Source organism: Cheilinus undulatus, linkage group 13 (assembly GCF_018320785.1).
Source record: "Cheilinus undulatus linkage group 13, ASM1832078v1, whole genome shotgun sequence".
In the NCBI taxonomy this organism is placed as follows: Eukaryota; Metazoa; Chordata; class Actinopteri; order Labriformes; family Labridae; genus Cheilinus; species Cheilinus undulatus.
This window is the reverse complement of record NC_054877.1, coordinates 49,384,723-49,456,811: the sequence shown is the minus strand read 5'-3', so window position 1 is coordinate 49,456,811 and position 72,089 is coordinate 49,384,723. Positions and strand designations below refer to the sequence as shown.

Below are 72,089 nucleotides of genomic sequence, written 5' to 3'. Positions count from 1 at the left end.
TAACTAGGACTGCACTGGTTGTAAAGATGAAGGCCGACACTTATATGATGTTTAAAATTTAGGTTTTAAAATTAAACTAGATCAAAACTGCAATTTCAGCAGAAATTGTGTGGGGATGCTGAAAGCTGAATTGTGGAAGAACTGCTGAAAATAGCCAAAAGCACAAAAATAGCTGAAAATAGCATTAAAATGGCATAAAAGCAGCTGAAAATGGCATTTATTGGTTAAAAAGGAAAAAATAGCTGAAAGTAGCCTTAAAATAGCTGCAAATAGCATGAAAATAACTTTAGCACAATGGCTGAAAAAGCATATCAATAGCTGAAAATAGCATGAAAAAAATACATTTTAAAAAATTATAAAAGAAATAAGAAAAGTCATAGCAGTCAAATGGCGACAGAACTGAATTTTTTAAAGCTTGAACGGTGTCGATACGACAAAGTATGAAGGAGGAGATAGCTGGCGCGGAAGAATAATAAACAAAATGGCTGACAAATTATCAATAGTGTGGATGCTCAGCATCCCCACTAAAAAAAAAAAAATCAAACATGGTCCGAAAAAATATCTGTATTTTCACAAGGCAAAACTCCACTGGTGTGAAAGACTGCATTGCCTCATGACATGCTCACATAAGTTATTGTCCAGATTATTGTCACGATAAAATACACTTGGTGTGCAAGGGCCTTAAGACTCATATTATGCTGACGTCTTTGTCTTGTTTGACCATGAACCAATCAAATTTGTCCACCAGGCTGCTTCTGATGCTCAGTAAAATATATGATTCAGCAGAGAGATGTCTTATTCAAGCTGACTGGACTCAGATAAACATACTGATAACAGTTCATGCCTCATTATTTACCAATGACCAGTGTTTGTCAGGGCCCATGTCTGCTGATAGCGATGTTAAAATAACGTAGAGACATACTGAACCAGATTCTTAGATTGAAAACTACTGTATGATTGTTAACAGTCTTCTCTGTTATCTAGCCTCGCTCCTCTAAGCACACATTTATAGTTCTGTGGTCACATGATCTGACCCAGTGATCATTAGAACAGATGAAAAGATGGTGTGGAGTCTGACCTTGGCGTGAGACGGAGCAGAGCTCTGAAACCCGGTTAAGACAGTGAGAGACGGCGTCTGGCAGAGCGTCTCTCCAGGGTTCAGCAGTGAAATATTTCTAAAGAAGTGCTCAGAGTGGATTTACTTCATTCATTCACAGCTCACATTCCCCTTTTTCCTCTAAAAAACAAACATGGAGGACTCTGACCCACAATTTCCACAGTCTGTATCCATTACTGACCAGCAGGGGGCTCTTATCCATGTTTCAGAAGCACAGAGCTTCCTGTTTGAGGTCTTTGCTTTTCATTTCTTCCTGTTCTGGTGTAACGTTGTAGAGCCAGCTGACTTGGTCTGAAGCCGTCACTAAAGGGACTGTAACGTTACCAACAGAGCACAAAGCTAACATCCCAATGGCGCCTCAAAATGTACCAACAGATCCCCACAGCAGAGAGGCCGCCATATTGATGCCTCCCTCTCCTCTCATACTGGCCGGTCTGTGAGCATAGATGGTGTCCATCAGGTTGAACCACTTCCAGTTGATCTTGTAGTGGTTCTCAACTGGTCAGGCACCAAGACTAACCTCTGCCCCCTTATGAGAAATCTGAAATTTTCAAAAAGTGTTCAACCAGTCTAATTTTTACGACAGATATTGCAGTTTGGGCCCAAGCGGCCAAGAACAACTTGATTGGAGAAACAGATTGGAACAAAACAAGCAAGTTTTTAAGGCACATAAATACACAAAGACATGCTTGCATACATTTAATTTTACTCTAATTTGGTCATTTCTCAAGGACTTTCCTTATTTTCTCAGCAAAATCAGAGTTAGAAGATCTATGAGTTGAAATCTTGAGAAAAAGCCAGAAATGTACCTGTCATCACAGGAAACATTAAAAACAGAATGGATGTACTGCATGTTCCCTTAGGGCTTCCATATTTTGTGGTCTTTATGCCGCATTTTCTCCTGGCACACATTGGCGACCCACCTTTGGGCCACAGCCCACCAGTTGAGAATCTCTGCTGTAGACCAGTCTGACTTTTTGCAGACCCAAAGCTTGATCCAGGGAGGAACTGGACTTGGTTTAGGTTCTTGAAGATGTTTCTCCTCCAAAGGCGTATCCGGTTCTGAACAAACTGAAGAAACTTCTTCAGAACTTCAGAAACCTTCTGGAGGAACATTCGGGAACCTTAACCAAGTCCAGTTCCCCCTTTGGATCAAGTTTTAGATGATGACCCAGAAGCAGGAGAACCTACACAGACCACTTGCTGCGGAGTTTCTTATATCTGGTCCAGCACTGCTTGGATTTCTGCCCTAACCCCTCCGTAGCCCTCCATCCCCACCTGGACCACTTCATCATTTCTGACAGCACCATCCAGGTCCCCCTGCTCCTCCTACCGCCAATGATTCCCTGGATGGTCTGGACCTCAGAGGCAGAACCAGTCCCTGACATGGTTCACAAAATGCAAAAACAGCCTTGGAGTTGCTCTCGAAATCCATGGGATATTAAAAAGTTCACGTTCCGTGTTTATTACTGCTGTTGTAAAGGACGTGACGACTCTTTTGACCAATCACTGGACTGCAGTGAGTCTAGCTCCACCCTTCAGGGTCAGACAGGTACGTTTGGTACCCTAACAGAAGGATGCCAAAAACAACAGGATACAGAGGATCGGTTATTTTAGGACTACTTCCAATTTTTTTACAATGAAAACACAAATACATGGATACCGGACCGTTGTAGGCTGAAGCAGACTGCCTGCAGCGTCACTGGCAGTCACTGTGTTTTATTTTGAAATGTTCTGGTTACTCTATGCATCGTGTGGGACTTCCTGTGTGGTTCTGATGGAAACGTCCTGGCACTGTTCTAAAGTAGTGGAGTGGCTCTCCTGGGCAGAGATCACTGTGGAAACCCAAAGACTGTTCAAAAAGGCGGCCATATGTTCGGGGGCGGACGCCTGAACAGAATATTTTACAGACGGATCATGTGGAAATTGTGGGTGTGGATATTTTTGACTGATCAAAATGAAAAACTGATTTATAAATTTGATTTTAATCTTTGTATTCCAGCTGTGTCTTTTCAAAGTCTCTGAGCTGAACTGACCTTTAATGACCTTGTACAGATTTGTTCTAGTGATGCTGTTGTCCTCATCTGTGAATGTGTGTCCATCTACCTGTAAGGTGTGCTCAAAGCTACAGCAAGCCCTTTAGCATTTAACGGCAGCAGTCAGAGCGGTCCGCATCGAAGCGTAACCACGATCAGAGTAAGGTTCAATACTAAATACATTTGTCCAGCCATGTTTATTAACTCTGACCCTCCCTGAATATTCCAGTTCATCCTTTACTCTGGAGGAATGTTTCAGCAATGTTTGATTAAATAATGTACCTCCAACATCAGCAGTCACCGGCACGGCGGAGGCATAAAACCTGAGAGCTCAGTGGACGAGTCTTTACCTCGTGATATCAAACATTTACCTTTTTACTTCTCTTTTTAACTGTTAGAAGTCCTTTTCCACGGTTGTGTTTCTGCCGTAACTTCTGAACTTTCAGGAGGTCCTTATTTTCTTTCAAAGTAAAAGCAGGTTTTCATCCTAACAGGAAGTACCCTTAGTTTGGGCCATTCGATTTTCAAAGTAGAAGCACAGTGAAGAACGGTTAGTTCAGTTGATCTCTCATTTAATAGTCATACACAGAGAAAGCAGCTAAAAGCTGTCATATATACCAGGGATCATCATCAGTCATTTTGTACATGCACTCCTGCTGCCCCGGTATCTCATCATTCTGTAGAAAACTCTAACTACTTAAAGTTTTAAGTAAATAGATTTTAAAAAATGATTTTCATAAGTCATAGTTAGATTTCAGAGATAAAGAACTGAACGGATTTCTGTGCCAGGAGATTGATTGTGAATTTCTACGATAATCAGTAGAACTAATCAACATTGGCATTAAACGTCCGTTTTTAGGTCATAGAAATCACAAATAAAACTCATGTCTGCATAAATGTTATCGACTGTTTAAATGTTAAAGGGCTTGCCTGTTGTAGCTCCGCCTTCACCACACACTGTCCAATCACATTCCAAGATGAAAGCATGTCACTTTGAGTTCTGTATCGACCCAAACACAAACGTTTTAACAGATTTAACAGCTATCCCTTACGATTCTTTTGTCTTTGAAATTTTTAAGACTTTTTAAAATGTTCTCAAACCTGCGTCTCTGCTCGCTGTCAGCTGTGAAATAAGAAAACAGCTCTGTCAAACTTCATAAAACAATCTTCTGGAGGATCACCAGCTCCACCGTTTATCCAAAAATTGCCAACAATGACAGTCGGCATGAGGAGATGCTGGTGTACCTGTGTTCTAATAATGAGGGAGAGATGAGGTATTGGACTCCACAGAGAAGAAACAACCACTCAGGTCAACATTATGTACTGCTCCATGTGGACAGTAGAGACCATCCTGCTACCGTGGAGGTTCTTAGTACTATTGAGATGCCAAAAACAACCTTCATGTAGCTCAGAGGATGACATGGACCCGGTCTTTTAGAGAGACAGGAAACGTTTAGAGTTGACCTTACAGGGGACCCCATACACAGTTACGTCTCTCCACTTGTTTAAACCTAGTTTAAGCCTGAGACCACTTCTTTAAGTGGACTTGAGGCATGATGCTGAAGTACGGGGTGCTTGCGTTCACACTGACCAAACGGAACCAGGCTTTAGGGTCAGATGTTCTCGGATCCAGGCCTAGGTCTCTGACGTTAAACCATAAAGACCAAATTTAATGGTTTAACAGTACGGTTACTTTAATTATTCTGTCTGTTGGTGGGCTGGCGAGCTCTGCTACAGCTGCATTTTAGCGTCTAAGGCCCAGTTTCCTCTGGTTCTGTACTTCTATACATCTTCTATACATCTTCATTCTGGTTTACACAACATTACACAGGATGAATTCAGGTTGTACTAAATCCTCAGTGTGGCGTCTCATTTAGCGTGAGTGTTTCCTGTGTTTGGGTCGGTACAGTCCTGGTGTTTCCGATCATTTAGAGCTCTTACATTCTGAAGGTCGTCAGATTGGATCAACTCCCACCTGCATGGACTGATCTCAGGATTTATTTTACACCTGAATAAGGCTTTTCTTTTAGTTAATGTGATTTCTATTGAAATCTTGATTTTCCCCTAAAACCTGCCAACAAGAGTGTTCGTCTCCATCATCGTGTGCTGCTGTACCAACAGTCTGTTGTGTAATGATGATTCCTGAAGTTTGTTCAGAAAATAAAAACCATGTCATGCAGGTTAAAGTGTCAGAGTTCACTGATTTAGAGCCAGTCGGCTCCACTAACATGCATTTATAGGTTCGCTGCAGTCACGTGATTCTGATGGTGCATGAATGTCCGTTCAGGAACAGGAAGTGTGGACTGGACTGAACCAAACCGGACCACTTTGTGGATTGGATCATAGAAGAGCGGCTCATCCAGGCTTTAAAATGATTCCTGCATGCTGATGTTTCTCATTGTGTTTTTAACCTTTTTATTCCTTTCATTACTTTCAGGACACAAAGTTTGCCTTTCACCTCAGCTCTGTCTTCACCTGAGACCCGAGATACATGAATCCTCTTTCAACAGAGACTCCCAGAGAGAGCGAACCACCATGACCCACCAGAGAACCACCACCCAGAACAGCAGAGATGGGAAACCCTCCTCCCCGGCTGCTCCCTCTCTGAAGCCGTCAGAATCCTCCTGTTTGTGCTGGAAGTTTCTGAGGATGTTAAAGAGTCAAAAGGAAAGTGAAGGGATGTTGTCAGCTCTTTGAAGCTTTAATCTGCAGAATAAAGAGGAAGTGGCTGTGAGCGGTGAATCAGTCGACAATGCTGAGCTGAGATCTGACTGCTCTCTGTCCAGACTGAAAGAAACTCTTTAAGGAACGCCACGACAGCAGAGCGCCACGCCAGCTGAAAGCAGCGTTTTGTCTGAGTGTGAAAGGAGAGCAAAACATTTCATTCAGATGGACGGAGAGAGTCGAGCTGAGGAGAGAAAAGCTGGAGCTGTTGATGCCTGAAAGCAGCAGCCAGAGGTTACTACAGGTCATCCTCAGGAAGCTGAAAACAACAAGGAGCCTGTGAACGCAGCAGTGGACAAAGGATGTTAGGAAATAATTACAAAGACATCTGCTGTAAACCGGTTAGGATCCGAACGCCATCAAACTGTCAGACATAGACAATCTGGTCAAGACCGTTTTCTGTGTCAACCGCGTGCAGGTCGTCAGAGTCCCGGAGTTGTAAAGGGTCGTCTCAGAGTCATGGAGGCGTACAGGTCGTCTCAGAGTCCTGGAGGCCCACAGGTCGTCTCAGAGTCATGGAGGCCCACAGGTTGTCTCAGAGTCCTGGAGGCCCACAGGTCGTCTCAGAGTCATGGAGGCGTACAGGTCGTCTCAGAGTCCTGGAGGCCCACAGGTCATCTCAGAGTCATGGAGGCGTACAGGTCGTCTCAGAGTCCTGGAGGCCCACAGGTCGTCTCAGAGTCCTGGAGGCCCACAGGTCGTCCCAGAGTCATGGAGGCGTACAGGTCGTCTCAGAGTCATGGAGGCGTACAGGTCATCTCAGAGTCCTGGAGGCCCACAGGTCGTCTCAGAGTCATGGAGGCGTACAGGTCGTCTCAGAGTCCTGGAGGCCCACAGGTCGTCTCAGAGTCATGGAGGCCCACAGGTTGTCTCAGAGTCCTGGAGGCCCACAGGTCGTCCCAGAGTCATGGAGGCGTTCAGGTCGTCTCAGAGTCCTGGAGGCCCACAGGTCGTCCCAGAGTCATGGAGGCGTTCAGGTCATCTCAGAGTCCTGGAGGCCCACAGGTCGTCTCAGAGTCATGGAGGCCCACAGGTCGTCTCAGAGTCATGGAGGCGTACAGGTCGTCTCAGAGTCATGGAGGCGTTCAGGTCGTCTCAGAGTCCTGGAGGCCCACAGGTCGTCCCAGAGTCATGGAGGCGTTCAGGTCGTCTCAGAGTCCTGGAGGCCCACAGGTCGTCTCAGAGTCATGGAGGCCCACAGGTTGTCTCAGAGTCCTGGAGGCCCACAGGTCGTCCCAGAGTCATGGAGGCGTTCAGGTCGTCTCAGAGTCCTGGAGGCCCACAGGTCGTCCCAGAGTCATGGAGGCGTTCAGGTCATCTCAGAGTCCTGGAGGCCCACAGGTCGTCTCAGAGTCATGGAGGCCCACAGGTCGTCTCAGAGTCATGGAGGCGTACAGGTCGTCTCAGAGTCATGGAGGCGTTCAGGTCGTCTCAGAGTCCTGGAGGCCCACAGGTCGTCCCAGAGTCATGGAGGCGTTCAGGTCGTCTCAGAGTCCTGGAGGCCCACAGGTCGTCCCAGAGTCATGGAGGCGTTCAGGTCATCTCAGAGTCCTGGAGGCCCACAGGTCGTCTCAGAGTCATGGAGGCCCACAGGTCGTCTCAGAGTCATGGAGGCCCACAGGTCATCTCAGAGTCCTGGAGGCCCACAGGTCGTCTCAGAGTCATGGAGGCCCACAGGTCGTCTCAGAGTCATGGAGGCCCACAGGTCGTCTCAGAGTCATGGAGGCGTACAGGTCGTCTCAGAGTCCTGGAGGCCCACAGGTCGTCTCAGAGTCCTGGAGGCCTACAGGTCGTCTCAGAGTCCTGGAGGCCTACAGGTCGTCTCAGAGTCCTGGAGGCCTACAGGTCGTCTCAGAGTCCTGTCCCTTACGTGGTCCTTCTCCTCATCCTGGCTGCAGCGTACCAGATTGTGATGATGAAGTGAAGATAGTCTTGATGATGGCGGTGTAGAAGATTCCCATCATCATCCTTAGCTGGTTGAATTTCTCCACCAGCAGGAAGTACATCCTCTTAGGTTTTTTTAATGACGGCACTGATGTTGATCTCCCATTGAGGTCTTGAGGTCCTCCTAGAGGGGGTCCCCTGGAGGTGGGAAATGTCCACAGTGGAAACTGGGGAGTCACAGAGGGTTATGGGGGCGGGGCGTGGGCGGTAGCATCCTTCCTAAAGTCTGCAACCATCTCCATTGTCTTTAGAGCGCTGAGCTCCAGGTTGATTTGACCACACCAGGTCACTAGATGGTCCACCCCCCACCTGGAGTCAGACTCATCCCCCCTAGGCGTGAGTCTGACGAGGGTTCTGCTGTCAGAGACGTGGACTCTTGCACATCTGGAGGATTCATCTCAGCTGAGTCATGACTCCTGAAGGAAACCAGCCATGACTCATCACTGACACTTCAGCTGACCCAGGGCTGCAGCTTCCTGCTGTGATGTCACAGTGATGTCACAGTGATGTCACAGAGATATCATGTGGACTTTTAATTCGACCATATACATCAAACTTTTCAGAAAAAAAGCATGTTTCTCTCCAAGGGGAAAATGTTACTGGAATAGTCATATAGTAGAAATTGACTGGAAAAAAACATGGCTTAACCTCAGAAATACTGTATTTCCAACAAAGTCAAATAAACCCATTCAAAAGTCTTCATAAAATATACCCTGTCAATTCATGAATCTGTACATACCTGGATGTGGACAATAAATGTGCATTTTGTGGACAAGCTGATGAAACACTTAACCAGTGTAATGTAACTTTGGTTGGACATGAGTTCTCAGTTTTCTACTTGTGCTAATATTTCTCATGGCTTTTCCCTGAAAGATATAATATGTTATTATGAACAAGAGCAACACATGCCTCTGGTACATTATTAACTACTTTGTGTTGTTGGGAAAAATTTTATTCACAAGCAAAGTTTTTAGGTTTTAAACCTCTTCTTCCTCACTTTCTTGCTGAATTTAAGTCCCTCTACAACTCACTGTCACTAATAGAAAATAGAAAAAGCAAAACTTTGTTAGAAAACTACATGAATATCTTTGGCAAAAACCCTGAAATGTAATGAAATCTGACAATTGAACTATATCCCTTGACATGTCATGTATTGATGAATAATATAGAACTGGATAAATTGACAACTATATTATATGTTTATTTATTCTCATTATTTACTCTGTAATTGTATCATAGCTCTCAGTGAATGTTCTTTTTGTTATTTGTTATTGTTTGACAATGATTGTATAAATAAAGCATTAAAAAAAAAAAAAAAGTTGGACCAGCTCCTCGCCCAGGTGTCAGTCTCTACCTGTAGACCAGCTAGTTTTGGACTTCAGTTTTATGTTCAGGCCTCATTCACCAACATTTTCTCCAGATTGTCATGTTTGTTCTGGAAGGTTCTCAGAGAACCCTCCGTCTGATTCATGGCCCGTTCTTAAAGTGCTGAAGACCACGTCCTCTTAATCTGGAAACTCGTGCCTGTTTTTCCTAAGAAGCAGTCTGATCAAATTTCATGTCATGTTAAAGGAAAACAGGTTTACTTTGATTTTTTATTTTACAAAGACTTTAAAATAAACTATAATAACAGAAATCTAATCTTCAGAATCTGAGATGGAATAAATTTAGAACATACGATAGTCTTATTCTGACCCTTGTGCCCTCAAACTTACCACCCTCTTTACACCTTCAAGGCAAAAATGTACACGTACAGGAAAACTGCCATTAAATCAGCATACATTAATATTTTTCTACTTTTTTTTCATAAATCTCTTTAACAACATCAGACCTGCTCAAAACTACCAAACATTCAATTATTTTCAATATTTTAACCCTTTGAATTCCAGTTTGATTATTTGAAATATTTCATTTTTTACTAAAAAACAGAAAAAGTGAATTATTTTTCATATAATAGTAGAAAGATGGGGCTTTTGTGCTGATGAGAGTCTTGGATGGGTCAAAGATTAGCAACAAAACTGATCTGATTGCATTAATATTTTTTACGTAATGTCAGAAATACCCTCCTGACATCTTGGAGGCTAAAATGCCTCCATTGACTTCCATTAAAACCAGGTTTTTTAATCTCACTGTCACTGCAGTATAAAATCATGCATTCTCTAATGTCAGCATTTCAATGTGAAGGAGTCTAGTGAAATTTGACATTTTTATTGTATTCCACCAGATTCAACCATTTACTCATTGTAGGACCATGCACCAAATTCTTGTATTTTTGCCCGTTATATTATGAAATATTATAAAAAATACAAGCACAATGAAATCAATTTTGTTACTAATCTTTGACCAATCCAAGACTCTCTTCAGCACCAAAGCCCCTTCTTTCCACTATTAATATTATGGAAAATAATTCACTTTTTGTGTTTTTTTCTAGTAAAAAATGAAATATTTCAAATAATCAAACTGGCATTTAAAAGGTTAACGTCTTGAAAAATATTGAATGTTTGGTAGTTTTGAGCAGGTCTGAAGTTGTTAAAGAGCTTTATGAAAAAAAAAATATTGATGTATGCTGATTTTTGTACGTGTACATTTTTGGCCGTGAAGGTGTAAAGAGGGTACAAAAATCACTGAGAGAGTGTGAATGACATTTAAGAGTAAAACATGCTGAATTTCAAAAATTTAACTAGAAAGAAAAGTTTCTGTAAAAATTCGTGCCACAAGCTGTAAAACTGACAAAATGATCACAAATTTAAAAAAAAAACTTGAGAAAAATGGCCAAAAAAGCCAGAGGAGGCACAAGGGTTAATCTAGTGTAGTAACATTAATGAGTCTGCCTCAGGTCTTCATGTTGAACCCTTCCTGCTCAGCGACCAAAACCAGGATGTTCCTGTTTCTCTGAGACAGTTCACTCTAAAGCCTGCTGCTGGTTTTAGACCACCTGAACTCAGAGATCCTCGTCCCTGATGTCAGACGGTGTTTACTCAACACCGCGGTGAATAAGGAGGGAGCGGTTTTAGAAAGGCCGCACAAGTCCAGACAGGAAGGCCCTAGTGAAGACTCTTTCCTGTTGCATCATGGGATGTTTCATGTCCAGGCCTGACGGTCTCCCTCAGACTGTCAGAAGATTTAAACGCCACTTTACTTTGCAGACAGAGAGCCTGTGGAGATCAGACGATAAAATAATTCATTTTAATCTGCAGTTTCGGAAACAACATCAGACAAATGGAGCATGGCCACTAGAGGGCGCTCTCCTCATCCACAGACTCAGTGTGAGTGGGGTACTTGTTATCCCTGTAACGTTAGGGTTCATGTGACACCTGTAAACCCAGAGAATGGACCCTAATAAACCAGAGAATGGACCCTAATAAACCAGAGAATGGACCCTGATAAACCAGAGAATGGCCCCTGATAAACCAGAGAATGGCCCCTGATAAACCCAGAGAATGGACCCTTATAAACCCAGAGAATGGACCCTGATAAACCCAGAGAATGGACCCTGATAAACCCAGAGAATGGACCCTTATAAACCCAGAGAATGGACCCTGATAAACCCAGAGAATGGACCCTTATAAACCCAGAGAATGGACCCTTATAAACCCAGAGAATGGACCCTTATAAACCCAGAGAATGGACCCTGATAAACCCAGAGAATGGACCCTGATAAACCCAGAGAATGGACCCTTATAAACCCAGAGAATGGACCCTGATAAACCCAGAGAATGGACCCTTATAAACCCAGAGAATGGACCCTGATAAACCCAGAGAATGGACCCTTATAAACCCAGAGAATGGACCCTGATAAACCCAGAGAATGGACCCTGATAAACCCAGAGAATAGACCCTTATAAACCCAGAGAATGGACCCTAATAAACCAGAGAATGGACCCTGATAAACCCAGAGAATGGACCCTTATAAACCCAGAGAATGGACCCTGATAAACCCGGAGAATGGACCCTGATAAACCCAGAGAATGGACCCTTATAAACCCAGAGAATGGACCCTTATAAACCCAGAGAATGGACCCTAATAAACCAGAGAATGGACCCTTATAAACCCAGAGAATGGACCCTGATAAACCCAGAGAATGGACCCTGATAAACCCAGAGAATGGACCCTGATAAACCCAGAGAATGGACCCTGATAAACCCAGAGAATGGACCCTAATAAACCCAGAGAATGGACCCTTATAAACCCAGAGAATGGACCCTGATAAACCCAGAGAATGGACCCTGATAAACCCAGAGAATGGACCCTGATAAACCCAGAGAATGGACCCTGATAAACCCAGAGAATGGACCCTGATAAACCAGAGAATGGCCCCTAATAAACCAGAGAATGGACCCTGATAAACCCAGAGAATGGACCCTGATAAACCCAGAGAATGGACCCTTATAAACCCAGAGAATGGACCCTGATAAACCCAGAGAATGGACCCTGATAAACCCAGAGAATGGACCCTGATAAACCCAGAGAATGGACCCTGATAAACCCAGAGAATGGACCCTGATAAACCAGAGAATGGACCCTGATAAACCCAGAGAATGGACCCTTATAAACCCAGAGAATGGACCCTAATAAACCAGAGAATGGACCTTGATAAACCCAGAGAATGGACCCTGATAAACCCAGAGAATGGACCCTTATAAACCCAGAGAATGGACCCTGATAAACCAGAGAATGGACCCTGATAAACCAGAGAATGGACCCTGATAAACCCAGAGAATGGACCCTAATAAACCAGAGAATGGACCCTGATAAACCCAGAGAATGGACCCTGATAAACCCAGAGAATGGCCCCTGATAAACCCAGAGAATGGACCCTAATAAACCAGAGAATGGACCCTGATAAACCCAGAAAATGGACCCTGATAAACCCAGAGAATGGACCCTGATAAACCAGAGAATGGACCCTGATAAACCCAGAGAATAGACCCTGATAAACCAGAGAATGGACCCTGATAAACCAGAGAATGGACCCTGATAAACCCAGAGAATGGACCCTGATAAACCAGAGAATGGACCCTGATAAACCCAGAGAATGGCCCCTGATAAACCCAGAGAATGGCCCCTGATAAACCAGAGAATGGCCCCTGATAAACCCAGAGAATGGCCCCTGATAAACCCAGAGAATGGCCCCTGATAAACCAGAGAATGGACCCTAATAAACCAGAGAATGGACCCTGATAAACCAGAGAATGGACCCTGATAAACCCAGAGAATGGACCCTGATAAACCAGAGAATGGACCCTGATAAACCCAGAGAATGGACCCTGATAAACCCAGAGAATGGACCCTGATAAACCAGAGAATGGACCCTGATAAACCCAGAGAATGGCCCCTGATAAACCCAGAGAATGGCCCCTGATAAACCAGAGAATGGACCCTAATAAACCAGAGAATGGACCCTGATAAACCAGAGAATGGACCCTAATAAACCAGAGAATGGACCCTGATAAACCAGAGAATGGACCCTAATAAACCAGAGAATGGACCCTGATAAACCAGAGAATGGACCCTGATAAACCCAGAGAATGGACCCTGATAAACCCAGAGAATGGACCCTAATAAACCAGAGAATGGACCCTGATAAACCCAGAAAATGGACCCTGATAAACCCAGAGAATGGACCCTGATAAACCAGAGAATGGACCCTGATAAACCCAGAGAATGGACCCTTATAAACCCAGAGAATGGACCCTGATAAACCCGGAGAATGGACCCTGATTAACCCAGAGAATGGACCCTGATAAACCCAGAGAATGGACCCTGATAAACCCAGAGAATAGACCCTGATAAACCAGAGAATGGCCCCTGATAAACCAGAGAATGGACCCTAATAAACCAGAGAATGGACCCTGATAAACCCAGAAAATGGACCCTGATAAACCCAGAGAATGGCCCCTGATAAACCCAGAGAATGGACCCTGATAAACCAGAGAATGGCCCCTGATAAACCAGAGAATGGACCCTAATAAACCAGAGAATGGACCCTGATAAACCCAGAAAATGGACCCTGATAAACCCAGAGAATGGACCCTGATAAACCAGAGAATGGACCCTGATAAACCCAGAGAATGGACCCTGATAAACCCAGAGAATGGACCCTGATAAACCCAGAGAATGGACCCTTATAAACCCAGAGAATGGACCCTAATAAACCAGAGAATGGACCCTGATAAACCCAGAGAATGGACCCTTATAAACCCAGAGAATGGACCCTGATAAACCCGGAGAATGGACCCTGATAAACCCAGAGAATGGACCCTTATAAACCCAGAGAATGGACCCTTATAAACCCAGAGAATGGACCCTAATAAACCAGAGAATGGACCCTGATAAACCCAGAGAATGGACCCTGATAAACCCAGAGAATGGACCCTAATAAACCAGAGAATGGACCCTGATAAACCCAGAGAATGGACCCTGATAAACCAGAGAATGGACCCTAATAAACCAGAGAATGGACCCTGATAAACCCAGAGAATGGACCCTGATAAACCCAGAGAATGGACCCTGATAAACCCAGAGAATGGACCCTGATAAACCAGAGAATGGACCCTGATAAACCAGAGAATGGACCCTGATAAACCCAGAGAATGGACCCTGATAAACCCAGAGAATGGACCCTGATAAACCAGAGAATGGACCCTGATAAACCCAGAGAATGGACCCTGATAAACCCAGAGAATGGACCCTTATAAACCCAGAGAATGGACCCTGATAAACCAGAGAATGGACCCTGATAAACCAGAGAATGGACCCTGATAAACCCAGAGAATGGACCCTAATAAACCAGAGAATGGACCCTGATAAACCCAGAGAATAGACCCTGATAAACCCAGAGAATGGACCCTAATAAACCAGAGAATGGACCCTGATAAACCCAGAGAATGGACCCTGATAAACCCAGAGAATGGCCCCTGATAAACCCAGAGAATGGACCCTAATAAACCAGAGAATGGACCCTGATAAACCCAGAAAATGGACCCTGATAAACCCAGAGAATGGACCCTGATAAACCAGAGAATGGACCCTGATAAACCAGAGAATGGACCCTGATAAACCAGAGAATGGACCCTGATAAACCCAGAGAATGGACCCTGATAAACCCAGAAAATGGACCCTGATAAACCCAGAGAATGGACCCTGATAAACCAGAGAATGGACCCTGATAAACCCAGAGAATGGCCCCTGATAAACCCAGAGAATGGCCCCTGATAAACCAGAGAATGGCCCCTGATAAACCCAGAGAATGGCCCCTGATAAACCAGAGAATGGACCCTAATAAACCCAGAGAATGGACCCTGATAAACCCAGAGAATGGACCCTAATAAACCAGAGAATGGACCCTGATAAACCAGAGAATGGACCCTGATAAACCCAGAGAATAGACCCTGATAAACCAGAGAATGGCCCCTGATAAACCAGAGAATGGACCCTAATAAACCAGAGAATGGACCCTGATAAACCCAGAAAATGGACCCTGATAAACCCAGAAAATGGACCCTGATAAACCAGAGAATGGACCCTGATAAACCCAGAGAATGGACCCTGATAAACCCAGAGAATGGACCCTGATAGACCCAGAGAATGGACCCTAATAAACCAGAGAATGGACCCTGATAAACCCAGAAAATGGACCCTGATAAACCCAGAGAATGGACCCTGATAAACCAGAGAATGGACCCTGATAAACCCAGAGAATGGACCCTGATAAACCCAGAGAATGGACCCTGATAGACCCAGAGAATGGACCCTAATAAACCAGAGAATGGACCCTGATAAACCCAGAGAATGGCCCCTGATAAACCCAGAGAATGGACCCTAATAAACCAGAGAATGGCCCCTGATAAACCCAGAAAATGGACCCTGATAAACCAGAGAATGGCCCCTGATAAACCCAGAGAATGGCCCCTGATAAACCCAGAGAATGGCCCCTGATAAACCAGAGAATGGACCCTGATAAACCCAGAGAATGGCCCCTGATAAACCCAGAGAATGGCCCCTGATAAACCCAGAGAATGGCCCCTGATAAACCCAGAGAATGGCCCCTGATAAACCAAAGAATGGCCCCTTATAAACCCAGAGAATGGCCCCTGATAAACCCAGAGAATGGACCCTGATAAACCAGAGAATGGACCCTGATAAACCCAGAAAATGGACCCTGATAAACCAGAGAATGGCCCCTGATAAACCCAGAGAATGGCCCCTGATAAACCCAGAGAATGGCCCCTGATAAACCAAAGAATGGCCCCTTATAAACCCAGAGAATGGCCCCTGATAAACCCAGAGAATGGACCCTAATAAACCAGAGAATGGCCCCTGATAAACCCAGAAAATGGACCCTGATAAACCAGAGAATGGCCCCTGATAAACCCAGAGAATGGCCCCTGATAAACCCAGAGAATGGCCCCTGATAAACCAGAGAATGGACCCTGATAAACCCAGAGAATGGCCCCTGATAAACCCAGAGAATGGCCCCTGATAAACCAGAGAGTGGCCCCTTATAAACTGTAGCGTTGGTGCTAGCGTCCTGGCTAAAGTTCCCTCATCTCAGAGCTGGTAAGTGTTGAGTGTTAAGTTTTTATATTTGGTTCTATTAAACAAGTTTCTCCACATTCTCTTTCCAGTTTTGCCACATCTGAACCAATTTTTGTCACATTTTAACCATTTTTGCTTTTATTTTTTTATTTTTTCTGTGCATTTTTTTCGCAATGTTTGTTTCAGCAGGATCTTTTTTTTGCCACTTCTTCGTCATCTTTACCACTTTTTGCTGATTTTGCCTATTTTTGCTACTTTGCACCCATTTCTTTGGCTTTTTTTTTTTTTTTTTTTTGCTGTTTTTGCCACTTTTATCCTGTTTCTGCCCTTCTTATTTGACCCTTTTCTGTCATGTTTTTCGAAAACTTTTTGCCCATTTCTGTAATTTGTTACCACTTTTTGCTCATAATTCCAGTCATTGCTGCATTTAACCTTTTTCTGCTGCTTTTTGCCAATTTCTTCCCACTTTTTATTTCTTTTGTTGCCACTTTTCACCTACTTTTGTCTTTTTTTCCCAATTATTCAATTATTCCCTTTATTTCCAAAGTCATCTCCGTTTTTTCTATTTTATTTTCTGCCTTCCTGATGTGTGTGAACATCATGGCCTAGCTATTAAGTCTGACATTACTTTAATAATAATTCAGATTTAATAAAAGAGGTTTACATTTTGAAAACTGCTATATTGAACAGCATAAATAAATAAATTCATGTTTTGTTGCTTTGATGAGTGGTTCTTATTCAGGTTAAAAATGAAACATGCTCCTCACAGATTAACACACACACCCCCCCCCCCCCGCCAAAGGCGGCCATGGAAATGTCTGTCGTTGTTATTCATTTAAGGTATGCATGTTTTGTAAAAGAACTGTTAATTTTGTACAAGATTTCAGTTTATTTTTATTTGTCAGAGATCGATCCAGAGATTAGTGTCATATTTATTTTGAGGTTTTATTTTTTTTAAGAAATTAGCAAAAATATATATTCTTGTATTTTAGGATGTTCTCCTCCCAAACTCTTGATATCCAACATTTATAGTTATCTAAACCAGGTTATCTCAACCTTTTCAGCCCGCGGCCCCAGAAATAAGGGTGTCAGAGACTGGGGACCCCCACTGGACCTGAAGGTGGTTGAACACAGCCATGGACATTCAGGAAGAGTCATGTGGAGACAAGGCCGTACTTCAGGGGGGGAAATGGCCCAGCCAAACAGGGGGCCGGCAAAATCCTGGTCCATTGTAAAGTTAAGCTGTGGTATTTTATACTTAACCAGAACCAGAACCACTCTTATCAAAGAAACAAATATCTTTCAAATTCATTTGTGCAGTAAGCAGCCCTCTTAAAAATGTCAATCCTTTTGTTTAAAACAGAATCAAAATACTTTAAAAATAGCTAAAATGGGTTAATAATGGCAAACAGTGCTGGGAAAGGTGGTGAAATTGGAGTTCAAAAGTAGCAGAAATGGGTTTTAAGTGCCAAAAATTGGATAAAATTGGCAAAAAATAACCAAAAAATGCCAGAAATTGGTTAAAGTGGTAAAAACTGGGATATTAAGTGGTAAAAGGGATTTAGAAAGTGGCTGAAATGGCATTTAAGTAGCAAATTTAGGTGGAAATTTGTTGAAATGGGATGGAAAATTGCTACATACTGGCAAAAAGGGTTAGCTGAGGCAGAAATAGGTGGAAATTGGTTAAACTGGCCGAAAAGGGCATATTAAATTGTGAAATGTGGCGTAATACGTGGTAAAGGGGGTCAATAATGGCAATAATGTGTCAACAGAGCCAACAACAGGCAGACAGTGTCATGATTTGGTTTAGAAGTGGCAAAAACAGGCAGAAAAAAAGTGGTGGAAAGGGTTTAAAAATGACAAAAAGGGGTTTTAAGTGGCAAAAATGTGTTAAAGTTGGAGGAATTGGTGGGAAAAAAGTGACAACAACGGGTCGAAATCTGGCAAAATCTGGATCCTAAAGTTTTCAGGAGTGACTAACAGTGAACACTCTCAAGGGGCCATGGCTCCACTCACCTCACTGCCTACAAGAAGATCTGCGAATTGGAGCAAAGAATCTCCACTCTCTACAAAATCCAGGACGCCGAGAAGCACTTGGATACAGTCATTTTCGGCGCGGCTCCAGCTTCCTCAAGCGCCGAGTTGGAGGACACAGCCCCTGTTGCGTCTTCCTCTGCGGACATAGCTCACACATTTCCCGGCGCCACTGCTGCTTCCACCGCGGCTACAGATCCTGCTTCACGGCCGATGACTGAATCAACACACCGCGAACATCCGTGGGTCCTTATGGGAGCAAAACCCAAAGCATCAGCCTGCTCCTCACTTTTCCATCTTTCCGCGGAGACGCGGCCAGCTGTCGACCGGCATGGAGTGAACTCCCCGCTAAACTCCACACCACGTCAACCGGGGCCCTGGACTGCTGCACGGAGGGATAGGCACCACGCAGCGCACCCGTCTCTTCCTCCTTCTCCTTCATCCCGGGATGTCCCACTGGCCAACAGGTTCGAGATCCTAGACATGCAGGATTTTCCTCCGCTGGGGGAACAACCAAGAAATCGGGTCCCACCATCCTCGTCATCCTCTCGACGCAGGCTGTTGAGAGAAGCAGTGTCCAGAAGAGGCTCTGCTGGACTCGTTTCCCTTGCTAAGGCTGGAGGCTCTCCTGCAAAGTCCGCCTTGGGACCCTTGCTGCAGCACCCAGTGGCTGCAGCAGCACATCCACCGTCGGTGTCCAGGGAGCCGGTGACACCGCCTCCGTCCACAGTTATAATTGGAGCTTCCATTATAAGGAATATAAAGTCAAAGCTGGCTGTAACTTTCTGTTTTCCTGGAGCTACTGTCTCTGACATAGTTCGTGTCATCCCTGGCCTGCTTGCAGACCACCCCTCTGTGAAGAAGGTCGTTGTTCACGTCGGCACGAATGACACCAGTCGGCAAAAATCCGAACTCACAAAAAGGGATTTTTCTGAACTCTTCGAACTGCTGTAGGCCAGTGAGCGGATCATTTTCATTTCTGGCCCAATTCCTACGCTGGGTCGGGGAGTGGGGCGCTTTAGCAGGCTCCTGAGTCTGCACGAGTGGCTTCACTCTCAATGTAGAGCGCTAAACTTCACATTTATTGCGAACTTTGATTTATTTTGGCTGCGCTCTGCTTTCTTCAGAGGAGATGGGTTGCACCCAAACAACCTCGGTTCTCGAATGTTATCATCAGACATATTCTACCATACTCTGTCCACACAAGCATGACTTTTGACAGCTCCTGCCCCCTCTATGAATACCCACTCCTCATTGGCCAATAGTCTTTCCCTTACCCTGTCACCTACAAATATATTTAGCCACGCCCCCCTCTGCTGGTTACACAAGCCATTACTTCCTCCAAAAACTGACCCTCCCAAATGTGGTCCTTGTGTTGTCACACCCAAACAACTCTCTCATACTTCCCAATCTGCTTCTAATATAAGCCCAGTGTCATCTACTCTCACCCCTCTGTCCATTCCTGTGATAATTACTGAAAGACCTGATGAACCATATTATACACCAACTGTTTTGCCTCATAGTAGTAACAGGAACAACTTAATTCCTATAAACCCTGCCCCCCTTTCTGTGCCCTATGCCTCAGCTCCTCTCAGGGTTGCACTGGTGAATGCTCGCTCTATATCTAATAAATCATTTCTGCTCAATGACATAATCCAATCCAAAAATCTAGACTTCATGTTTATAACTGAAACCTGGCAAAGGACCAATGAAGATGCCCCCTAATTGAGTCATGCCCTCATGATTTCTCCTTCATAAGCTTGCCCAGAACTTCTGGCCGTGGTGGAGGACTTGCTGCTGTGTTTAAAAATCATTTTTCTTGCTGTTTGGTGAACACTGGGTCATTTTCTTCTTTTGAACTTCAAATGATCAAAATTGGCCATTCTAACCCCTTTTATGCCATTTTAGTCTAGCGCCCACCCGGCCCAAATAGTTGTTTTTTAACTGATTTCAGTGATTTTTTGTCCTCCATCTTAAAACTCCCCAGATTTTTACTTCTTGGTGATTTTAACATTCACATTGATGAGGTCTCCGATAAGTTTGCTTCTGACTTTCTAAGCATTACTGAGTCATTTACTCTGACCCAGCATGTAACAGGCCCTACTCATGTCAGAGGTCATACACTAGACCTTGTCTTTACTTTTGGTGTAAAAGTTGACTCTGTTGTTTCTGAGGGATTTTTTATCTCCGATCATTATGGTATCTTATTTGATCTGTCCTTCAACCTAGATACTCTGCCCTGCCGTCGAAAAATCAAATCTCGCATCCTTAATCATCTCACTGCAGAAAAGTTTTCTGCGTCCTTTCATTCCTGCCATTTGACATTACTGGGTGATACTGACACACAAGTACAGTCTTTTAATGAGCACTGTCTTTCTGTTTTGGATGAAATTGCTCCCTTAAAATCCAGACTGGCCCCTTCGAAAAAGCCGCCCCCCTTTAAGCGAACATGCCGTAAAGTAGAACGGTTGTGGAAATCCACCCGTCTTTATGTCCGCCATCAGCATCTAAAAGAGCTTTTAACTGAATTTAATAGTATGGTTAAGGATGCCAGAGATAAGTATTTTGCAAATCTTGTAGCACAGAACAGACATAATCCTAGAGTCCTGTTTGAAACTATTAATAATGTTGTCTCTTCTCCATCACCCACCCCCCCAATTTCCTCTGATGATGAGTGTGAAAGATTTCTTTCCTTTTTTGTTAGCAAGATCAACGACATCCAAGCACAAATCACTCCATCTTTTTCCTGTTCCCTGCCCACCTCACCAAACAATCCTGGACAAGTTCTCTCCGGTCTCCCTACAAGATCTAAAGAATCTGGTGAGAACTATGAAAATTTCCTCTAGTCCCTTTGACATACTGCCCACCCAGCTACTAAAATCTGCAATAGATTCCATTGGCCCATACATTCTTTCAATTATCAATAAATCATTAGAATCTGGTTCCTTCATATTTTAAACATGCTGCCATTCAACCACTTCTCAAAAAAACAAACCTGGACCCCTCTCTGCCCCAAAACTATAGGCCATTTCAAAACTACCCTTTATTTCTAAAATTCTAGAAAAAGTGGTCGCCAAACAACTAACAGCTGCCTTGGACACTCATAACATCCTGGATAAGTTTCAGTCTGGTTTTCGTCAGTCCCATTCAAACGAATCAGCCCTTCTTAGAGTCTTTAATGACCTCCTGATCAGCAGTGATGAAGGTAAATGTTCAGTGTTGGTTTTATTGGATCTCAGTGCAGCCTTTGACCCTGTGGATCATGATATTTTAGTTGATAGGCTGAAGCAGTGGGTGGGCATTTCTGGCTCAGCCATTGATTGGTTTTCCTCTTACCTGTCAGAGAGAACATTCTCAGTCACTGTTAACAACCACAGCTCTTCAAATCCCCCCTGGTCTGTGGAGTTCCCCAAGGTTCGGTCCTTGGCCCAACATTATTTTCCTTGTACCTGCTCCCACTCAGCCACTTAATCAACAGTTTAAAGACATATCCTATCATTGTTATGCAGATGACATCCAGCTTCATATATCTTTTACACCTCAAAATTACACTACAGTGTCGGTTTTACTCAGTTGTTTGAGTGCCATTAAAGACTGGATGTCAGACAATTATCTACAGCTAAATGCTGACAAAACAGAGGTCCTTGTCTCGGCCCCAGATGGTTTAGTGCCAGGGATTTTGGAGGAACTTGGTACCCTGTCTACTTATGTAAAACCTGTTCTTCGTAATCTTGGTGTTTCATTTAGCCACTCTCTATCTCTAGATCAACATGTCAATAATCTGGTCCGTTCTTGTTTTTTCCAACTAAGAAATATTGCACAACTCAGACACATTGTTTCTACAGCTCAGATGGAGATGGTTATTCACACTTTCATTTCCTCCCGTTTAGACTACTGCAACTCACTTTTCACCTGTCTTAGTAAAACATCTATAAATCGTCTACAATTAGTACAAAACGCTGCAGCCAGTCTACTCACCAAGTCTTCAGAGAGGTCACACATCACACCAATTCTGTATTCTCTCCACTGGCTTCCCATACACTTCAGAATACATTTTAAGATCCTTGTGTTTACTTTTAAAGCCCTGCATGGTCAGGCACCAGCCTATATTATGGAGCTCCTAAAACCTTACAACCCCAGCAGGACTCTTCGGTCCTCTGATCAGGGTCTGCTGGTTGTTCCACACTCCAGACTAAAAACTAAAGGTGACTGTCATTCAAGGTCATTGCTCCAACTCTTTGGAACTCACTTCCATTGAATTTAAGATCAGCAGAAACAGTTGATCTTTTAAAAAGCAACTTAAGACCTACTTGTTTGGTCTGGCCTTTACTTAATCTGTTTTGTGTACTGTGTATTCTCTTATTGTACCTTATTGTAATAAATAAAAGGGAAACAGAGTAAATCAAAGAACATGCCTAGTTTCTTTAAGGCATCCGGAGACCCCCTTTCAGTGTCTCGCGACCCCCAATGGGGACCCGACCCCAAGGTTGAGAACCACTGATCTAAACTATTTATGGTATTCAGTATTGAAGTGTCTGTGACGGACTCTCCCTGAAGGTGGCGCTCGTCTGCTTCAGAGAAACAGACTCAATTACATTTGAATCAACAGTTAAACATTTATAGTCAACTCTGTTCAGAAAGAACAGAAGGAATCAAAAAGAAGAATCGATAAGAGCATTGATATCAATGAAATCTTATCAGGTCCCATCCCCTAACCTGAGTTAAATATCTAACCCGGTTTACAGCACCGTTACCTCAAATAACCCTACCGGAAGCGCTTTTATTTTGAAGGTCTCCTCCGGATACAGAAATGTGAGTGTCGTGGTCTTCATCAGGAGTCTGTGGGGCTGTGAAGAGTTGTGTTCATGTTTTATTCTCCGCTCCATCTCCCCGGGCGCCCTCACCGACATGTCCCCGCTGCTGCTGCTCCTGCTCGGCCTCCTCGCGCTGCTGCTCGGCCTGCTCCGCCGGAGGAAGAGGTCAGTTTTCCCCCTACATTTACTCCGAAGTCCCGGTGAAAGTCTGGGATAGTACCGGGCAGTTTCAGGGTCAGACAACGGTTCTGTTATGTGGTTAAATGTCAGAGGAAGAACGATGTTTACTCAACTTGATGGAGGCTAGATATCTCAGTCAAAGTAGTTCAGGTCGTTAGAGTGTTTTAGATATCATGTTTTTAAATATCACGAGAAAAGACAGCTGTGAAAATATTACATTAAAAGTTCTAAATGTGTTCAAAGTTTAACGGTACAGCCGTGATCTCCATAGTAGATATTTCAGAAAAACTGGAAACAGACTAAAGTTTTCTGTTCAGGTTTCCCTAAAGACCTCAAAACAAAAATAGTAAACTTTTAATTTTTGGGGTGTATTTGCTCCTGCTAAGCGAAAACAAACCTTTTATTTTATTGCTTAAATTTGTAGATTTAAAACTGAAAAAATTGTTCTGACATATGAATGACTCAGAAATGAGTCAAAGGGGTTTCGCAATCTGATCAACAGGATATCAGCTTTGGAAGATATGATGACAATGATAAATTAAATTCATATCAGCTGTTAATATAATTCTCTATCGGCTGTAAATATCAGTCTATATCAGCTGTAAATATCAGTCTATATCAGCTGTAAATATCAGTCTATATCAGCTGTAAATATCAGTCTATATCAGCTGTAAATATCAGTCTATATCAGCTGTAAATATCAGTCTATATCAGCTGTAAATATCAGTCTATATCAGCTGTAAATATCAGTCTATATCAGCTGTAAATATCAGTCTATATCAGCTGTTAATATCAGTCTATATCAGCTGTAAATATCAGTCTATATCAGCTGTAAATATCAGTCTATATCAGCTGTAAATATCAGTCTATATCAGCTGTAAATATCAGTCTATATCAGCTGTAAATATCAGTCTATATCAGCTGTTAATATCAGTCTATATCAGCTGTAAATATCAGTCTATATCGGCTGTAAATCAGTCTATATCAGCTGTAAATATCAGTCTATATCAGCTGTAAATATCAGTCTATATCAGCTGTAAATATCAGTCTATATCAGCTGTAAATATCAGTCTATATCATCTGTAAATATCAGTCTATATCAGCTGTTAATATCAGTCTATATCAGCTGTTAATATCAGTCTATATCACCTGTAAATATCAGTCTATATCAGCTGTTAATATCAGTCTATATCAGCTGTTAATATCAGTCTATATCACCTGTAAATATCAGTCTATATCAGCTGTTAATATCAGTCTATATCAGCTGTAAATATCAGTCTATATCAGCTGTTAATATCAGTCTATATCAGCTGTAAATATCAGTCTATATCAGCTGTAAATATCAGTCTATATCAGCTGTAAATATCAGTCTATATCAGCTGTAAATATCAGTCTATATCAGCTGTAAATATCAGTCTATATCAGCTGTAAATATCAGTCTATATCAGCTGTAAATATCAGTCTATATCAGCTGTTAATATCAGTCTATATCACCTGTAAATATCAGTCTATATCATCTGTAAATATCAGTCTATATCAGCTGTTAATATCAGTCTATATCAGCTGTAAATATCAGTCTATATCATCTGTAAATATCAGTCTATATCAGCTGTTAATATCAGTCTATATCAGCTGTAAATATAGGTCTTTATCAGCTGTAAATATCAGTCTATATCAGCTGTAAATATCAGTCTATATCAGCTGTTAATATCAGTCTATATCAGCTGTAAATATCAGTCTATATCAGCTGTTAATATCAGTCTATATCAGCTGTTAATCAGTGTATATCAGCTGTAAATATCAGTCTATATCAGCTGTAAATATCAGTCTATATCAGCTGTAAATTTCAGTCTATATCAGCTGTAAATATCAGTCTATATCAGCTGTAAATTTCAGTCTATATCAGCTGTAAATATCAGTCTATATCAGCTTTAAATTTCAGTCTATATCAGATATAAATATCAGTCTATATCAGCTGTAAATATCAGTCTATATCAGCTGTAAATATCAGTCTATATCAGCCTATATCAGAAGTGAAACCCCTGCTTCTATACATAACTCGTCTCTTCTCTACAACAAATCAGATGAGTTATTAAAAACATTTCACCAACTTCATCCCACTATCAGGGCCGGTTCTAAGCATACATGAGGGGGCAGGCAGAAATGTGAAGGGGGAAGCATGTTTACACATCATGCTCCAGCATATTTTCTGTTGTTGTTGTCTGTGAGGTGCCAGCAGCATCACTGCTACTGGTTCAGGCAGGAGCAGCACTACCTTTTTTATAAGCTCTGAAAAATGGATGCATCATGCAGAACTAATAAATTTGTCGATATACAGTGCTTAACAAATTTATTAGACCACACCCAAAGTAAGGTTTATGCCACAGCTGCCCTAAATTAACAGCATTGGTAATTACAAACATCATTTTTGATGTTTCTGCAATGGTTAATACACCAATATGTAATATGTATTTGTATTTTCTTTCAAAATGCAGGACATTTTTAGGAATTAGCAGTGAGATCTATCACTATTATCTAGGTATAATGCAGCAGGCCACAAGGAGCCTGACAACAGAACGGGCCCCTGAAAATCCATGAGAATGGGCCCTCTACAGCTGTGATTTACTACTAGTATGAACTCATTTCTGACACTTTTAACCCCTATGTGCCTCTTTAACAAATTTTCTTGCATGTTTTATACCCTTTGTGCCAATTTTATCAATTTTTGACACTTTGAGCCCCCTTTTGGTTACATTTTTTTCCAACTATTTTTGCAACTTTAAAACCAATTTCTGCAAGCCACTGCTTGCCTCTATAACACATTTTTTTGCCATTCTTTAATCCATTTAAACCACTTTTCCTGCATGTTTTATCCCAATTTTCCTACTTTTCTTCTATTTTTTGCCACTTTTAAACTCTTTTCATTACTTTTTTGCACTATTTTTGTCATTTGCAACCAATTTTTGATACTCTTTGCCCCTTTTTTCTCTTTTAACACATTTTGCCACATTTTAACCTCTTTTCACCACTTTTTTTCAATCAATTTTTGTCCCTTTTTGCCCATTTCACCACTTTTCACCTATTTTGCTACTCTCTAACCCCCTTTCACCATTTTATCTGGTCATTTTTGCAACACATCTGCCAACAGATCAAATGTTGAGTCATTCTAAATTTATTTCAGTATTGTTTGTGGGATTTATTTAACAGCTGCAGAAATTAAAAGCCAAGGGATACTCTTAAAACCACAACATCTTCTTTTCCTCCTTTTCTGAATTTAATGATCTTCTAGGGGCTGGACAGGAAGCTTTGGGGGGCCTGATATGGCCCCCGGGCCGCCTGTTGATGGTCAGTGCTATATGTTCCATTATGATTGCCAAAGAAAGCCTCTGTGGTCATTACATTGTTTGAACTGGATCAGAGGACAGTATTGCTTGTTTAACATCAGTGTGTATATGGTACAAGGATAATCCTGTCCTGGGTGGGAACTGTGGGCTGCTCTTGACTTCTCACTCATCACTTTTCTCATCCTCTTCCTGTCCCGTTTTTTTCCCAAAGGGGAGCAATGTTTGGGTAAATTGCTTCATCTCTGTAAACATAATAATCACCCGACGACGCGGTCAGTGCGGAGTAACATAAACACTGTCCACAGCTGTATTATACCGACAACGGTAGCATTCATTTCATTCAAGTGAGACCAACATCAGTTACTTGACGTCAATATAATTTAACGTTAACGTTACGTTGACAGCACATTTTGGTCGGATCAGATGACGTTTGTCTGGGGTGGGAATAACGTTAAATGTAAAGTGAACTTCTACTGTGTTACCTTGGCTGGACTCTGTTGTAGCCGTCTGTACTTTAGAAATCAGTACAAATCTGGCGGATTTTTGAGGCAGCCCACCCACAAACCACTGTGATGGCCAAAGATCGGATAGTAATAAGAGGATGATCTACCGCACGGTGATGTAGAGGCGCAAGTGATGTCCGACACAAAGTATATTTGCAGTCAGTGATATCACCTTTTTTTTCACTTGAAAAAAATACAGACATAGCTCGGTGTCCTCAGTGTTAGTTATGGCCATGAGTAGATCCCATACAGCCGCCCGGAGCGGAGGGGAGAGAGGGATGAGGAAGCTTGTGCCCTTTTCGACGGATTTGATTTGAGGGGGCAAGGCATTTGTTTGAGGGGGCGTTGCCCCCTCTTGCCCCTGCGTATAGCCGGCCCCGACCACTATCATTATTAGAGCACATATACACCAACAATCTTTCCCTTCAGTTGACTCTCCATCACTTACAACATTTTGAACTAGCCCTGCTCTTCTGCACTTAAATCCACAGTTCCAAAGGTTGCCATTTACAGCCTACTACTTGGCAGACATGTAAGGGAAAGACCCCAACATCTCTAGCCTCACCAACAATCCATCCTCTGCTTGTAAAACATTCCATTCTTGCCTTTCTGGCTTGGTTCATCAAAGCAATCTTATCAAACATTTCATTCTGGCCTTGGGAGATAATTTCATCAAAGCTTATTAAACATTCCAGTCTTGCCTTTGAAGATGATTGCATCAAAGTTTATTAAACATTCCATTCTTGCCTTTGAAGATGATTGCATCTAAGCTTATTAAACATTCCATTCTTCCTTTCTAGATAATTCCATTAAAGCCTATCAAACATTCCATTCTTCCTTTGAAGGTGATTGCATCAAAGCTTATCAAACATTCCATTCTTGCCTTTGAAGATAATTTCATCTAAGCTCATCAAACATTCCATTCTTCCTTTGAATATAATTTAATCAAAGCTTATCAAACATTCCATTCTTGCCTGTGAAGATGATTCATCAGAGCTTATCAAACATTCATTCTTACTTTGAATATAATTTAATCAAAGCTTATCAATCATTCCATTCTACCCTTTGAAGACAATTGCATCAAAGTTTATCAAACATTCCCATTCTTGCCTTTGAAGATGATTGCATCAAAGCTTATCAAACATTCCATTCTTGCCTTTGAAGATGATTCCATCAAAGCTTATCAAACATTCCATTCTTGCCTTTGAAGATAATTTCATCAAAGCTTATCAAAAATTCCATTCTTACTTTGAAGATGACTCGTCAAAGCTTATCAAACATTCCATTCTTCCTTTGAATATAATTTCATCAACGCTGTTCAAACATTCCATTCTTGCCTTTGAAGTTGATTTTATCAAAGTTTATCTAACATTTCCATTCTCGCCTTTTAAGATGATGTCATCAAAGCTCATCAAACATTCCATTCTTGCCTTTGAAGATGATTCATCAAAGCTTATCAAACATTCCATTCTTGCCTTTGAAGATAATTTCATCAAAGCTCATCAAACATTCCATTCTTCCTTTGAATATATTTAAACAAAGCTTATCAAACATTTCATTCTTGCCTTTGAAGATGATGTCATCAAAGCTTATCAGACATTCCATTCTTCCTTTGAAGATGATTCATCAAAGCTTATCAACATTCCATTCTTGCCTTTGAAGATGATGTCATCAAAGCTTATCAGACATTCCATTCTTCCTTTGAAGATGATTCATCAAAGCTTATCAACATTCCATTCTTGCCTTTGAAGATGATTCATCAAAGCTTATCAACATTCCATTCTTGACTTTGAAGTTGATTGCATCAAAGCTTATCAAACATTCCATTCTTGCCTGTGAAGATGATTCATCAGAGCTTATCAAACATTCCATTCGTTCCTTTGAGAACTAATTCACCAAAGCTCATAAACATTCTATTCCTGTATTTAAATATTATTATAACAAGGCATACCAAACATTCTATCCTCTACCTTTGAAGTTGATGTCATCAAAACTTATAAAACATTCCATTCTTGCCTTGGGATATAATTTCATCAGAGTTTATCAAACATTCCATTCTTGCCTTTGAAGATGATTCATCAAAGCTTATCAACATTCCATTCTTGACTTTGAAGTTGATTGCATCAAAGCTTATCAAACATTCCATTCTTGCCTGTGAAGATGATTCATCAGAGCTTATCAAAAGACTAATGTGCTGGGGACTAGCGTGCTGGGGGACTAATGTGCTGGGAGACTAATGTGCTGGGGGACTAGCGTGCTGGGGGACTAATGTGCTGGGGGACTAGCGTGCTGGGGGACGGATGTGCTGGGGACTAATGTGCTGGGGACTAGTGTGCTGGGGACTGATGTGCTGGGGACTAATGTGCTGGGGACTAATGTGCTGGGGACTAGTGTGCTGGGGGACTAATGTGCTGGGGACTAGCGTGCTGGGGACTATTGTGCTGGGGGACTAGTGTGCTGGGGGACTAATGTGCTGGGGGACTAGTGTGCTGGGGGACTAATGTGCTGGGGGACTAGCGTGCTGGGGACTAATGTGCTGGGGACTAGCGTGCTGGGGGACTGATGTGCTGGGGACTAGTGTGCTGGGGGACGGATGTGCTGGGGACTAGTGTGCTGGGGACTAGTGTGCTGGGGACATGTGCTGGGGACTAGTGTGCTGGGGACTAGTGTGCTGGGGACTAGTGTGCTGGGGACTAGTGTGCTGACTACTAGTGTGCTGGGGACTACTAATGTGCTGGGGGACTAGGGTGCTGGGGGACTACTGTGCTGGGGGACTAGTGTGCTGGGGGACTGAGGTGCTGGGGGACTAGCGTGCTGGGAGACTAATGTGCTGGGGGACTAGCGTGCTGGGGGACTAATGTGCTGGGGGACTAGCGTGCTGGGGGACTAATGTGCTGGGGGACTAGTGTGCTGGGGACTAATGTGCTGGGGACTAGCGTGCTGGGGGACTGATGTGCTGGGGACTAGTGTGCTGGGGACTAATGTGCTGGGGACTAGTGCTGGGGACTAATGTGTGCTGGGGGACTAGTGTGCTGGGGGACTGATGTGCTGGGGGACTAGCGTGCTGGGGGACTAATGTGCTGGGGGACTAGCGTGCTGGGGGACTGATGTGCTGGGGGACTAGTGTGCTGGGGGACTAGTGTGCTGGGGGACGTATGTGCTGGGGGACTAGTGTGCTGGGGGACTCATGTGCTGGGGGCCTAGCGTGCTGGGGGACTAGCGTGCTGGGGGACGGATGTGCTGGGGGACTAGTGTGCTGGGGGACTAATGTGCTGGGGGACGAACGTGCTGGGGGACTAGCGTGCTGGGGGACTAGCGTGCTGGGGGACTAGTGTGCTGAGGGGACTGATGTGCTGGGGGACTAGCGTGCTGGGGGACGAACGTGCTGGTGACAGATCATTGGTACTGAAGCAGAGCAGCAGGGCAGTAATATTTCCTTATTTAAGAACTCTGTTCTTCTTCATTAGAGACTAAAATGTGTAAACAGCAGAGACATTCCAAGAAAAGAGTTTGTGTTCTTCTAAACACTTTCATTTTCATCTTTGGTGACCCTTGGAGAGTCCTGACCCTGGTGTTAGGACCCTGGGAAACATGCTGGATGTCTGGTTTAGTTCCAGTGAAGTTTGGGGGAGTTTCCTGACTTCAGAGCTAAACTCCTTCCACTCCTGCTGGGATTTTTGTTCTTAATTTGGACCAGCTGTTTCTGACTTCTCTGCTATTCTCGCTCTCTTCCTCTTCTGTTCACGAGTGTTGGAATATTTACAGCAGGCAGTAAAACCCAGCTGGTTTATATTCAGTATAACAGGAGAAAAGAGTGCATTTATAATCCATAGCAGCAGTGACGATGTTTGTGCTGAGTCTGCAGCTTTGAACGGAGGCTCTGTTTGTTATCTGCTTCGCTCTCATGGTGTCTGTTTCAGAGAACAGGCTGTAAGAAGTCGCTGTAACCTGCCTGCTGGAACCAAAAAACACATACACAAAGAGATGAGCCGACGCCAGGGGCCACGTAGAAACCAGAGACACCAACAAGTCCCTGGAGGGGTGTCAGAGTCCAGGAGACGGTGTAATGCCAACATTCATCAAGTGGACATAAACACGACTCTGCATAGGATGTTTTCATGTTGTTAGTAACTTTTGTCTCTGATCAAACATCGGTAGAAAAACAAAAACCCCTGAATTTATCAAAGTAAATCAACAGAGGACAAGAGACTGATTGATTTAGAGGACAGAAAAAGGTCTCTAGAGGAAACCTTTAACAGAGTACACAGATTTACACTAAAAGTACCAGGTACCAGGTTTTTATTTGTATTTTCAATCTTATTCTGATTATTCTTACCTTGTGGGTGTGTTTTCCTCTGAAGTGTAAAATCCTCTCAGCCCAGCAGTCAGAAATTACTGAGGGATAAAATAACTGAGCAGAGAGACGGACAGGGAAAGGAAATCCAGTTAGATGCTGTAAATTTAAGAATTATAGAAAATATAAAATTACAGCTATTTGCTGTAAATAGAATGAAGAGTATTAGAGATGACAGAAATGTCTGACAGCTTCCAGAGTTTGAAGGTTCAGGCTCTCAGACCAACATGAGGAAAGTCTGCTGGTACCTGCAGGTTATGGAGTAACAGATGCTGATGCCCTGACTAACAGTTTAATGTTTTTCTGAACTAATCCAGATAACAAACGGCTGTCTAAGTGATGGGTTAATGTTTATGGGTTTCTAACATTATGTTCTGGTGTCTGGAACAGAAGCCCTGAGGTCTCAGTGAGCTGTAGGCCATGTGGATAAATGTTTATACAGTGAGGAGGAAGGGGGCAGCCTGCTGCTGGTGCCTTCCTCTCTTTGTGTTGAGTCAGACTGCAGACCATCAGCTCGGTTCAGACCGAGAAATCTACAGACTCGGGTTCCACATGTTGGATCTTGTTCTCTGAAGGAGAACGTTCCCTGCTCCTCTGATGCAACATCTCAGCTCCTAAATCAGTTTAATATCAACAAAGCAAACGCTGAGGTTTACTCACATTTAGAGGAGGAGTGTTGAAAACACTCCCACACACACTGCAGCAGCATTTAGGTCTCTGTAAACACTCCTGTGCCTAAACTCCCTTCAGGGTGAGGAGTTTTTACAGGGTTTAGCTGAGGAAAACAGTGTGGGGGGCATTTTTGAAGTCACACTGTGCACCACTTCCTCTGTGTGATGTCTCTGGTGTGTAACAGTATCACTGCAGTTTTCAAAGAAACCGGAGCAGGGCTGAGGAAAGACTTGGATACTGTTGGAAAAAAAAAATCCACAGGGAAAAAGGTTAAATGGTGATTGGTTGTTTTGGTTATTTCAGCTGAACAAAGCCAGGACGATCTACCTTCTATGGTTACAACAGCATGGCTTCACAGGAAAGAGGGCAGGACTAGACTGCCCTGATTGCAAAAGGCAAGGATGGAATGTTTTATAAGTTAAGGAAGATGACACAACCTTCAAAGGCAAGGATGGAATGTTTTATAAGTTAAGGAAGATGACACAACCTTCAAAGGCAAGGATGGAATGTTTTACAAGTTAAAGAAGATGACATCATCTTCAAAGGCAAGGATTGAATGTTTTATGTGTTTCAGAAGATGACATCATCTTCAAAGGCAAGGATGGAATGTTTTATAAGTTTCAGAAGATGACATCATCTTCAAAGGCAAGGATGGAATGTTTTATAAGTTAAAGAAGATGACATCGTCTTCAAAGGCAGGGATGGAATGTTTTATAAGTTTCAGAAGATGACATCATCTTCAAAGGCAAGGATGGAATGTTTTATAAGTTAAAGAAGATAACATCGTCTTCAACGGCAGGGATGGAATGTTTATGAAGATGACATCATCTTCAAAGGCAGGAATGGAATGTTTTATAAGCTGTAAAGAAAAACATTTTTCAAAGGAAAGAATAAATGTGTTACAAACTTCAAAAAATTATGTCTTTTAAACGCAGGATTGGAATGTTTTGTATGTTTTAAAGGATGAAATCCCCCTCAAAGGCAAGGATAGAATGTATAATAGGCTTTAAAGAACGGCATCATCTTTGAAAAGCAGGGATGGAACGTTTTTAGCATTAAAGGAAGACATTATCTTCAAGGGACAAACAACAAGGGACAGAATGTTGGTGAAGCTGGGGATGTTGGGGGCTTTTTCCTCCATTTTGCCCAGACAGTCGGCCATTGTTGGAGGGTTCCTGTTGCTCTCGCCACTTCCATCCACTTTTCCAAACATTGCTAACCCAGAACAGTCAACCTGAGGAAGAGATCGTTTGTGTTTCTGTGCTGTCATAATGTTAGAAACATCTAGTTTGCTGAAGTTTATCATTCTGGTTTGAAGAAGAATACCTCTGAGCTCTGAACCACACCTGGATGTTTTTTTCTGGATTAAACACACCAGATTATACATTCATCTTTATGTGGCTTTATGGCAGAGCTGTGTTTACAGAGAGCAAAGTCTGTAATTAATTGACTGTTTATTAGTGCACTGATTGGCTAATAATTGATCAGATCACTTAAGGGAATCATGTCTTCAGAGTCAGACTCACTGATTGGCTGAGGGTGTGTAAGTAGGGCGTCAGTGATAACCCGTTAATACTGATGATACTGAACACATAACTTTTGTATCTATATTACATGTGTATTATCTGTATATTTCTGTTACATGTCTATTGTTTGTATAGTGGTGTTACGTGTCTACTTTTTGTATATCCTCATGTTTGGCCCGCAGATCATGACATTCCTGCAGCGCTGTGTAAAGTCTGATATATTTCTAGGCCTGTTTTTAACAAAGGAAGTTTTTATCAGCCGTGTCCCCTAACGGTAACACTTTATAACGCTTTAGCATACACAGATAAGAGGAGTATCAGCTCTACTACCTGCTCCAAAGTCCACCATGAGTCAGCAGAGAACCACTGACACACTGAGCGCTGGCGGGAAACAGGGTTTATCAGCCATTTGGGGGGGGGGGGGGCTGGGGCTGGGGCTGGGGCCATGCTGCCCCAGGAAAAGAATGAGGAGTTTTAAAGCTAAATGCACCAGGACAGCAAAATGAAGAGGCTACAGCTACAGTCTGCTTATCTACAGAAGGTAGATAAGTTTTTACTTATGGATATTTTATAATACGTACTGATTAGCCTCATCAATCCTCATTCATAACACACAGATCCTTTCCTATTGTTGTTTATGAATGTTCTGTCATCAGATTACGCAGGTCAGGTTTTTAATGTCTAACTTCTAGTTTCCTAACCCTTACCTTAACCCTAAACTGAATTTAATCCACTTGATTTCTAAAGTTTTAGCTTGTAATTGTGAGATATTCAGATGAGTGTGGTCTGTGGTGGTCTGCAGCCAGACTTTAACAAAAGGGACTGAAGTATGGAGCCACTGGTCTCTGGCCTGTTTTCAGCACTGTGTAACTGTGGCAGTGAGCTGTGGCTCTAATGAGTACGGCCTCATGGCACCAGCTCACTCACCAGCCTTCAGCTAAAAGATCTAGATGATGATAATGTTAGCTCCGCCCCCTGATCAGACTGTCACATATTTACATTACTGGCTCATTTTCAGGAGTTTTAATAAGAGTGAACACGGCCCTCAAATGTCTTTTTCATTCATTTGCAGGAGAAAAGGCGAGCCCCCGCTGATTAACGGCTGGATTCCTTACATCGGAAAAGCTCTGGAGTTTGGACGAGATGCCAACAGATTTCTGGAGGAGAATCAGAGAAAGTACGGAGATGTTTTTACAGTGCAGATGGCAGGTTTGTATTAACTCCAGCTAGGCTACTCAGCTAGCCTATTCATTCAGTAGGGGAATCAAACACCATCACCTATTAGGTGTTATGTTAACGTTCAGGACTTCATGCTCTTCTGTTAGTAGCCCAGTAAAGAAGGTGAATGAGACTGAAAGGAGCCGTGTCGTCCTTATTTTACATCACTGTGAAAGCAGAGAGATGCTACAGTGAGTATACAGTTGCTGCTCTACAACACTGCTTGATAAATAAAACCTGCTTTTATTTTGAAAGAAAATAATGAAGATCTGGTAGATCAACCATAGATAAATTAAATGTCTACTTCACTGGTTCCCAACCTGGGGTCCAGGCACCCTGAGCGGTAGGGGGCGCCAAAGATCTCGGGGGGCCGGGACCCTGTCGGCTTTGAGGTTGTCAAAATTAGATGTACATTTATTTTTTTTTATTAAACCATGATCAGCAACAAAACATATTAAGGCCAACCTTAAAGATTTTTTTAAAAATGAAGAGAATCTGTTCATTCTGCAGTAAAAAAGTTATGATTTTTAGGGTGAAAATGAGATTATAAAGTCGTTTATTTGCAAGAAAAAGACCTCAAATTTCAGAGTTTAAAACGTAGGATATTTACAAGAAAAACTTGCAATTTCAGAGTTTACAAAGTCTTAAATTTTGAAAATAGAAACTCAAAAATTTCAAATTTTAAAAATCCTACTTTTACAATAGTGGTAAGCCAAAAAAAAAAAGAAACCAAACTGAAAATAGTGGTTGGATTTTTGACTTTATAATCTAAAAAACACTGAGTTTTGGTTCACTTACATTTATAGCTTTTAAAAAATAAAATAAAGTAAAAAATATCTACTTTTTTCTTGGTAATTACCAAATTGCAAAATAGATCTACAACAGTTTTACATGGCAGAGAAGGCTCTGCTCAAAAGAGGCTACCTGGGTGGGTCAAGCAGCTGCTTTGACTTTGCAGGGAGCACATAGCTAGAAACCTCCATATAGATGCGCAGTTATGACAATGTGTATTAAAAACAATGAAATTATTCAGAGGCAGTTAATCCACAGTAGTATGAATCTGAATATGAGGGTGCAACAAGTGTTATGCTATGAAGGAGGAGGCTAGGGTGGAGGAGGTGAAGCTTCATCAATTTTAGATAAAATGAACTAATTATGGTCCGTTTCCACAAAGTGGTCTGGCTTCGTTCAGTCCAGTTCTGTCCTGGTTCAGCTCATAAACTCTGATCTTACCAGTGTTTCCTCAGCTGATGTCTGTCCAGTCTCTCTCGTTGTGAGATCCAGATCACGTGCCTCGGCTCAGTAGAGCTGGTTCTCTATCTGGTCCCAGTTTGTCTTTTTAAATGTGGATTAAATAAGGACAGAGGATGGAGGAAAGGAAACTGGCACTCAAACAGGAGCTCGCTACAGTGGCTCATGTTAAAGAGTCGTTTAGTAGAACAGGATTGTTCATCATTCCTCGCTCTCTCAGTACATCAGCGTTTACATTAAAGCAGGGTTGAGACTAAAGGAGGATTTTTAGATGTTAAAGCCTCTTAGCTCAGGACTAGACTCTTCTAGACTCAGGTAGACCTTTATCAGGATAGACCACACTAGGAGTTCAGCAGGACTGAGTATTAGTGATCTGGATCCCCTCCTCTCCAGGTAAATCAGTGAACCTGTGGTAAAAATCTCTGTTTGGTGACGTGTAGGGATGGTACTCTAGTACGTAGGAATGTTCTGATAACTGCAGCGTTCAGGTCCATTTAGAGCTCTAAAGTACTAACTTTGTTCCCATTCATTCCTAATGGCTGTCCCCCTTCCTGACCCTGGACCTGAATGAGTCCACATGACTACTAACGGTCTGAGGGTTAACATTACTGTGATCATGAAGGAGACCCGCCCTTACCAGGTGTTTCCTCCCTGCAGGTAAATACATGACCTTCGTCATGGACCCGCTTCTCTTTCCAAACATCATCAAACATGGCCGCCAGCTCGACTTCCACGAGTTCTCCAACAAGGTGGCGCCGATGACCTTCGGCTACCCGCCCACAAACAACGTGAAGTTCCCCCACCTACAGGAGCAGATCGGCCGCTCCTTCCAGCTCCTCCAGGGGGACAACCTCACCCTCCTGACAGAAAGCATGATGGGTAATCTCATGCTCATTTTTCGTCAGGATCACCTGGGTGAGGGGGCGGGACAGGTGGGAGGTTGGAAGATCGCCAACATGTACGAGTTCTGCATCTCAGTCATGTTTGAGGCCACCTTTCTCACCATGTACGGCCGACCAAAGACGGCGAGGAGGCACAGCGGGACAAGCGTCCTGCGTGACAACTTTGTGCAGTTCGACTCCATGTTTCCTCTGCTCATGGCTCAGATCCCCATCGGACTGCTCCGACGCACCAAGGCCATCCGCCAGAAGCTCATCAACTACTTCCTGCCCAACAGGATGTCGTGCTGGTCTCATGCCTCACAGTTCATCCAGAGACGGTCAGAGGTGTTTGAACAGTACGACACGCTGAGGGACGTCGACAAAGCAGGTATGGAATCCATGTTCAGCCTTACCTGAGCGGGTCATGTGACCGCCAATCACCAGCTGCTACTCTTACCTCTACCTGTGTTTAATAGAAACCATTCTATGATTTTTATTTAAATCTTTTACTTAGTCATAAAACCAGTCAGGATTCATCATCCACCAACTCAGTTCATCAATAAACCCATCATTCATTCATTGATCCATCCACATCCACCAATCATCAATCAGTCCACCCACTGATCCGTCATCTAGCAATTCATTTAACAGTAATTATTCATCCACCTAGTGCTAATTCATCCATGTTTGCATCCATCCATCTTAAACCCATACATCCATCCATCCTAAATCCATCCAACCAACCTACCATCCATTTGTCCATCCATGCATCTAACCATCTGTCTGTCCATCCAACCATCAATCGATCCATCCATCCAACCAACCATGCATCCATCCAACCATCCATCCATCCATCCATCCATCCAACATCCATCCATCCATCCATCTATCCATCCATCCATCCATCCATCCATCCAACCATCCATCCATCCATCCATCCATCCATCCAACATCCATCCATCCATCCATCTATCCATCCATCCATCCATCCATCCATCCATCCAACATCCATCCATCCATCCATCCATCCAACATCCATCCATCCATCCATCCATCCAACATCCATCCATCCATCCATCCATCCATCCATCCAACCATCAATCCATCCCTCCATCAATCAATCAATCAATCAATCAATCAATCAATCCAACCATCCATCCATCCAACATCCATCCATCCATCCATCTATCCATCCATCCATCCATCCATCCATCCATCCAACATCCATCCATCCATCCATCTATCCATCCATCCATCCATCCATCCATCCAACATCCATCCATCCATCCATCCATCCATCCAACATCCATCCATCCATCCATCCAACATCCATCCATCCATCCATCCATCCATCCAACATCCATCCATCCATCCATCCATCCATCCATCCAACCATCCATCCATCCATCCATCCATCCATCCAACATCCATCCATCCATCCATCCATCCATCCATCCATCCATCCATCCATCCATCCAACATCCATCCATCCATCCATCCATCCATCCATCCAACATCCATCCATCCATCCATCCATCCATCCATCCATCCATCCAACATCCATCCATCCATCTATCCATCCATTCATCCATCCATCCATCAATCCATCAGTCCATCAATCTATCCATCCATCCATCCATCAATCCAGCCATCCAACCATCCATCCATCCACATTATATCATAGATCTTTTAAAGATGACGTGTCACTCTGTTAAATTTTTCAATCTATCTAAAAAAAAAACCTCTTATATCAGATACAGAATGAACCATCTTCCCCATACTAACTATCTTTGAGTAGCAGTCCAGTTTAGCCTCCAGTGACATCAAACCAGTGGTTCTCAAGCTGTGGGGCATGACCCCCAGTCAGGCTGGGCAGGGTTGTGGTCTTGTCCTAATAGATGGCCACCATGAGGGTCATTTGTACCCTCCTTACTGTCTTTAGTACAGCTGTGGTTTTGACTCATTTTTATGATGAATGTAGAGACTGAAGGTAGCTATGATTCCTGTTATACTGCTCAGAGCTGTCACAGTAACAGACAATCTAGATGGTACCTCAGTGAAAATAAACCAGCCCTTTAGTTGAGATTTGTCAGAGAGGGGAAGTTTTCCTCTCTATGGGGACAGGAAAGACCTGAGAACCACTGCATGTGACAAACAGCAGCTCAGTTTTATTTTGGTGGGGTGAAGAATAAACAACTCCCAATCAGAAGATAAAACAGAAAGTTTGGTAAAGAAAAGACAAGTGGTGGTTCTGATTGTTAAGATCAGACTGATTTATTTATGAATGTTTCGGTGGTCTCCATCATATCCTCCCTCTCTGTCCTGACTGATCAGATTTATTTATGAAAGTTTCGGTGGTCTCCATCGTCTCCTTCCTCTCTGTCCTGACTGATCAGATTTATTTATGAAAGTTTCGGTGGTCTCCATCGTCTCCTCCTCTCTGTCTTGACTGATCAGATTTATTTATGAAAGTTTCGGTGGTCTCCATCGTCTGCTCCCTCTCTGTCCTGAATGACCTCGTCTTCCTCAGAAACAGAGCAGTTGTTTGTGAAGATGTGTTGTGTAACTCCAGTAAGGACGGGGGCAGAACGCCTCCAGGACAATAATCCTTCAATGATTCACTGTTTGTTTCTGATTCAGAGATTAATGAGAACCAGAGTCAGACTCTTCTGAGGAGGTCTACGATCCCTCTGAGGTCTCTGTTTATAACTCTTGTTCTAGTTCCATGTTCTCTCTCTGTGTTTAGAGGAAACTTGCTGCTTCCTTCACTCTTTATATTTGATATTTCTGCCTTTGGCTGTTTCACAGACACTTCAAAGTAAACACCCGCACACTGTCCAACTTGCAAAAAAAGGATGTATTTATTTGCAACATTTCGGTACTAGACCTTCATCAGGCAAACAACGTCCAGTACCAAAATGTTGCAAATAAATACATCCTTTTTTTTCCAAGTTGGACAGTGCGGGTGTTTACTTTGAACTGTTTGCTGGATACCTTCCCCTCCGACGCACCTGTCCTGAGAAATAGATGTGTGAAGTAACCTTTCCATTGTGTTTCACAGACACCGACGTTTGAAATACTCTCTGACATCATGGGGGGTCAGGGTTTTGGTTGATGTAAAGTCTCTAAATTCATCACTAGATCCATAAACACACGGATCACTTTGTGTCTTTGCTCCCTCTCCTTTAGCTCATCACTTTGCGATCCTGTGGGCGTCGGTGGGGAACACGGTCCCCGCCTGCTTCTGGTCCATGTACTACCTGGTGAGCCACCCTGAGGCTCTGGAGGCTGTCCGGGAAGAGATCCACACCGTCCTGCGGCTCGGCGGTGTGGAGTTCAGCAGCGACAGAGACGTGACGCTGAGCCGAGAGCAGCTGGACCAGCTCCTGTACCTGGGTAAGACCGATCCGTTCAGGTTGGCGTGTCTTAGAAAGTCGACCATGATGACTGACGCTGGCCTTCTTCCACAGAGAGCACCATCAACGAGAGCCTCCGCCTGTCCTCGGCCTCCATGAACATCCGAGTGGTTCAGGAGGACTTCAGCCTGCGTCTGGACGCCGAGCGCTCGGTGGCCGTCAGGAAAGGGGACATCATCTCGCTCTACCCTCAGAGCATGCACATGGACCCCGAGATCTACGACGAGCCAGAGGTAGGCCGCTGATCTCGTCGTCTCCTCTCACCCAAATCTCTATCGTCTATTTTAATTGATGGAAAATTGTTGTCTCCGAACTGTCAGACGTTCCGGTTCGACCGCTACACCGAGGACGGCAAAGAGAAGACGGATTTCTACAAAAACGGACAGAAGCTGAAGTACTTCTTGATGCCTTTCGGCTCCGGCTCCACCATGTGTCCCGGACGATACTTCGCCATCAACGAGATTAAGCAGTTCCTGTGTCTGCTGCTGCTCTACTTTGACATGCGGCTGGAGGCGGGGCAGAGCCGGGCCACGCTGGACACCAGCAGAGCCGGGATGGGCATCCTGCTGCCCGCCCAGGACATCCTCTTCAGCTACAGACTGAGAGAGGTCTGAGCGGGACGGGGGGATATGTGAGCCTTTAAAGAGCTGTGATATTTTTAATTATGGTGTACAAAAGAACCGAGTGAAGACATCTCAGCCTGACTCGACCCATGACTCGCCTGGATGTGGTTCAGCCAGACTAGACCTGAAAGAAATTAACTGATTTAATCCAACAGGACTGGCTAGAGCTGGTTTGACTAGACCTTACTGGAATAATCCTAATGATTGTAGACTGGCTTTCTGACGCGACACCACTGATGACTCAACCAAAGGCGATCTGCAGGACGTGACTTGAAGCCACCTGAAACATTCTGACTCGACTGAACATGACTCAACTTGACCGGATTTCTTCTGCTTTTCATTCCTCAATGCAATTATCAGCATTAAAACACTAATCATGGTAGCAGCTGCAGTTGTACACACGTTTGGATCAGGCCGACATGGTGGCAGAATTTTACACACTAATGCAACAGCAATAAAAAACCAAACAATATCAACTGGATAATTCAAAAACAAATAGAAGTCTAAGACATCAGATCTTGATCTAATCTGGAGAGTCAGTCATTGCTTTGGTGTAATTTTGAGTGAGTTCACGTTAGCTAAGGTTGTTTAAGACAGGGGATTTCAAAGTGTGGAAGAGTGAGCCTCCCCTAAGAAGAAATTATTCATTCGGTGGACCCCCACACACACAAAGGATTCAAACTAAAAAAAAAAATTAAACAACATTTCAAACATTTATGTCTAATCTTAAAACATTTTTTACATTAATATATTTTGGATATTTTGGTTTTCAAATGTCCTTAAACATCTGCCTTTCCCTCTATAATGCCATTAAATACCCTTTTTCATGTGTTTTTGGCCATTTTACAACTTCTTTTTCCCCATTTTTTCCACCTTTATCCCAATTTTGCCCTTTTTCACCTTTTTGCCCATTTAAGCTACCTTTCATCATTAGATATTCCTTTTTTTCTTTTTTTTTGCTCATTTTTGCTGTCTTTTTGCCACTTTTTCCCAATTTTTGCCACTATTATCCCATTTTTTGCCACTTTTTGTCCATTTAAGCTACCCGCTGCCATTAAATACCAATTGTTCCCCTTTTTTTCCCCAATTTTTGCCTCTTCTCTTTGCCATTTTTGCCCATTTTTGCCCTTTTTCACATTTTTTCCACTTTTTGCCCATTTAAACTACCGTTTACCATTACACACCACTTGTTTCCTCTTTTATTGCCCATTTTTGCCACTCTTGACTGCTTTTTGCCCATTTCGGTCACTTTCCACTCCTTTTTTTTTGTCACTTCTCACCCATTTCTGCTACTTTCTGACCATTTTTCAGTTTTTTCTCCCCATTTTTGCCCCTTTCCACCCATTTTTTGCTGCTTTTTGACCATTTTGCCACCTTTAACGTATTTTTATTGCTACTTCAAGCTGCTTTTACCAATTTTCACCTCTTAGATTGTGGCTCTTGCAAAGGTATTTTTCAACAATTTGGCTCTTTGGTTGAGTAACACTGCTGTATAGCATGGTTCCTATAGTAACGATGTCTTTCCATTTTGCTCCATGCGCAGCAGAGGTTCGCAAAGCAAATCAGCTTTTTTCTGGTTTATGGTTCTGCGCCTTGTCTGAAGCTCTGTGGCGGCCCGCCCCACTTCACACTTTGAAAACCACTGGTTTAAAACCATACCTGAGCAAGATCTCCTCCTCCCCCGCTCAAGCACCTAACTAAGGTTTGATCATCAACAGCTGAGGCTGGAATGTTTGTGATGCTGGGGATGTTGGGTCTTTTTCCCTCCATTTTTTAAATGGTGGACCATAGTTTGCATCTTTTGGAGGACTTGGCAGAACTGGTGAGCTGATTTTAACCCTCTAATCCTCTGAAGGAACACACACCTATCCTGGTTTTTCTTCATAGACTTTATAACTGGACTGTAACTCTACAAGCTGCCATTCTTTTTCAACTTTCTTCTGACTGCTGACCTCAGATATCCAGATCCAGATCCATCTTCCTCTCGTCCAACACTTCAAGCTGATTGGCTTGTTCCTGGTCAGAGAATGGCCGGACCAATCGGCATCATTAGAGGAGAAAGAGGCGGAACTACAGGTGTGGTTTGGTTGACCCTACTGCTGAAGGTTGGTGATGTTTACCTGTCTGATCAGTCTCATTGGTGTTCTAAGGAGGCAGCCCAGGAATCGTAAATATCAAACGTCTGATATTTATGAGTCCAGATCGGGGGGGTGGATTAGAGGATTATTTAGACAAAGATCAGCTGTGACAGGCCTCCACAATCCTTCCTGGGAGTCCTAAAATCCGGTCTAACATTAGCCAGCCAGCTCTCACCACGTCATATGGCTGAACGACTCCACATTTACTGAACTATGCACCTTATTTACTACCAGCTGTTTTATTTTAGTATGTGAAGGTATTCAAACTGTGTTCATTCTTTAACACTGTAAAAATCTGCCTTTTTATCACAGTAGTATCAGACTGAAGAGAAGCAGAGCTGAATGAGCCAATGATACTCTACTGCTGACCTTTTCTAGTAAAGACTGAGTGATATTTAAACGTCTTGGCATCAAAACTGGGAAGTTTTATATTCTTAATAAAAACCAGAGCTATGATGTGGTGTTTAAAGTCCTCTGAGAATGTGGACAGTGAGAGTGCAGCAGAGTTAGTTACTACTATAAATCAACTATAACTGAATACTAATATACATTTACTGGGTAATTAGGGCCCACTAAAGTGCTGCCAACATTTTAAACACTAAATGTAGAGTTTAAATAGTTTAAATGTCCTGGTTTAGATGCTGACCAAGAGGACTAATGAATCCTTAAAAACTAGTCTGGGGGTTTAGTCCCTATTTAGAGGTTTCACTCAGACTCTTACTCTGACTTTTAGCTACAGCTGATGTCAGAATATTAAAGAACAAAAGTACGAATGTAGAAGATGCTATGATGAGCTAAAGTTAGCCATAACATTAGAGGCTGTATGTACCTGGGCTCAGCAGCTAATGTTGCTAACACCATTTCTGTGAGCTTAAGAGAACAGGATAAATTCCTCTTCATCCCGAGCCTCTCTGTACCTCCAATCAGAGTTGACCATCATTTTACCATTATAAATAGAATAAAACAGGAAAATCAGCATTTCTGAAGCTTCTCTGGAGAGCTGCAAGAATTGTGATTGGCTCATAGCATTGGAGGGCGGGGCTTAGTGGTAGGTGAATTGTGTAACATTTGAGGAAAGTGTGTATTCTATATATTGTTCACGAGAATGTCCTGTACGAACGGACAGACTGCTAAAGTCACAACCAGCACACTCTGAAAAACTGGCGTAATCTAGACCACGGGTTCTCAACCTTTTCATTCCCAAAAACTGGGGGCCATTAAGGTCAGTAAAATCACGGTCTATTGCAAAGTCAAGCTGTGATATCCATATTTTATATTCAGCCAGAAAAAATAACCACTCTTATCAAAGAAACAAGTCTCCATTTTTAAATGTTTATGTAGTATATAGCCTTCTTATAAATAAACTTCTTTAAAGTAGCAGAAATGGGTTAGTATAAGAATGGCATAAAATAACCCAAAAAAAGGCAAAAATGGGCATAAATAGTGGTAAGAGGGAATTAGAAAGTGGCTGAAAAGGCTTTAAATTGGCAAAAATAGGTGGAAATCTGGTGAAATGGGAAGAAAAATTTACAAAAACTGTCAAAATAGTGCTAACTGAGAAAAAAAAATAGGCAGAAATTGGTCAAACTGGCAAAAATGGGCATATCAGATAATGAAATGTGGTTAAAATGGGAAAAAATGGCATAAAAAGTGGAAAAAATTGGGTTAAGAGTGGCAATATTAGACTTATGTGGCAAGAATTGGTTTAGAAGTGACAAAAAAGTGGTAGAAAGGATTTAAAATGGCAACAATAAGTGTTAAAATCTGTGGGAGAAAAATAATGAAAACTGGTTAAAATTTGGCAAAATTGGTGTGAAGAGGCAACAAAATATTCTTAGTTTTTTTAGGGAATCTGGAAACTCCCTCTTAGTGTCTCGCAACCCCCAAGAGGGTCCTGACCCTAAGGTTGAGAACCACAGATCTAGATGGTCTGTCAGTGATCTGTACACTCTTTAACTTTTCTGCTCTTTAGGATAAAAATGTGTTTTTTCTAAAGCTTCTGAATGTTTTTATTCTTTTATCATTTAAATGATTGTTGCATCATTTTAGAACTACAATTTAAAAATTGTGACCATTTTATTTTGTAACACGGTAATTAAATGCTTGAATGCTGAAATTGTACTTCTTGATTTTTTTTAATATTTTTTTTGAATGGTGTTGCACTACTACTGTTGTTAAAGGAACAGTTCAGCATTTTATTAACCCCTCATCTTCAGATGTAAGATTCAGGACGTTTAGCCTAGCTTAGCATAAAGACTGGAAGCAGATAGAAACTGCTAGCATTGTCCATTAAAAGGGAAACGTCTAGAAGAACTCCAAAGAACTTTTCAGCGATTTAACACATGCTAACCAACCAAAACACTGACACAGCTTTAACACCGACTACATGAAGCCAAACGTTGAACTCTGATAAACAGTGGGACACTAAACTCTTCCTGAATCCTCAGAGATATTTGGGGTTTCCTGAACGGACTAACTGTCAGTTCCGGTCTTTCTATCAGCGAGCTGATGAGGGTTTCCTAAAGCGTTGAACTGTTCCAGAATTTAAACATCACTGCCGTGAGAAATGTGATAAAAATGAAACTGTTTAAATGTGGAGTGAATCAAAAGGCAGCTGTAAAAAGCGATAATACATAATATATGGATGGTTTTTAAATGTTTTTAACAGTTTTCTTGTTTTTTTTACACCATGGCACTGATCTGTAATGATCTGTAATGTCTGCCTCCTGCATCGTGAATAATAAATGATTTTGTACTCTGATGGTCGGACCGTCCTCGCCTGAAATGTGGAGTTAGTCTTTGAACTGAAACTGTTTTAATTTGATGAACACGGAGCTCTTCCTGTGTCAATAGTTGGTGATTTGTTGGTGAAACCTGGACTTAGTGATTTGGAGATTTGCCACAATCAAGAAAAAGTTCAGTCCTGGCTGTTAAACATTTCAGAGTGATATGGTCTTTACTGTTGGAGGTTTTTGGCTTGCAGGTGGCGCTGTAATGCTTGGGTGGAGGAGGTGAAGCTTTAGGCTATAAAGGAGGAGGCTGGGGTGGAGGAGGTGAAGCTTTAGGCTATAAAGGAGGAGGCTGGGGTGGAGGAGGTGAAGCTTTAGTCTATAAAGGAGGAGGCTGGGGTGGAGGAGGTGAAGCTTTAGGCTATAAAGGAGGAGGCTGGGGTGGAGGAGGTGAAGCCTGAGGCTATAAAGGAGGAGGCTGGGGTGGAGGAGGTGAAGCTTTAGGCTATAAAGGAGGAGGCTGGGGTGGAGGAGGTGAAGCCTGAGGCTATAAAGGAGGAGGCTGGGGTGGAGGAGGTGAAGCTTTAGTCTATAAAGGAGGAGGCTGGGGTGGAGGAGGTGAAGCTTTAGTCTATAAAGGAGGAGGCTGGGGTGGAGGAGGTGAAGCTTTAGGCTATAAAGGAGGAGGCTGGGGTGGAGGAGGTGAAGCCTGAGGCTATAAAGGAGGAGGCTGGGGTGGAGGAGGTGAAGCTTTAGGCTATAAAGGAGGAGGCTGGGGTGGAGGAGGTGAAGCCTGAGGCTATAAAGGAGGAGGCTGGGGTGGAGGAGGTGAAGCTTTAGTCTATAAAGGAGGAGGCTGGGGTGGAGGAGGTGAAGCTTTAGTCTATAAAGGAGGAGGCTGGGGTGGAGGAGGTGAAGCTTTAGGCTATAAAGGAGGAGGCTGGGGTGGAGGAGGTGAAGCCTGAGGCTATAAAGGAGGAGGCTGGGGTGGAGGAGGTGAAGCTTTAGGCTATAAAGGAGGAGGCTGGGGTGGAGGAGGTGAAGCTTTAGTCTATAAAGGAGGAGGCTGGGGTGGAGGAGGTGAAGCTTTAGGCTATAAAGGAGGAGGCTGGGGTGGAGGAGGTGAAGCTTTAGCTACAAAGGAGGAGGCTGGGGTGGAGGAGGTGAAGCTTTAGTCTATAAAGGAGGAGGCTGGGGTGGAGGAGGTGAAGCTTTAGCTACAAAGGAGGAGGCTGGGGTGGAGGAGGTGAAGCTTTAGTCTATAAAGGAGGAGGCTGGGGTGGAGGAGGTGAAGCTTTAGTCTATAAAGGAGGAGGCTGGGGTGGAGGAGGTGAAGCTTTAGTCTATAAAGAAGGAGGCTGGGGTGGAGGAGGTGAAGCTTTAGTCTATAAAGGAGGAGGCTGGGGTGGAGGAGGTGAAGCTTTAGGCTATAAAGGAGGAGGCTGGGGTGGAGGAGGTGAAGCCTGAGGCTATAAAGGAGGAGGCTGGGGTGGAGGAGGTGAAGCTTTAGGCTATAAAGGAGGAGGCTGGGGTGGAGGAGGTGAAGCTTTAGTCTATAAAGGAGGAGGCTGGAGTGGAGGAGGTGAAGCTTTAGGCTATAAAGGAGGAGGCTGGGGTGGAGGAGGTGAAGCTTTAGGCTATAAAGGAGGAGGCTGGGTGGAGGAGGTGAAGTTTTAGTCTATAAAGGAGGAGGCTGGGGTGGAGGAGGTGAAGCTTTACTCTATAAAGGAGGAGGCTGGGGTGGAGGAGGTGAAGCTTTAGTCTATAAAGGAGGAGGCTGGGGTGGAGGAGGTGAAGCTTTAGGCTATAAAGGAGGAGGCTGGGTGGAGGAGTTGAAGTTTTAGTCTATAAAGGAGGAGGCTGGGGTGGAGGAGGTGAAGCTTTAGGCTATAAAGGAGGAGGCTGGGGTGGAGGAGGTGAAGCCTGAGGCTATAAAGGAGGAGGCTGGGGTGGAGGAGGTGAAGCTTTAGGCTATAAAGGAGGAGGCTGGGGTGGAGGAGGTGAAGCTTTAGGCTATAAAGGAGGAGGCTGGGGTGGAGGAGGTGAAGTTTTAGTCTATAAAGGAGGAGGCTGGGGTGGAGGAGGTGAAGCTTTAGGCTATAAAGGAGGAGGCTGGGGTGGAGGAGGTGAAGCCTGAGGCTATAAAGGAGGAGGCTGGGGTGGAGGAGGTGAAGCTTTAGGCTATAAAGGAGGAGGCTGGGTGGAGGAGTTGAAGTTTTAGTCTATAAAGGAGGAGGCTGGGGTGGAGGAGGTGAAGCTTTAGGCTATAAAGGAGGAGGCTGGGGTGGAGGAGGTGAAGCCTGAGGCTATAAAGGAGGAGGCTGGGGTGGAGGAGGTGAAGCTTTAGGCTATAAAGGAGGAGGCTGGGGTGGAGGAGGTGAAGCCTGAGGCTATAAAGGAGGAGGCTGGGGTGGAGGAGGTGAAGCTTTAGTCTATAAAGGAGGAGGCTGGGGTGGAGGAGGTGAAGCTTTAGTCTATAAAGGAGGAGGCTGGGGTGGAGGAGGTGAAGCTTTAGTCTATAAAGGAGGAGGCTGGGGTGGAGGAGGTGAAGCTTTAGTCTATAAAGGAGGAGGCTGGAGTGGAGGAGGTGAAGTTTTAGTCTATAAAGGAGGAGGCTGGGGTGGAGGAGGTGTAGCTTTAGTCTATCAAGGACGAGGAGGTGTAATTATTAAGTTTGGTTCTTTCTGATTCTGTCGATCATTAGAATAACAGACTGTGTTTTTCTGAACACATGGCATCTAAAACATAAAAATACTGAAGGGTTGGCAGCCTTAGGATGATAGGAATAACACCCTAGAACTGTCTCTGAACAGGAAATAGTTTCACCAAAAATGCACATAGACCGATCTTACTGCACAACAGAAATTGTTTATGTTAAGTAAAATTATTAAATTGTTTCTTTTATTTCACTAAGATTTACAAGAAACTGCAAACTATTTTTGTGAAAATACTCAAACATCTTTGTAATAAATCCTGTGTGGAAAAAAACCCTTAAACATCTTAAGCATCCTCGAGTGTTTTAGTGAAACTTCCTAAAAAAGCCTAAATCCGACCATCACATCCAGCACCTGTGGCAGAAACTCTTGTTCACGCCTTCATACTAGATCCTGGCAGCGCATCACTCTGACCCTTATCCACCTCCACTGGCTCACTATCAGGTCCCACATCAGCTACAAGATCCTCCTCCTCACAGACAAACCTCTCCATGCCCTGGCTCCTCAGTACCTCTCTGAGTTCCTCCATCCATACACACCATCCTGCAACCTTCAGTCTTCAGACACTGGCCTGCTTTTCTTTCCCAAAACCAAAACCTGAACCTTCAGTGCTGCAGCCCCAAACCTCTGTAACATTCTGCCTGCAGACATCAGCAGCACTCCATCGCTGGACATTTTCAAGCACCACCTGTTCATCACCTGGTCATCACCAGTTCATCACCTGTTCATCACCTGTTCATCACCTGGTCATCACCAGTTCATCACCTGTTCATCACCTGGTCATCACCTGTTCATCACCTGTTCATCACCTGGTCATCACCTGGTCATCACCAGTTCATCACCTGTTCATCACCAGTTCATCACCAGTTCATCACCTGGTCATCACCTGTTCATCACCTGGTCATCACCTGGTCATCACCTGGTCATCACCAGTTCATCACCTGGTCATCACCAGTTCATCACCTGGTCTTCACCTGTTCATCACCTGGTCATCACCTGGTCATCACCTGGTCATCACCAGTTCATCACCTGTTCATCACCTGGTCATCACCAGTTCATCACCTGTTCATCACCTGGTCATCACCTGTTCATCACCTGGTCATCACCTGGTCATCACCAGTTCATCACCTGGTCATCACCAGTTCATCACCTGGTCTTCACCTGTTCATCACCAGTTCATCACCAGTTCATCACCTGGTCATCACCTGGTCATCACCAGTTCATCACCTGTTCATCACCTGGTCATCACCTGGTCATCACCAGTTCATCACCTGGTCTTCACCTGTTCATCACCAGTTCATCACCAGTTCATCACCTGGTCATCACCTGGTCATCACCAGTTCATCACCTGTTCATCACCTGGTCATCACCTGGTCATCACCTGGTCATCACCAGTTCATCACCAGTTCATCACCTGGTCATCACCTGGTCATCACCTGGTCATCACCAGTTCATCACCAGTTCATCACCTGGTCATCACCAGTTCATCACCTGGTCATCACCTGGTCATCACCAGTTCATCACCAGTTCATCACCTGGTCATCACCAGTTCATCACCTGGTCATCACCAGTTCATCACCTGGTCATCACCTGGTCATCACCTGGTCATCACCAGTTCATCACCAGTTCATCACCTGTTCATCACCAGTTTATCACCAGTTCATCACCTGGTCATCACCTGTCTCCCACAGCCTCCAGTCTTCACTCAACTCCCCTCACACTCATCCTATCCTCACAGAGTCTGTCCCTCTCTGATGTGTTCTTCTAAAGCATCCTTGGGTTTCTTGAAAGGTGCTATATAAATTCAAGATATTATTATTATTATTATTATTATTATTATTATTAAATATTTCAAAAAGAATTTTGAGAAGTTTATGATCAAATTATCAAGAAACTAAAAAATAAATATAAATAATCCTTCAAAAAAAATCCATGGAAAATTATAAAAACTTTCCAAATGAATCCACCCAAACTTCAGGAAAAAATCCCCAAAATTCCATGAAAATTCAGGAAGAATTTGGAATAATAATGATTGAAAAAAAAAAAAAAAAAATCCCTTATGAGTACCTAAGAATTTCAGCCCCACCCCCACCCCCCGCCCCCGACTGCAAATCAAACACCCCACATTAGACACATATCCACCAAAATGTCATGAAAATTCCTGAACAAATTCCCCCAAAATTCCAAGCAAATGACTAAGTTTTCTACTGAAATTCCAGACAACTATCTAAAAACTGAGATGAACAGGATTTATGGGGAAGCCTAAATGTGAACACACAGTCTCAGCAGGATAAACCTGAGCATTACAGGGACAACAGTGACACCTGCTGGACAACCTGCAGAACTACAACAACATAAACATTTGTAGACATGGCTCTGCTTCTTCATTGATGTAGAACCTGGAATGGAGACAAACATGAAACTACAGTTATTATCAGTGAGATGGAGCTCCATAAAAACCTGATACCATTAAAACAACAGCAGAAGCAGAAATCCCTCATTAACTGTCAGAGTATACACTTTTTATTTTATTTTTCAGGATCCTGCAGACCTGAACTGATGGAGAGATGGGACCATGTGATGAAATGAACATTCTGGACCGGACTTAAACCAGTGACCCTGCAGCTCTCTCTCTGATTACTGTTAGAGTGGCGCCATCTGCTGGATGATCTTAAGAACTACAGCTGAACTATGAGGCAGTGTAAAAGGTACTGCTAAAATAAAACAAAGTTATTTTTAACACACACGCATATAGAAAAGCCACAACAAGGACTACATAACAAGTAAAAGTGACTTACTAGATAATAATAAGATGACTTAGGTGTTATTCAACCAAAGACCCAAACTGTTGAAAAGTGTCTTTGCAAGAGCCACAATCTAAGAGAAAAGAACGCAAAAATAAGTAGAAGTTGCAAAAATGGGTGAAAAGGGGCAACGTAGGCATAAAGTGGAAAAAAGGGCAGAAAGTGTCAGAAATGGGTGAGTAGTGACAAAAAATCAGTTTAAAGTGGCAAAAATCATCAAAAAGTGGCAAAAACGTGGCAAAAATTAGTAAAAAAAAAGACTAAAACAGGCAAAAAGCAGCAAAGAGTGGCAAAATGAGGGGGGGAATTCAGGGCAAAAGGCAGCTTAAATGGGCAAAAGTGGCAAAAAAAAGAAATCCAACAAAGGGGAAAAAAATTGCAAAAAGCTGGATAAAAGAGGCAAAAACTAGTGAAAAGTGGCAAAACAGGATAAAAGTGGCAAAAAGAAGTGGCCAAAGTGGACTTAAAGTAGTAAAAATGGACTAACAGTGGCAAAAAAAAAAACTAAAAACAAACAAAACAAAAAAAGGGCAAAAATTTCAAATAAGGGCAATGGAAACATACAGACAAAAATGATTGGTTGACAACTAAAGCTGACTGTATAAGTGTGGGAAACAAACTGATTAATGTGAGTTGCAATGGAAAATTTCTGAATTAAAGTTTCCCTTTTTAGGGTTTTCTGGGTGAATTTCAAAGTAAGACGTACAAGAGCAACAAATCATCCTAAAAGAGCCACAGGTTGAGTATCACTGACCTAGGCATGCGGTGATATGGACTGTAACAAGCCCTCTGATTGGCTGAGGATAAAGGCAGTAAGGCCCAATGAATCAGCGACGTTAGGTGAGTATAGTTAGGATTTCCCAGGTTGGCCACAGAATGACTGAGCTAATTACGCTAAGACGCTAACGGTATATAATATAAGCATCATCATGTACCTTCATAAGCACTGATGGTACACAATGTTGTGACTAAAACAGTCAAATGATCAGTTTAAAGGCTAAAATCTGAGATTAAGAGTCAAAATTATGTTTTTAAAAGGCAAATATATGAGAAAATAAAAAATAGGTCTAAATATGAAATCTTAAAGGTAAAAATAGGAGATAAAATGTTAAATTATGATTCTAAAAGTTCAAAATAAAGGATTAAAAGTCAAGGTTAGGAGTTTAAAATGTCAAAATATACCGTGTATCCTGAAAGTAGTAGAAAGGTTTTAATTTGTTACAAAAAGCAAAATTGTGAATTTAAAGGACAAAATATGAGATATTTTTCAGTTATAAGTGTAAAAAAAAAAATGGATTTAAAGTCAACGGTTGGAGTTCAAAGGTCAAAATATAAATACAAATTTTTAAAAATGGTAATTTCAAAGGTCAAAATATGAAAAAGTCAAAATCATACATTTAAAATGTTAAATTATTAAATACTGAGTTTTAAAGGTCAAAATGTGAGATCAAATTCAAAGTCATGAATTAAGATGTTGAAATATGTGATCAAATTTTAAATTATGAGTTAAAAGGTCAAAATTTGTGATAAAAGACAAATATGAGATATTTGATTTTAAAGGTCAAAATATGGGATAAAATCATGAGTTTAAAGGTAAAAATATGAGATAAAATGTTAAATTATGATTCTAAAAATTCAAAATAAGGTATTAAAAGTCAAGGTTAGGAGTTTAAAATATCAAAATATAAATTTATATTTAAAATTTTGTCTTTGGAAGGTCAAAACATAAAATAGAATTTGAAATCATGAGTTAGAAATGTTTAAATTTGTTACAAAAAGCAAAATTGTGAATTTAAAATATGAGAGACATTTTTCAATTATGAATGTAAAAATTTTAAAAGATAAAGGATAAAAAATCAAAGGTTGCAGTTCAAGCATCAAAATATAAATTAAAATTTAAAAATTATAATTTGAAAGGTCAAAATATGAAATAAAAAGTCAAAATCATACATTTAAAATGTAAAATTATTAAATACTGAGTGTTACAGGTCAAAATGTGAGATCAAATTCAAAGTCATGAATTAAGATGTCGAAATAGGTGATCAAATTTTAAATTATGATTCTAAAATCTCAAAATTTGTGATAAAAGTCAAAATAATGAGTTTTAAAGGTCAAAATATGAAATATTTCATTTCAAAGTTTAAAATATGGGAAAAAATTCATGACTAAAAATGAGATAAAATTTGAAATTGTGAGTTTTAGAGTTCAAATTATTAACTAATATTTAAAACTATGAATCCAAAAGGTCAAAATATGAAATAAAAAGTCAAAATTAAGAGTTTTAGTTGTAATCGAGAGATGTAAAATTGAATTTATGAAATAAAAACACGAATTAATTTCTTTCCCACATTGCTGACTAATATCTAAATATTTTTACCTTTTATGTTTTCTGATTTTTCTGATTTAAGGATATTTTCAACTACCAAGGATACGTTTTCATTTTTATACTGGAGGATCTGCAGACCTCATACTGGTGAGCCAGTTGTAATAAAAGTATGATATGACCTCGAGGGCCGGATTTGGCCCCCGGGCCTTGACCCCGCTGTGTTCGAGGATCTTATGGGGTTAAAACGATGAGACGTGTTTGTGTTCTCTGACGTCTCAGGAAGAATCCAGGCCGTGTTTCTCTGAGTTTGGAGCGTGCTGCGGGCCGTCAGGGTAACGAGCTGTCAGCAGGGCTGCTCCAGCCTCATTATGCTGTCGACACACCTCGTACCGTAACTCAGCCTGTGTGTGTGTTCATGGCGAGGAGCCAGGCGGACGGCGCCACTTTATGAGCCCGATGATCTCACCTCGACCCTCCTGCACACTGAGAGCATTCAGCAGCGCCGCGGTGTTTGTACTTGTTAAGAAAGAGCAGAGTCAAACAGCTGGAGGCTTTTTACTGCAGCCACCAATCAGACGATAGAGATTTCAGTGATCAGTAAAGTCAGAGTCTCAGACGTGTTACGGCGCTCTTTAATGACTGTAGACTACCTCTGAGCGTCCTAGACTGTTGGTGTGTCTGGATCCGTCTGAGCCTTCGACCTTTGCTGCTCTCTGACTCTTCAGTCGTCTAATATCACAACAATAAATGGATCTCTGCCCGCGGCTGCAAGCTAGCTAGCTCTGTCAGCTCAGCTGGCTGTCCTGAAGAAAAGAGCTCCAGGAGAGGTGCAGCCTCCTCTGACAAGTACCAGCCGATAAATATGCAGCATTTTTCACTCTGCTGGTGTCCTTTTTCATCAGTCTGTAGAGGAAACGCCAACAAACACAGCTGCCTTAAAACAGATGCCCTGCAGCGCCCCCTACATGTTTGTGAGATTTAGTCTTAAAAACATTATAAAACAGCTAATACCTGGCACCTCTTGTTCTGGCAGCCTCAGACAAAACCTGAGATCTTTGGCGCTGGGTCGGGACCTGAAAGTGGGTCACGGAGCAGTTTTCAGTGGGTCGTGACCAGGTGTCTACAAAAAAATGGTGGCAAAAGTCCTGAAGTCCTTATTGGACATGTATGGATACCGTTTAACTGTGAAAATGGGTAAATTCAAATGTTTGATCGAGATTTCAACTAATTTATCTCCTCTTCTTGCAATAAACGTCTACTCTTCCCATGATAATGAAGTAATTTCACATGTTCTCCAGAAAATTGGCTAAAATTAACACATAATGATGGGAAAGGGTGTAAAATTAGTCCCTTTTGTCCCTTTTCTTTTTATATCAGGCGTTTTTGTCCCATCATGCTCCAAGCTGCTACATATTCGGTTAACTAAGCATGCGTTGTTGAAAATTGTTTGGAAACTTGGGTCACGATCTGTAGTAAGACTGGTGGGTCCTGAGCCAGACCAGTTAAGAACCACTGCCCCAGGGGGTCCAAGACCCTGGGTCGGGATCCATGCTCTAGTCCAACAGGTCCCAAATGGTGGCTGCGGGCCAACGCAGCCCTCTGTCCATTTTTATTTTTCCTTTAGTAAATTCTCAAAATCAAAGAAATACGACGTACATTATAGATGAACGCTTGTCCTGGACTTTGATGCACTCCTTTGTTTTGACTCTAGGTGGTGGTGCTGCTTTCTTACTCTGTAAACAAACATTTTGACAGGAAGAACTCACTGCACGTAGATAAATGTTTAAACAGGTACAGACTCAGTGACGGGATGGGATGCCATCAACAAAGATGATCGCTGAAGAGGAAAGGCTGTGCACCCGCTGCAGCCAAGAGGAGGTGGTAAGTATATTTCGATTTCATTGCAGAAATTAAATATTTTTTTAACCATAATTTTAAATTTAAACCCAAAAGTTTGATACATATACCAAATACACTTTTCATTCCATTATTATAGATTTATACACTGCTAGGGCAACACAAACGGATGTTTTCTATTCCAGCTTGTTGAATTAAATTTAACAGATGGATGGATGGATGGATGGATGCATTGTTGGAAGGATGGGTGAATGGATGGATGTATCTATAAAAAAAACAGATAGTAAGCATATTTTATTTAATATTATTCACAACTTGTCATGTCTCCCACAGAATAAATATCAGAATAAAGAAGAAAAGATTAAAATAGTCATGTTTATGCACAGACGTAATAAAAACAGTGATGAGCATGTTTATTATTATATTAACACAGCAGTTTTGGCTTTTACTATTTTGGCCCTTGATGGCACCTGTAGACAAGTTTAACATACATGAACCTCTGCTCCTTTAATGTCCACTAGATGGTGCTCAGGGACCAAAAACAGTTTAGAAATGTAAAAAAAAAAAGTCAGTTTCATTTTCTTCACTGGTTTGCTGTTTATACTGAAATGGCGTACTGCGATAGTTGTTCTGTTTCCTTAATCCTTTAGAAAACGCTCAGAAATATGGACAAACCATGGCAGAGAAGGGAAAGAAGGCTGAGTCTGCAGATGAACAGAAACTTGTCATCTTAAATAAAGTCAGTGAGAGACAACGCTTCCACACACGCTCAGTTTGATCTCCACTCCACAGAAATATTTCCTTGCTTCATCTCTCCTTTGTTTAGTTTCCTTACTTCTCGAGATTTATCTAAAGTGGAACACCTAAAGACGATGGATTCACGTCTGTCATCAGGAGGATCCTTCTGTCAGTGACCGGACCAATCAGCATCATCGTAGGGGGAAGAGGAGGAGCTACAGGTGTGGTTTAGGTAATCCTTTCAGAACCTCACTGAAAGCTCCTCTTGGTGTTTCTGCTCGTCTCCTGATGGTTTCAGATACTGAACGATCCTGACCGACATGACAACAGCTGATGGAGTTTACCCGCTCTGATTGGCCCGTATGAATGTGACAGGCAGAATGTTTATCCAATCACCCTTTGAGTTTTATTTTGAAAGGTCCTGTCCTTGCCAAACACCATCTACAGACTGTTGGCCACATGGATGTGAAATACATCCCATGATGCCACAGAGATGTGGACCAGTCGTCCAATTAGGGAGGAGAGGTGCACGTGTGGGATGCAACTTAGGAGACACGGGATGTCTGCACATGCTCAGTCCCTTGTCTGCACATGCTTAGTCTGACATCGGTCCTTGCTGTGTTTTTGTTTAGACCCCAAGGAGGATCCCAGAGAACAGAGAGTCCTGCAGCACGCTGACCACTGAGCCGGTACCGTTATCCACAAACACTGACACGTACTCTCCAACCTGAGCACAAAGAGATGAAAACATCATCTGCCAACATCAGAGTGTACAGCTTTATCCTGTCTTATTGATAGGATGAAGTTGACGATCAGCTCATTCTAATGCAGCACATGCTCTACAGGTGTGTCATACCTGCAGGTACAGAGTTCCTGTCACTAGGATGCTGAAGGTTCCTCCAGCAGCCGCCACGCCCATCACTGACTCGATAGAACTGTAACCACACAGAGAATACGAAAATATGACATCATCCTCTAAAGCTTACAAAAATTCCATCTGCCTTTGAAGATATGACATCATCCTCTAAAGCTTACAAAAATTCCATCTGCCTTTGAAGATATGACATCATCCTCTAAAGCTTACAAACATTCCATCTCTGCCTTTGAAAATATGACATCATCCTCTAAAGCTTACAAACATTCCATTGCTGCCTTTGAAAATATGACATCATCTTCTAAAGCTTACAAACATTCCATCTCTGCCTTTGAAGATATGACACCATCCTCTTAAGCTTTCAAACATTCCATCGCTGCCTTTGAAAATATGACATCATCCTCTTAAGCTTACAAACATTCCATCGTTGATTTAAAAATATGACATCATCCTCTTAAGCTTACAAACATTCCATTGTTGATTTAAAAATATGACATCATCCTCTAAAGCTTACAAACATTCCATTGTTGATTTAAAAATATGACATCATCCTCTAAAGCTTACAAACATTCCATCGTTGATTTAAAAATATGACATCATCCTCTAAAGCTTACAAACATTCCATCGTTGATTTAAAAATATGACATCATCCTCTAAAGCTTACAAACATTCCATCGTTGATTTAAAAATATGACATCAGCCTTTAAAGTCAACAAATATTTATCCTGGTCTCTGAAAGTTGACGCCATCCTTTAAACCATATCAAGCATATCTTTGTTTTTGAAAGATGAAATGTGTTGAAGCCCATAAACATTCCCTCCTTACCTTTGATAAAATGAACTCATCCTTTTAAACTTTAAAAACATTCCGTCCTTGCCTATGAAATCTGATACAATCCTTTGAAGCCCATAAACATTCCATCCTTGCAGATAAAGATGATGTCATCCTTTAAAGCCCATAAACATTCCCTCCTTACCTTTGATAAAATGAACTCATCCTTTTAAACTATAAAAACATTCCGTCCTTGCCTATGAAATCTGATACAATCCTTTGAAGCCCATAAACATTCCGTCCTTGCAGATAAAGATGATGTCATCCTTTAAAGCCCATAAACATTCCGTCCTTGCAGATAAATATGACATCATCCTTTAAAGCCCATAAATATTCCGTCCTTGCAGATAAATATGACATCATCCTTTAAAGCCCATAAACATTCCGTCCATGCAGATAAAGATGATGTCATCATTGTGAAGCAATTCTGTTGTAACTCATGCAGAAGTTGTCTTGGCATTTTCTCATTGAAACAAGCAAAACAAGTCACTGTGGAATATTCTAAGTGTTTTAAACATTTTCTTACTCCTGTCCCACCTTTTTTGGAACGTTTTGCAGGCATTATATGTATGTTGTATGTTGCAGTAATACCTGCTGAGTTGGGTGTGGTCAAAGACAGACAGGTGTGTTACTCACAGGTTACTCTGACAGAGCGACTCGATGCAGATGGCCGCTCTCACGCTGTCTCTGAGCCGGACCTGGACTCTGTCTCCGGACTCTGGCACACGGACATGGACAAGATTAGTCTGAGCTAAGCTGGGTCTATGAGTCTGTGAGTCTACGAGTCTCTGAATCTGTGAGTCTCTGACTCTGTGAGTCTCTGGATCTGTGAGTCTCTGAATCTGTGAGTCTCTGGATCTGTGAGTCTCTGAATCTGTGAGTCTCTGGATCTGTGAGTCTCTGGGTCTGTGAGTCCCTGAATCTGTGAGTCTCTGGGTCTGTGAGTCCCTGAATCTGTGAGTCTCTGGGTCTGTGAGTCTCTGACACTGTGAGTCTGTGAGTCTGTGAGTCTGTGAGTCTGTGGGTCTGTGGGTCTGCAAGTCTATGAGTCTATGATCTGTGAGTCTGTCAGGCTGTCAGTCTGAGTCTGTCAGTCTTTGATTTTTTGAGTCTGAAAATCTTTGAGTGCCTGAGTCTTTGAGTCTGTGAGTCTGAGTCCGTGAGTCTGAGTCTGTGTATCTTTGATTCTTTAAACCCATAAATCTTTGAGTCTCTGAGTCTTTGAGTAATTGAGTCGAGTCTGTGAGTCTTTGAGTCTCTGATTCTGTGAGTTTGATTCTGTGAATCTTTGATTCTTTAAATCACTTAATTTTTAAATCTTTGTTTCTGTGAGTCTGAGTCTCTGAGTCTAATTCTGTGAGTATGAGTCTCTAACTATCTGACTCTCTGAGTGTGTGTGAGTCTGTGAGTCTCTGAATCTCTGAGTCTATGAGTCTATGAGTCCCTGAGTGTCTGAGTCTAATTCTGTGAGTATGAGTCTCTAACTATCTGACCCTCTGAGAGTGTGTGAGTCTGTGAGTCTCTGAATCTCTGAGTCTATGAGTCTATGAGTCCCTGAGTGTCTGAGTCTAATTCTGTGAGTATGAGTCTCTAACTTTCTGACTCTCTGAGACTGTGAGTCTGTGAGTCTCTGAATCTCTGAGTCTCCGAGTCTGTGTTTGTTCTCACCGATCAGCAGGCTGGCGCTGAGATGGTAGAACCCAGAGACGCTGGCGGTGTATCTCCCGGTGCTGCTGTTGAAGCCCTGCCCTCTCTGTAGGGGGCGCCCTGATCCTGTTGGCTGCAACACACACCTTTAAGGTAACTAGGACGTGGAAACTTGACTTCAGTTTAAAAATTAAAACGAATGAAAAATAAAAACTGGGAAATGGAAAATCTTAATGATGAGATTTAAGTCAAAAACTTTTTTAAAGAATAATTTACTTATCTCATAATTATGACGTATTTTCTCATAGTTCCTACTTTTATCTAAAAACTTTGACTAAATATTTAATTCTTTAAAAAATAATTACCCAACCTTCATAGTGTTTTTTATAAGTGGACTTCCATATACCAGCCTGTTGATGTTTTTTTATTTAATTTTATTAGATTTTAAATAAAATACATGATCAAACATTTTGTTTGCAGCATACATGCTGAGCAAAAACACAAAACAAATAGTTTTTTAGAGTTTCAGGTTTCTTACTGCAGTCTAGCTGTGATCTCACCTGTGCAGGTGTGAGTCTCTTACCTGGCTGAACGGCTGCAGCTCCAACAGGCTGCGACGGGGGACGGCGACGTCCTGCCGGAGGCGGCTGAAGAAGGAGGTGGAGACGCGAGGATGATGATCACACGTGAAGCACACGCCTGCTGCAGCGTCTGAGAGGAAGAGGAAGAGCAAGGAGGATGATGGATGAAGAGGAGAGAGCCATGACATCTACTGTCTGATGGAACAAATAAAGTTCACTGATTTATGCCATGAAAGAGCTGAGAAATAGTTCACCATTTAAACTTTGTGCTGGGGTTTCGATGCTAGGTCGGGGTTATTATTAGAATATTAATAATAATAATTATCATAAATATGAATAAATAAAATTATTAATCCAGCTCATTCAGTAATGCTGCACCAGCCTGGAAGAAGGAGCAAAAAACAGTCTCTGAAATAAGACTTAAATAATAATACATTTAAAAAATATTGGTATTTAAATAAGAAGGTTTAAAATTAAGTGCACAATAATCACAACTTCTGTCCTAAACTAAAATAGAATTTATTTACCAAAGCAGGATTAATCAGGATTAATGACACATAATCAAATTATTTTTATGAACTAAACTACAACAAAACAGAATATTTACACAGCAAAGAGGCAAACATGGGTGTGTTCGAGGGTGAGAGAGAGGAAGTCATGGCTGCCGTTCTTAAATCGGCTGGATGTCTCGTGTGTGAGATTAAATATGGTGAACAAAGGGAACTGTGGTGTGGTAGAGGAGTCTACAAACTCTTCACCACACATAAACCCAGAGGCTGGACTCTCATCTGCACTCACACTGGTGTTTGTGTCGGGGACATAAATGGACACAGCAAGGAGTGGGCAGAGGTCAGTCCATTAATGTTCCTTCCCCGGTTCCAGCAAGTTAAAAGTATAGTAGGGATTCAGCTTTAGGACGAGAGCAGGGCTCGTACGTCCCTCTGAGGCGGAAGAAGTGTTGTCTGCCCCCCCAGTACCAGTGTGGATACTGCAGTTCTCCTGTCTGGATGAAATCCAAGGAAGGAAAGAAAGTCTTTGTACTCGACCGGCTGGTGGCTGACTGTGCCAAACTTTCAGGTGAAGCTGGTAAAGGCAGCTGGTCTGCAGGCAGTGGTGTAGGGCAGGTCTGGGGGAGACTTTCATTACTTGTGAACCCCTGCAGGGTCTCCTAAGATCTCATCCTATCAGAGAAGCTGCAAAGGATGCTGGGATGAAGGCCCTTTGTCTGAGAATTTCCCTCCAAAATTACCAAGACTTAGGCTTCAGAACTGCCATGAAGACCGAGTCTTTGTTTCACATATGGCTGGACCCAACAATAATTTTAGAGTGTGGGTCAGGAGAAGAAGCAGATGAATGAGGAAGGAGGAGGAAAAGGAGAGGGACCACGAAGAAGAGGAGGTTAACGGACTGATGAAGGGAAGAAGAAAACATGGAGCGGAAAGAGGAGACAGAGGAGAGAAAAGAAGGAGAGAGTGGACTTAAAAAAGGAGCAGAGGAAAGAGAGTTTGAGGATAAATGTGCTGAAATGTTTGTATAAAGTTTAGTCAAACGCTGCGGAACGAGGGAAAAGTGGCGAGCAGCCTGAACAGACACGTGTGAGAGCCTGTGGCGCCGTGTTCCTGGATGAGAGCTGACTCAGACCCAGACTGTGGTCAGACTTCAGACGGCTCTCACACAAACCTCTACAGAAGGCTAATTAGCTATGAATTCTGGGTAAATGATGACTTTATTTAATATAAACACCAACGTCCTGGTTTGAACCACAGGCTGGATGATTATTGGACAGAGTCCTAGTGATGTCATCAGCTGGTTTGTTGACTCTTATTTTGAAGTTTCAACTTTTGGCCAACGCCATCTTGTTTTTCCTGAGCTAAAGGAGACTGAGGGACAGGCTAATGCTAAAATTAGCAATGCTAAACAGACTGCTAGCGTGTTAGCGAAAGACGCTAGCCATCATTACAGAGTCATTACTGTTGTAAAACTCTAATCTTATTTCTGTTCTTGAGTTTTCTGATGAACCAACCAATAGAAAACAGGTAGAGGATGGACCAATCGTGTTCCTTCTGCCCGCTGTTGCCGTGCTGTTCTCCTTTGATCTCACTGAGAGAGTCCCAACATTCTGTCACACACACAGTCATCATCTCAGCGGTAAAACTCCAGCTCACTTCCTCCTGCAGACTTCAGTTTGGCTTTAAAAAGTTAATAAATGATTCAGCTATTTCTGCTGGATTCAACTTACTGCTATCTTTGACAGATTTTTAAAAAAACACTCTTAAAGTTTAAAGGTGACTTTTGGCTCTCAGACGTTACAGTGTGTGTTTATTTGATAGGATGTTGGGACTGTCTTAGCGAGGTCAGAGAAATGAGGAGAGCAGCTAAGCAGAATGTGTTACAGAGTGTCACCAGTTAGTCCAACACCAGTGAAACCATGACACCAGTCTGACATCAGACAAAATAAGTCATAAAAAGGTGACCTGTGGAATCAGGACACTTCAGTCACACCAGAGGATTTCTGTTACACCAGAGGACTTCTGTTACACCAGAGGATTTCTGTTACACCAGAGGACTTCTGTTACACCAGAGGACTTCTGTTACACCAGAGGACTTCTGTTACACCAGGGGGCTTCTGTTACACCAGAGGACTTCTGTTACACCAGGGGACTTTTGTCACACCAGGAGACTTTTTTCATATCAGAGGACTTTTGTCACACCAGAGCAAAGGAGGAGAGCAGCTTAGCAGAGTGTGTTACAGAGTGTCACCAGTTAGTCCAACACCAGTGAAACCATGACACCAGTCTGACATCAGACAAAATAAGTCATAAAAAGGTGACGTATGTAATCATGTATACAATGATTGTTTAAAATTCAATTTTGAGCCAATGTTTAAGGTCGAAATTATTGTAAATGACCTCATGTGGCCCACCTGTCGTCTCGCTGGGGCCCACCAGAGGGCCACGGCCCACATTTTGAAAGACATGACTACACCGCTTTATAAGTTCCTTTCAGGAATGTCCTGCACATCGCCTGCAGCACTGCTGACTGAGACTAGACTCATATCAAAGGCTAATATTCTGATATTATAGCCATCCTGCACTCACATGCAGAAAGTAACAAAGACACACCATCAGCCAGCAGGAATGTCAGGAATCCTGCTGCTGAGCCAAGTCACATCCACGCTCCACAAAATTACCCCTATTAAGGACTCAGACAGGCTGCCTCCTCACACTAACAGAGTATTTATATAACCTACATACACGCTGAGAGTGAGAGTGAAAAATTACAGCAGGAGAAATGAGGGGGAATTAAAGTCTGAGTGGACCGTTGTCGTGTTTTCCATCTGTTTATAAAAAGTCTGATGATGAAGTTTGATGTAAACAGTCTGCTACTCCACAGTCACATGACTCATCCAACACACACACACACAGGGAACTGTTAGCCTAGCTTAGCATGAAGACTGAGAGAAAAAGAGGAAAAAACCTTTAGTCTGAGAACATAACTGTTAGCCTAGCTTAGCATGAAGACTGAGAGAAAAAGAGGAAAAAACCTTTAGTCTGAGAACATAACTGTTAGCCTAGCTTAGCATGAAGACTGAGAGAAAAAGAGGAAAATACCTTTAGTCTGAGAAGATAACTGTTAGCCTAGCTTAGCATGAAGACTGAGAGAAAAAGAGGAAAAAACCTTTAGTCTGAGAACATAACTGTTAGCCTAGCTTAGCATGAAGACTGAGAGAAAAAGAGGAAAAAACCTTTAGTCTGAGAACATAACTGTTAGCCTAGCTTAGCATGAAGACTGAGAGAAAAAGAGGAAAAAACCTTTAGTCTGAGAACATAACTGTTAGCCTAGCTTAGCATGAAGACTGAGAGAAAAAGAGGAAAAAGCCTTTAGTCTGAGAACATAACTGTTAGCCTAGCTTAGCATGAAGACCGAGAGAAAAAGTGGAAAAAACCTTTAGTCTGAGAACATAACTGTTAGCCTAGCTTAGCATGAAGACTGAGAGAAAAAGAGGAAAAAGCCTTTAGTCTGAGAACATAACTGTTAGCCTAGCTTAGCATGAAGACTGAGAGAAAAGGAGGAAAAAACCTTTAGTCTGAGAACATAACTGTTAGCCTAGCTTAGCATGAAGACCGAGAGAAAAAGTGGAAAAAACCTTTAGTCTGGGAACATAACTGTTAGCCTAGCTTAGCATGAAGACTGAGAGAAAAGGAGGAAAAAGCCTTTAGTCTGAGAACATAACTGTTAGCCTAGCTTAGCATGAAGACTGAGAGAAAAAGAGGAAAAAACCTTTAGTCTGAGAACATAACTGTTAGCCTAGCTTAGCATGAAGACTGAGAGAAAAAGAGGAAAAAACCTTTAGTCTGAGAACATAACTGTTAGCCTAGCTTAGCATGAAGACTGAGAGAAAAAGAGGAAAAAACCTTTAGTCTGAGAACATAACTGTTAGCCTAGCTTAGCATGAAGACTGAGAGAAAAAGAGGAAAAAACCTTTAGTCTGAGAACATAACTGTTAGCCTAGCTTAGCATGAAGACTGAGAGAAAAAGAGGAAAAAACCTTTAGTCTGAGAACATAACTGTTAGCCTAGCTTAGCATGAAGACTGAGAGAAAAGGAGGAAAAAACCTTTAGTCTGAGAACATAACTGTTAGCCTAGCTTAGCATGAAGACTGAGAGAAAAAGAGGAAAAAGCCTTTAGTCTGAGAACATAACTGTTAGCCTAGCTTAGCATGAAGACTGAGAGAAAAGGAGGAAAAAACCTTTAGTCTGAGAACATAACTGTTAGCCTAGCTTAGCATGAAGACCGAGAGAAAAAGTGGAAAAAACCTTTAGTCTGGGAACATAACTGTTAGCCTAGCTTAGCATGAAGACTGAGAGAAAAGGAGGAAAAAGCCTTTAGTCTGAGAACATAACTGTTAGCCTAGCTTAGCATGAAGACTGAGAGAAAAGGAGGAAAAAACCTTTAGTCTGAGAACACAACTGTTAGCCTAGCTTAGCATGAAGACTGAGAGAAAAAGAGGAAAAAACCTTTAGTCTGAGAACATAACTGTTAGCCTAGCTTAGCATGAAGACTGAGAGAAAAAGAGGAAAAAACCTTTAGTCTGAGAACATAACTGTTAGCCTAGCTTAGCATGAAGACTGAGAGCAAGGGGAAGAATATCTTCAGTCTTAGAACATAACTTGCGATTTCTGCCAAAACTACTACAGTACCCACAGTTCTATAGTGATGCAGCAAAGACTGTTGGCTGGTGACGGCCATTTATGCTGCTGTAGTATGAAGCAAGAAATACTCAAACTAGGATTTACAACACTAATATCTAAAATCATACACTACGATGAAGAGAAATGTAGATAAAGAAACATACAGCATGTGGTTTAAGAGCCTGAAGAACCATCTAAACAACGAATAAAAGATAGCACAATGGATTGTGGGATATGTAGTTCCTTCATCCTCTCAAATAAACATTTACACACCCTTGTATCTTTGTTTTTTTCTTTGTTTTAAGTGTTTGTGTTTAAAAGTTATGGTCACAAAAGAAGACTTTTGTCACACCACAGGACTTTTGTCACACCAGAGGACTTCTGTCACACTGGAGGACTTCTGTCACACTGGAGGACTTCTGTCACACTGGAGGACTTTTGTCACACCAGAGGACTTCTGTCACACTGGAGGACTTCTGTCACACTGGAGGACTTCTGTCACACTGGAGGACTTTTGTCACACCAGGGGACTTCTGTCACACTGGAGGACTTCTGTCACACTGGAGGACTTCTGTCACACTGGAGGACTTCTGTCACACCAGAGGACTTTTGTCACACCAGAGGACTTCTGTCACACTGGAGGACTTCTATCACACTGGAGGACTTCTGTCACACTGGAGGACTTTTGTCACACCAGAGGACTTCTGTCACACCAGGGGACTTCTGTCACACTGGAGGACTTCTGTCACACCAGGGGACTTCTGTCACACTGGAGGACTTCTGTCACACCAGGGGACTTCTGTCACACTGGAGGACTTCTGTCACACTGGAGGACTTTTGTCACACCAGAGGACTTCTGTCACACTGGAGGACTTTTGTCACACCAGAGGACTTCTGTCACACTGGAGGACTTTTGTCACACCAGAGGACTTCTGTCACACTGGAGGACTTTTGTCACACCAGGGGACTTTTAACCCAAAAATTAAATGAGAAGACTTTTTAAGATCTCTTTTCCAAGTCAGCCATGATAAGCACTGTTATCTGTGGTTTGTGGTCTGTTTGTGTGGAGTGTTGGTTGGTTCTCACCTTTCAGTCGGAGCTGTAGCTCCTCTATCAGCTCCTGCTGCTGGGGGAGGAGGGGTGCGGGGGGACCTGGGGGCCCCTGAGGTCCTGGAGGTCCAGGAGGTCCTGGGAGACCATGCTGCAAACACATACACATTTAGGAAATGATCTTCAGAACTCAGGGTTTGAGATCAGACTGTATTCTTTTAGATTCAGGACACAAAAGTGACCTTTTGAGTTTTTGTAAAGATCCAAAGAACAGGGAGACATTTCAGATCTGTCTTCACCTGGATTTATAAGTTTACACCTGCACAGGTAATGTCTACTGCAGCTGCATGCACAACACCGTTGCAACCATACTGGAATTCTACACTTCAATAGTATTCTAGTCAAAACTAAACCTGTCCTAAACCACAGAAATAAAAGCTTAGACTCCTAATATTGGACTAGTTCCATTAATAATAACCCATTTCCTATCAGAAGTGTTGCTATGGTTACTGAATTTAGACAGACTCACCTTGGACGTCCTGCGGCTCCCTTTGCTCCTCCGGTTGTCTCCTTTGTTGGAGTTTTTCCTGAAGATGAGCCACGAGCTCAGAGGAGACACCTGGGACAGCTCCGAGGACGGTGGCTCCTGTGGGACAAAAACATCTTTAATCTCAAATTTAATGTCGAATTTAGATTCCTACCATCCTCTGACGCTATGATTGGTCCTGAAGAAGCAGGGCTGTGATTGGCTGTCAGGGCAGACAGCAGATTTGCAATCATAAGGAAAAAAAGACTAATTATAGTGATTAATTTATCATTGATGATAGACTACAGAAGCCCTATCAGGACATCATCCATACATTTGATTTTAATACTCCAGTGATGATCAGAAAGTCCTAGGAAGTCAGTTTATTGTTTGTTATAGTTTTAAAACTCTTTTATACTTTATTTAACTGGTGGGGGGAAAAAGATGCTTTTTCAGAGGTTTTGCAAACTAGTTTGGGTTCTGGAGCATCGCGACCGATCACAACTCTTATCATGTTCAACATTCCATTATTTTGTCACCCAATTCCAACTTTTTTGGAATTGGGCTTACAGAATTTCAGAAAAATGTTCCTCAGCGTAAAACAGCTCAGACTGTGAATCTCCCTCCATCTCCAGTCCATAATATCATCAACAGGTTCAGAGAATCTGGAGAAATCTCTGAGAGCACGGGACAAGGCTGGAGGGGCCCTCAGGGGCCACCGCATTAAAAACAGGCATGATTCTGGACTGAAATCACTGCATGGGCTCAGGAACATTCCAGAAATCATCGTCTGTCAACACAGTTAGCCATGCCATCCACCAATGACAGTTAAAGCTGGATCATGGAGAGAAGAAGCCATATGTGAACAGGAGCCAGAAACACCGCTGTCTTCTCTGGACCAAAGCTCATTTAACATGGACTGAGGAAACATGGAAAACTGTTCTGTGGTCAGAGGAAACATGGAAAACTGTTCTGTGGTCAGAGGAAACCACAGACGCCGTGTCCTGTGGACTAAAGAGGAGAGGGAGCATCCAGCTTGTTCTCCTGGCTCAGGTCTAAAGCCTGCATCTCTGATGGTATGGGGTTGCATCAGTGCCTATGTGGGCAGCTCTAACATCTGGAAAGGAACTATCAATGCTGGAAAGTAGAGAGAGCTTTTAGAGCAACGTATGCTCCCATCCAGACAACGTCTCTGTCAGGAAGACCATGCTAAACCACATACCACATCCATCACAACAGCATGGCTTCACAGGAGGAGAGTAGGGCTGTAGTCAACCAAAAAAAAAAACTTGGTCAACTAAAATCGCACCAGATCATCAATTAATCAATTGATTGTAATTAAATAATAATACATTTTAACAAAATGTTGCCACAACACTGACTTTTTCTTCATGTTGTCAATTAACAGGAAACGGAGTATAAACGTGCTTCACAGGCTTTGGTGGGAGGGTCCTAGTGATGCTGTTTTGACTTTCTGGCTATTTAATCAGTAATTGATTACCCTTAAAGGCACCAGTAAATTAAATTTGAATAGTTATATTCAAAGTTATTTTTCTTATAAATTAAATTTTATAACACTAGATAATTGAAAAAATAAAAACACATGATGTCTCCCTTCTCATCCCTGCAAAAAAAAAAATTGATTCTCCCAATTAAAGTAGCACGGGCAATTGTTCGACCAATTGGATTTTGGTCGGACATGAGGTCATCGACCAATTAATCGACCAATCGACTTGAGGCTGTCAGGCCTAGAGAAGAGTGTGGGTCCTGAACTGGTCTGCCCGCAGTCCAGATCTTTCACCAGCAGAAAACATTTGGAGCATCAGAAAAGTAAAATTCCAGCAAAGAAGACCTACATCAGACAAGAATGGGGCAACATTCCTCTCCATCAGCTGGTCTCTCACTTCCAGGGGTGTACAGACTGTTTTTAAAAGAAGAGGGGATGCTACACAATGAATTATCTGTCCCTACTTTTTTGAGACGTGTTGCTGCCATCAAATTCACGCTGAGCTGATATTTTCCTGAAATGTTAAAATGTCTCAGTTTAACATCTGATTTGTTGTTTCTGTTCTGTTGTGAATCAAATATGTGTTTATGAGATTTGACCGTCACTGACTTCTGTTTTTATTTTCAGCTCACACGGCGACCCGACTTTTTTGGGACTGGGGTTGTGGTTTCACAATCCCTAACCGACTGTAACTAAATCCTTGTAAACTTCCAGATCTCTCAGAGATCAAAGGCTTGTGTTGTTTAGAGCATTCATGTGTACGGGGTTGTGTTGGCGATGTCTTAGAGCACTGCTGTCAGAGTCTTCATGTTTAATTATTCATATCGACCCCGGGGCCACAGTGAGCGAGGAGGGGCCCTCATGTGGCCCCTGGCTCCCAGTTACCCATAGTGTGTTGATTATGGTAGAAAATTGATTATATTTATCTGTTATTGATCGATTGATCTAATCTAATGATATTTTTGATCAGCTGTTTTCTCTCACCAGGATCTCCGTGCTCGCCACCTCGTCTTCGTCCAGGAGCTCCTGACTCTCCTCGCTCTCCAGCTCCTCCGTGCTCGCTGCCTCCACCTTCATCACCATCACCATCATCACCAACGTCACCATCATCATCGCCATCGGTCCCAGCAGCGCTCCCGTCCCGCCCGGGGAGCCCCGTCTGTGGGAGAACCTTCTCAGCATGCTGGGAGGAGGATGTTCAGGTGGAGACTCCCATGATGCTCTGCTCTGTCCTCCTGTCAAATCATTAGCTGGCTTTGGAGCTCTTTGATTGGTTAATGAGCGAGTGTGTTATATCAATGATCCCTCCATCCTTTCCGTCTCCTCTTCCTCTGTGGTTCCTCTGAGCTCATCAGCGTCTGAGCGTTCCCTCTGGGTGGTTCGGTTCCTCCTCCTCTTCTTCAGCTGCAAGATTCCTCTCTGATCTTCGTCGGTTTGGTCGTCTCTGCTCTGCTCAGGCTGTTTTTATCTCCCTCCCTCCTCCCTAACTCCTCCCTTCCTCCTCCTCCTCCTCCTCCTCCTCCTCCTCTCTATCTCTGTGGATCTGGAGCTGTCACTTCGTCTGTCTGCAGCTTCTCTCTGAGCCTCTCCTCAGCGTCCGCCTGTCTCTCTGTTTAATCTCCTCTCCCATCGTTGCTCTTTCTTTGACTCCAGACTTTGTTTTTCTCCTTCTTCACCCCTCCTCCTCCTCCTCCTTGTTCCCCTCCTTCACCCTTCTTCAGGGTCCTAATGCAGCAGCTCTGGCTGAGACCTGACAGATGGGCATAGACTAACAGAAATGTAGTGTCTGAACCACTTCTACAACAAGAACAGAAGGCAGAAACAGAATTTTTTATGTGTATTAAAAAAGTTCTGCATTCAGAGGACAGCATCTTCATTTCACCATGCTAGACCATATGAACCAATGCACAACACCCTACAGTTAGATATGATAGGACTCCTTATGATATGAGATAGGAAATGATACAAAGCCATACGACAGGACATAAAAACATTAAATAAAACATTCATTGTCCTAAAGGTGAACAATTCAAGGCACTTAGAGCAGCAGCACGATGAAAGCAAAGAGCAAAGGTCAAACAAGAAAATCATAACTGCAAATTTGAACAATATACTCAATAAAAAAAGACAAAAATGTAAAAACAGTCTATGTACAAAAGGCAGACGATAAATAGACAGTAACTGCAGTTGAATATTTAAACCAAGCCATACAATGAGAGAGAAAAATTAAAGCCAAGAACAGTTACAGAGATTTCAACTGAGAAATGAACAAGGGTATGTCAAATGACAAAAACTAAGTAACTCTGGGACTGTTGAGTGGTCGTTGTCGTCATGGTAACTCTGTGACTGTTAAGTGGTCATCATGGTAATTCTGTGACTGTTAAGCGGTTGTTGTTGTCACGGTAACTCTGTGACTGTTAAGTGGTCATCAGGGTAACTCTATGATTGTTAACCAGTCGTCAGGGTAACTGTGACTGTTAAGTGGTCATCATGGTACCTCTGTGACTGTTGAGTGGTTGTCACGGTAACTGTGACTTTTGAGTGGTAGTCAGCATAACTCTGTGACTATTAAGTGGTCGTCAGGGTAACTCTGTGACTGTTGAGTCGTTGTCACGGTAACTGTGACTTTTGAGTGGTAGTCAGCATAACTCTGTGACTATTAAGTGGTCGTCAGGGTACCTCTGTTACTGTTGAGTGGTTGTCAAGGTAACTCATGGACTGTTGAGTGGTTGTCAGGGTAACTCTGTGACTGTTGAGTGGTTGTCAAGGTAACTCATGGACTGTTGAGTGGTTGTCAGGGTTACTCTGTGACTGTTAAGTAGTTGTCATGGTAACTCTGATACTGTTAAGTGGTCGTCAGGGTAACTCTGTGACTGTTGAGTGGTCGTCAGGGTAGCTCTGTGACTGTTGGGTGGTTGTCATGGTGACTCTGATACCGTTAATTTGTCGTCAGGGTAACTCTGTGACTGTTGAGTGGTTGTCATGGTGACTCTGATACTGTTAAGTGGTCGTCAGGGTAGCTCTGTGACTGTTGAGTGGTTGTCATGGTGACTCTGATACCGTTAATTGGTCGTCAGGGTAACTCTGTGACTGTTGAGTGGTTGTCATGGTGACTCTGATACTGTTAAGTGGTCATCATGGTAACTCTGTGACTGTTAAGTGGTCATCATGGTAACTCTGTGACTGTTAAGTGGTCATCATGGTAACTCTGTGACTGTTGAGCGGTCATCACGGTAACTCTGTGACTGTTGAGCGGTCATCACGGTAACTCTGTGACTGTTGAGCGGTCATCATGGTAACTCTGTGACTGTTGAGTGGTTGTCATGGTGACTCTGATACCGTTAAGTGGTCATCATGGTAAATCTGTGACTGTTAAGTGGTCATCATGGTAACTCTGTG

General features: G+C 42.6%; 2 protein-coding genes across 4 annotated transcripts; one reads left to right on the top strand and one right to left on the bottom strand.

Moving 5' to 3' along the window:
- The first annotated feature begins 23,235 nt into the window (after positions 1-23,235).
- Positions 23,236-41,906, top strand: LOC121519931 (cytochrome P450 7B1). Of its 3 annotated transcripts, none has more exons than XM_041803051.1 (6): positions 23,236-23,373; positions 34,860-34,964; positions 36,914-37,525; positions 40,327-40,533; positions 40,608-40,786; positions 40,874-41,906. In XM_041803051.1, the coding sequence occupies exons 2-6, from the start codon at positions 34,931-34,933 to the stop codon at positions 41,165-41,167; spliced, it is 1,326 nt and encodes a 441-aa protein (XP_041658985.1). In that variant the 5' UTR covers positions 23,236-23,373; positions 34,860-34,930; the 3' UTR covers positions 41,168-41,906. The 3 variants fall into 3 exon arrangements, with proteins under 3 accessions (XP_041658985.1, XP_041658983.1, XP_041658984.1); XM_041803049.1 differs by having other exon boundaries at positions 23,238-23,373; positions 34,860-34,996; XM_041803050.1 differs by lacking the exons at positions 23,236-23,373; positions 34,860-34,964 and adding an exon at positions 35,005-35,196.
- Positions 41,907-56,025: 14,119 nt separating this feature from the next.
- si:ch1073-184j22.1 (erythroferrone) lies at positions 56,026-70,128 on the bottom strand. The gene is made up of 8 exons (XM_041803060.1): positions 69,675-70,128; positions 67,187-67,303; positions 66,694-66,808; positions 60,418-60,545; positions 59,856-59,967; positions 58,824-58,905; positions 57,339-57,417; positions 56,026-57,209 (listed from the first exon to the last, which is right to left on the bottom strand). The coding sequence occupies exons 1-8, from the start codon at positions 69,870-69,872 to the stop codon at positions 57,111-57,113; spliced, it is 930 nt and encodes a 309-aa protein (XP_041658994.1). The 5' UTR covers positions 69,873-70,128; the 3' UTR covers positions 56,026-57,110.
- Positions 70,129-72,089: the final 1,961 nt, after the last annotated feature.

Coding starts and splice junctions, on each gene's coding strand:
- LOC121519931 (XM_041803049.1), top strand. CDS start 23,303: ATGTCCCCGCTGCTGCTGCTCCTGCTCGGCCTCCTCGCGCTGCTGCTC. Junction 34,997..36,913: donor TTTTACAGTGCAGATGGCAG/GTTTGTATTAAC, acceptor TCCTCCCTGCAG/GTAAATACATGACCTTCGTC. Junction 40,787..40,873: donor AGATCTACGACGAGCCAGAG/GTAGGCCGCTGA, acceptor CCGAACTGTCAG/ACGTTCCGGTTCGACCGCTA.
- si:ch1073-184j22.1 (XM_041803060.1), bottom strand. CDS start 69,872: ATGCTGAGAAGGTTCTCCCACAGACGGGGCTCCCCGGGCGGGACGGGA. Junction 67,304..69,674: donor TGGCGAGCACGGAGATCCTG/GTGAGAGAAAAC, acceptor TTTGTCCCACAG/GAGCCACCGTCCTCGGAGCT. Junction 57,210..57,338: donor CAGGAACTCTGTACCTGCAG/GTATGACACACC, acceptor CTTTGTGCTCAG/GTTGGAGAGTACGTGTCAGT.